The sequence below is a fragment of the Grammomys surdaster genome, unplaced genomic scaffold (genome assembly GCF_004785775.1).
Source record: "Grammomys surdaster isolate TR1022 unplaced genomic scaffold, NIH_TR_1.0 262, whole genome shotgun sequence".
Lineage (NCBI taxonomy): Eukaryota > Metazoa > Chordata > Mammalia > Rodentia > Muridae > Grammomys > Grammomys surdaster.
Window position 1 is genome coordinate 3,051,720 of NW_021604703.1, and position 60,945 is coordinate 3,112,664.

A 60,945-nucleotide genomic window follows, 5' to 3' on the forward strand; every position below is an offset into this window, starting at 1 on the left:
AAAAAAAAAAAAAAAAAAAGAAGAAGAAAAGAAGAAGAAGGAGAAGAGGAAGAAGAAGAAGAAGAAGAAGAAGAAGAAGAAGAAGAAGAAGAAGAAGGTGATAAGGCTCAGCAGATAAAGACTCTTGCTGCCTAAAGACCTGAGTTCAGTTTCCAGATCCTATGTGGTAAAAGAAGAGAACTAACTTCTAGAGTTCACATTCTCTTCCTTTGAGGTTGATAGGATTTTTTTTTTTTTTGAGACAGGGTTTCTCTTTATAGCCCGGGCTGTCCTAGAACTCACTCTGTAGACCAGGCTGGCCTTGAACTCAGAAATCTGCTTGCCTCTGCCTCCCAAGTCCTGGGATCGAAGGCATGCGCCGCCACTGCCCGGCTGATAGGATGGTTTTTAAATGGCTTTTTTTGATCCTTTTATTCTTTTATACAACTGGTTAACAGTAACTTTAAGAAACCTCACCAATGTAACTGGTAAAACTGGCTCTTAAGACCAAATCAAACATCTGCTGTGACATCACTTGTGCCTTTCTATAGCAGCAGAAAAGAGGCTGATCAGCCTGGTTGAACAGTGGAGACTAGAGCAGCCTGGACATTTGTTTTTGTAAAGAGCAGTGGCCACAGGCTAGGGAGAATTTTTTTGTTTGTTTGTTTTTTCGAGACAGGGTTTCTCTGTATAGCCCTGGCTGTCCTGGAACTCACTCTGTAGATCAGGCTGGCCTCGAACTCAGAGATCCACCTGCCTCTGCCTCCCAAGTGCTGGGATTAAAGGCGTGTGCCACCACTGCCCGGCTGCTAGGAGAATTCTTAAAGGTTAAAAACACTTGCTGCCAACAAGCCTGACCTGAGTTTGACCCCTGAACCATATGGTGGAAGGAGAGATTTGACTCCTACAAATTGGCCTCCGACCTCCACTAGCACACCATGATACTTGTACTTACATGTTAACAAAATATAAAAGCATTAAATAAAAAGTAAAATAATATACATAAAATTTGTTTGCGCAAATAAATACAAATTTAATTAATTAATTGTACTGGTTGGTTTTGTGTCAACTTGACACAAGCTATAGTCATCATAGAGAAGGAAACCTCAGCTGAGAAAATGTCCCCATGAGATCCAGCTGTAAGGCATTTTCTTGAGGCTGGGTCTCAACTAATTCCAGCTGGCTTCAAGCTCTACTTGAGAGAGGGTCTAGCCCATTGCAGATGTTGCCATCCCTGAGCTGGTTGTCCTAGGTTCTATAAGAAAGCAGGCTGATGAACCCAATAAGCAGCATCCCTCATGGCCTCTGTATCAGCTCCTATCTCCAGGTTTTTGTCCTGTGTGAGTCCCCATCCTAGCTTTCTTTGGTGATGAACAGCAATGTGGAAGTATAAGCTGAAGCTCTTTTCTCCCCAACTTGCTTTTGGTCATGGTGTTTCCTTATAGCAATAGAAACCCTAACTAGGAGTTCAATTAATTAATTTTAAAGCAGTGGCAGGCAAAAGGAATATGGATAGCTATCCTGGGCCTTAGGGTATGGATGAGGCTCTCTGGGCTTAAGAGGTCAGAGTGGGACCAGAATCTCCTAGAGTGCAGTGACATCTTGTTTTAACCACTTCCCTTCCTTCCTTATTTTATTTGAGACAGTGTCTCACTCTGTATCTCCCCCTGGCCTGGAACGCACAGAACTCTGTGTGTCTCTGCTTCCTGGGTGCTGGATTAAAGGCATGCAGCACCATGCTGGGCTATCTAAGAGAGCCTTGGAAGCAAAACACACAAAAGGTCATAACCAAGTCTCTCATCTTCAGATGCAGCTACTCATGCTCCTCAGAGTCTTTACACTGCAGCCCTCTGCTGTGAGGCACACTGCACAGAACGAGTGAGCATAAGGCTTCCTCTTCCTGAGCGTGAGTTCAGGATGGGCTTGTCTGCAGAGCCAGGGTGGTGGCACAGGTCTGAAAAGCTTAGGACTCCATGGTAAGCTTTGAATGCATAATGAGCTTGAGGCCAGCTGGAACTAATTGAGCCTCAGTCTCCAAAAACAAAACCCACAAAGATAGATAATAAATAGCTTTGCAAGGGCGCTTGTCTGCAGTAACAGAGAAAGAACTGGACATGCCAAAGAGACAGAAATAGATCTTCCTAAACTTGGCTGTCCTGTCCTTTGATTGTTAATTATCACAACTTCCTTACAATAAATTAATTCTCTCTTCTTTCTTTTGTTTCTTGAGACAGGGATATGCATAGTCCAGACTGGTTCCCAATTCTCTACACAGAGTAACCTTGAAATTCTTAATCTCTTTCCTCCATGTCTGGGCTAAAATTATGTTTATCAACTATGATAAACCCGACTTCAACTATGATTTTAAATTCATTTGGTGCTGGGGATTGAACCGAGGGCTTCTCGCATGTTAGTCTTGCATTTGACCAAATGAGCTATGTGTCCAGCCCAGTTCTTTTGTTGTTGTTTTGTTTTGCTTTTTTAAAGAAAAAAAATTAGCCGGGCAGTGGTGGCGCACGCCTGTAATCCCAGCACTTGGGAGGCAGAGGCAGGTGGATTTCTGAGTTCGAGGCCAGCTTGGTCTACAGAGTGAGTTCCAGGACAGCCAGGACTATACAGAGAAACCCTGTCTGGAAAAAAAAAATTAAAAAGAAAGAAAGGAAGGAAGGAAGGAAGGAAGGAAGAAAGAAAGAAAGAAAGAAAGAAAGAAAGAAAGAAAGAAAGAAAGAAAAAGAAAATTGAAAAGTAGCCCTAGCTAGTCTGGAACCCTTTGTGTGGACCAGAGTAGCCTTGAACTCACAGATATCTGCCTGTGTCTGCCTCCTGAGTACTGAGATTAAAGGTATGCACCATTTTTTCTTTTGGAAAGAGAGTTTAGGTTGGTAGACCAGGCTTGCTTTTAACTGTCAATCACCCTGTAGAGAGGCATGAGGTTCCATAAGTAACAGGTCACTGAAATGTGGAAAAGTATAGAAACGTGCCAAGAGAAAAATGCTGTCCAACACATTCAAGGAGACACACTCCATGCTGGAAAAGGACCTTCCTGCAAAATCTGTGTGTGTGAAATGACAAGGGCAGAGAGCTGACGCCATGCAGCAAAGGCTTCTCAGTCAAACCATTTGATCTGGCTTGCAGAGAAGGAAACCAGCTGAACAGAGGGGAAGCTCTACTGACTCTTCCTGACAAGGACAACCAGCTCTGTCCTCCTCATCCAGGCGTTTGGTTTGCCAAATCAGGGATGTGATACTCACTGAAGTGTATGTGAACGTTCCACATCTGGTTCCCAGTTCTGTAGCACACTAGTCACTTACTCGGAGGCAGTGAGCCTGGGATCTCATGACTTTATTCTAATTGGCGTCTCTGTGACAGTTTGTTCGGTTGGTTTTTGAGACAGGATCACTCTAAATAGCATGGCTGTCCGGGAACTCACTGTGTAGACCAAGTTAACTTCAAACTCACAGAGATCTGCCTGCCTCTGCTTCCTAAGTGCTGAGACTAAACGTGTGCACAGTCGTGTCCAGCTGTGACAGGTTTTAAAAAACAAAACAAAACAAAACCTCAGGCTGTAGAGATGGCTTAGCAGTTAAGAGTATTTTCCACCCTAGCAGAAGACCTGGGTTTGGTTTCCAACATCCATGTGGTGGTCAACAGCCTCCTGTATTCTAAATTTCTCCTGTACTGAATTTCTGCAAGCATGTGATACATACAGGCAAAACAGTCATACAAATAAAATAAATCTCTCTTCTTTCTTTTTTTTTGTTTTTTTGAGACAGGGTTTCTCTGTGCAGCCTTGGCTGTTCTGGAACTCACTCTGTAGACCAGGCTGGCCTTGAACTCAGCAATCTGCCTGCCTCTGCCTCCCAAGTGCTGGGATTAAAGGCATGCATGCACCACCACTCCCCGGCTAATAAATCTCTTTTTTTATTGTAACTTTGTTTTTGGAGAAATTAGTTTGGAGGAAGATCATATTATTTTCCACTCTAGATAGATTTCTGAAGCTCTGCTAACTCTAGATGAGTAAGGACCTCCTAATATGACTCAGTGGTAGAGCCCTTGCCTAGCATGTGCTAGGCCTAGGGTTCATAGAGGAGCTTATTACTGTAGCCTCAAAACTGGCTCTGGAATACTTAACACATTCTTCTTCTTTAGTAGCTATTAGCAACTTAGCTGTTTTGTACTCAGGGGCAGTCTCAGTCGGTCAGCCAGATAGGAAATATTTATCTTCAAGTCTAGCCGGTTCCAGAGGACAAATAGTTCAGCTAATGGTTTACACAGTTTATGAAACAAGGAAAGGAAATTTGGAGTGTCTGTGTCTAATCTGACACAGGTCAATGGCGCGCCAGGGCAGGCTGACCTAATCATGAGGAAGAGCTTGTGTTTGCAATAAGCTGGAGGCCTTTCCTGTCAAATGCTTTGAGTGTGTCTGTGTTTTCAGATAAGGGTCTCACTATGCAACCCTGGTTGGCCTGGGACTCACTTCTAGACTAGGTTGTCCTTGAACTCATGGACCTCTTTACCTCCCACTCTCAAATGCTAGGGTTACAGGTATGGATCATCATCATACTTGGTTTTGCACTTGTTTTTTTTGAGACAGCCTCTCTCTACGTATCCTTGAGTGTCCTGGAACTCATTAATATAAACCAGGCTAGCCTCTCAATCACGGAAGTCTAACTGCCTCCGTCTCTAGAGTGCTGGGATTAGAGACGAACTCTGCCATGCCCAGCTAGCATATTTGTTTTTTATTTTTTTATCAATTATTTTATTGTTTCCTTTTTTTGGTTTTATTTTTCATTTAAATTATTTTTATTTATATGGATGTTTTGCCTTAATGTATGTTTGTGCACATATGTGCACAATGCTTTTAGAGACCAGAAAATCTTGTTGGATCCTCTGGGACTGAGGTTATAGACAGTTGCCAGCCATTATTCAGGTGCTTGGAATGGAGCCCTGGTCCTTCGGAAGAGTAACAGTGCTCTTAAGTGTTGACCCGTCTCTCCAGTCCCTCCTCTGTTTACTTTGAAGATTTATAATTAATTAGCTAATTAATTTTGAGCAGAGAGAACATAGATTTATTAAGGAAAAGTGAGAAGAAATTCCCAAGAGTAGAAGGGGCTCTAAGGGAGGAATGACTTATTTTGAAATGGGCACAGAATCTAGCTCTGGTTGGCCTTGAGCTTGGCAATATTTCTGCCTGATGTGCTGGGACTACAGGAATGAACCTGAAGCCTGGCTTTTTGTTTGTTTGTTTGTTTGTTTGCTTGCTTTTGTTTTGTTTGTTTGTTTTTGTTTGTTTGTTCGTTTGTTTTTCTTTTGGGGGGGGTTTCGAGACAGAGTTTCTCTGTGTAGTTCTGGCTGTCCTGGAACTCACTCTGTAGACCAGGCTGGCCTCGAACTCAGAAATCCGCCTGCCTCTGCCTCCCAAGTGCTGGGATTAAAGGAGCGTGCCACCACTGCCTGGCTGTTTTTTTTTGTTTTTCAAGACAGGGTTTCTCTATATAGTCCTGGCTGTCCTGGAACTCACTCTGTAGATCAGGCTGGCCTTTAACTCAGAAATCTGCCTGCCTCTGCCTCCCAAGTGCTGGGATTAAAGGAGTGCGCCACCACTGCCTGGCTGTTTTGTTATTTTTAAGACAGGACATTATGTATCCCAGGCTGGCCTTAAATTCAGCACATAGCTGAAGATTTGCTACCATGCCTAACTTTTAAAAGTTTTTTTCTTTTCATTTATTATTTTAAAACACTAAGTTTATATACAAAACAAGCCTTCCTCCTCCTCCTCCTCTTCTTTTTCCGAGCTTGGTAGCATGGAACTGTGACCCAGAATTTAGAGGGTAGAGGCAGATCATCAGTTCAAGGCCATCTTTGGAAACATGTGAATGAGAGAAAGAGAGGGGGAGAGAGAGAAAGGGGAGGGGAAGGAAGGAAGAAAGGGAGGAAGAGAGAAGTATGAAAAAGGAACCAGGAACCTGTTGCAACAGAAAAACCTAATTTAAGCTTAGGGCCTCTGCCCCATCCTCACCCCAGCATTTTCATTGTCAGTTTCCTCAGGCGTCTACTTCTGTCCTATGTCTCATCCAGATAGGAAGCTAGATCCTTCTTTGCTGTTCTCACAAATCCAAGCAACTCATGGATTTTATTTGTGGGCTTCAGAGAAAGGCAGATGCCATCCCCTACTCCCTGCTTCTGAGTCTCAATGTCCTTCTTTACTTCCTCTCCAACCAAGTCTTCTCTACCCCTTCCAAGGCCTCCGCCCATACTCATCACCTGACACTCCCTAAGACCTTAGGAAAGTTGGAGTCTGTCTCCATCCCATCCCATGCTTTTTCAAAGCCTGCCCAGGCCTGTCTAGATTCCTTAGCTAGCAGGAAACCTGTGCACACCCTTTCTCTTCTTAAAGTAACTGTCATGCGTTTTGGGGGTGTTTTCTTCTACCTCTTGTAGCTCACCCTGTAGCCCCAGTTACACTTAATCAAACCAGCTTAACTCATCTAAGCTGATGAATCATATTCTCTCACTGGAACTCACTTGTTTTCTGGGGGTGGGGGGAGACAAAGATTTGCATTTTTTGCACTTGTCATACTAAGTTCCAGGCCAGTTAGAGCAGCAACAGAGTGAGAACCCCTTCTAGTAAAACAAAAACCGCAGGTCTCTGATTTCCATGCTTATTTAAAGCTGGTCCTGCACACACTTTGAGAGCCAAGGAGAAGCCAATGCATAGGATGAGGGGAAAGGGGGCCACGGCAGGGGGTGAGGTAGGGGTGAGGGTGGGCAAAGAGAGAACACAAGTGTGTGTGGTGGGGAGGGTGGTGCAAGTTTATTTATTTATTTATTTATTTATTTATTTTTTAGATTTTATTTATTTATTATATATGAATACACTGTAGCTGTCTTCAGACACACCAGAAGAGGGCATCAGATCTCATTACAGATGGTTGTGAGCCACCATGTGGTTGCTGGGATTTGAACTCAGGACCTCTGGAATTGCAGTCAGTGCTCTTAACCACTGAGCCATCTCTCCAGCCCCGCAAGTTTATTTATAAAGAGATAACTAGCCAGCATGGTGTTTCAATCCCAGCACTCTGGAGGCAGAGGCAGGTGGATCTCTGTAAATTCAAGGCTAGCCTGATCTACAGAGTGAGTCCCATGACAGCCAGGAAAGAAATACAAAGAAACCCAGTCTCAAAACAAAACAAGTAGCTGATTCCAAAGTTTCTGGTTGGTTGTGGTGATCTATAGCTGCAATCCCAATATTCTTTAGGCTTCTGCAGGAGAATGATGAGTTTGTGGTCAGCCTGAGCTACATATACATAGAAAGTATTACACAAAGAGAGCTAGTGAGATGGCTCTTGCTGCCCAGCTTAATGACTTTTGTTTGATCTCCAGAATCCACAGGATAGAAGGTGACAACCTTCTCTCAAGGGATTTCTTCTAACCTCCTTATGATCACTATTCATTAAAGAAAGGCAATTAGAGCAGAAGGCTGGGTGTGGCACTGCACACATGTAATCCCATTACTACAGGTTCGAAGCCTGAGGTACATAGAAAACAGCAAACCAGTGAGGGCTTAGTCTTTTGTCTCCATAAGATTGGGCTGTAGGCAAGTCTGCTGAGCATTTTATTTAGTGATTAATGTGGGTAGGGCCTCCTTTGGGCTGGTTGTTCTGGGTTCTGTAAGAAAACAGGCTAAGCTGGGTGTGAAGGCATAGTCCTTTAATCCTAGCATTTAGAGACAGAGGCAGACATATCTCTGAAAGTTCAAGGCCAGCCTGATCTACATATCAAAACTCAGGACAGCCAAAACTACATAGACCTCGTAGTTTTGCTTTTTGTCATAGCAGTAGTAACCCTGACAAAAACAACCTTATTATAAAAACTAACAGGTGCTGGGTTTGTGGTACATGCCTTTAATCTCAGGACTCTAGAAGCAAAGACTGGTGTACCTCTATGATCTGTAATTCAACCAATGGGTCTATTACAGCCTGGAATTCCTTTACTTTATTCAGAGTTGGTGATCCCCTCTAAGTGAACACAGGGCATATGGAATCTTGATGCTGGAGCAAATGTTTAGGGTCTGTCTACCTACTGCCTTGGAAGAACTGGATGACTCCAATAATTACTCCTAAAAAATTATTTTTACATTTTTAAACATGTGTATGTTCTTGCGTGTGTGTGTGTGTGTGTGTGTGTGTGTGTGTGTGTGTGTGTAGGGAAGTTAAATGACAACTTGTTGGAGTTAGTTTTCTCTTTACATCATATAAGTCTCAGGATTCAGTTCAAATTGTCAAGCTAGGTGGCAAGTACCTTTACCCCACAGAGCCATCACTGTCCTTAGTGAATGCCTGTTGTTGACATGGACATGGCCATGTTAAATGTCCCAGTGCCTCGGAGCCATTGTTAGTTAGCAGAGTTCTCCCTGGGTCAGGCTCTAGAGTTGTTAAAGTCTTCCTCTGGATGTGATGTGGTTAAGTGTTGACAGCATGTACAGAAAGCAGCTTCCTTCCGTATTCCCAGCGATGGAATCACCCACATTAGGCTGGGCCATCCTACCTCAATTAGCTCTTAAGAAAAAGTCACAGCCTAAACTGATCTGAGCAACTATTCTCTTGAAGTTTTTTTTTTTTTTTTGGTTTTTCGAGACAGGGTTTCTCTGTGTAGTTGTGGCTGTCCTGGAACTCACTCTGTAGACCAGGCTGGCCTCGAACTCAGAAATCTGCCTGCTCTGCCTCCCAAGTGCTGGGATTAAAGGCGTGTACCACCACTGCCCGGCTTTGAGGTTCTTTTATTTCAAGCGACTCTAGGTTTTTGTCAAGTTGACAACTGAGCTATGACAATTTCAAGATAAAAAATAAGTACTTAAAATTTTTTATTTGTGTTCATGTCTATGTGTGTGTATGCCCCATATGTGCAGGAGCCCATTGAGACCAAAAGAGAGTTGCTGAACCCCTTAGAAGTATAGCTACATGTGCTTGTAAGCTATTAAAGGTGGGTGTGTAGGAACTGAACTCAGGATCTCTAGAAGAACAGCAAATGCTCTTAACCACTGAGCCATCTCTCTAGCCCTCCTCTTTTCCACTGAGCCATCTCTCCAGCCCTCCTCTTTTCCCAAATAAACAAACCTTTGACATTGACTAAAATGGCATAAATAAATATCCATTTTTAGTGGACTACAAAGTATTCCTAAAAGACAATTATCTGTGTGTTTGTGTGTGTCTGTGTGTCAGTTTTATTGACTGGCTTTGAACTTGCTATAAAGCTGGGGATAATCTTGAACTTCTGATCCTCCAGCCTCCACAGTCCCAAACTCTGGAAACTCAGGTCTGTGCCTCCACACCCAGCCTCAGTTACCTATTTCTGAAGAAAAATGACTCACATTTTCTCTCTTTGCTGGATAGCTTCTTGAGTTTTATTTATTTTTCAAAGTAATTCAAGAGCACAGATGCTCTTGTACTTTTTACTTTGCAGTATCTCTGTAGTAGAAGCTGCTTTTGGATTCTGTTTGTTTTCTGTTTGAGACTTTGCATTTGACTTGCAGGAAGACTCCCACGGAGCTCAGCTTGTCATCTCCTTGCGGGGTGTTTCTGCTCCTGCCTTTAGGCTACAACTGGATTTCTGTGCCATTCCCTAGAGACCAAGTTAGGGCGAGCACTGCTGCTGTCCAAGTGTCAAACTGTAAGCATCTGGGATATATTTAGATTTTGAACTCACACTGCATTTGCACATTAGCAGATGACAACAAGAAAATAAACGGTCCCCCTTTGGTTGTGAAGCAATGTCTGGGCTGAGAGCCATGTGAACTTTCTGCTAGTCCACATAGCTCTGATCCTGTATCAGATTACAGGCTCTCTGACCCACCCTCCCCCTCCCCCCCAAATGCTAGGGATTAGACTTGTGTTCTTCCTACAAGCTGTGTAAATGTTCTATCACTGAACAATACCTAGGTCCCTTGTTCACCCTTTGAGAGAAATTCTGGAAGTGAATCTATTACAAGGCTCACAAGGCCTTAAAATCATAGTTACTAATCAAGAACCAAAGAGTGCTGCCTTCTGAGATAAGAGGACTGTGGTTTGGCCAGATGGAAACCAGCCCAGGATATGCTGAGTACTGATTAATTTGAGCATCAAAATTAAAAATGGCCCAGAAACTTTAAATTGTAGAAATTAGATAGTGGCTGCTGCTGGGCCTGGGGGTAGCTGGAGTGAGCAGGTTCTGCTGTCAGCTGACAAGGCCAACAGACAGGACTCAGGCGTAGAGTTGGAATGTCAGCTGCTGGAGATGGAAGAAGGCCCAGCCTGGGGCTGGTTAAGACAAGGATGGATAAAGAGACTGTGACTCATCCAAGGAAAATCATTGGTGATCAAAGGACTTAGAGTTAAATTGGATCCTATCAGCTTATAAGGCCTGTAGAAGTCTGTGCAAAGTTCACCTGGCATTTTAGGATCATAAAGAGGCAAAGAACTGAGACTGCTAATGACACTACAGAGCAGATATATAGGAGGAGCAGCCTGAATAAGAGCAAGAGTGAGTGGCTTTGGGGAAGAACTAAATGATACACAGTGTTGCTAAGGCAGTAGACAGTTTGAGTTGAAAAATGACATAAGGATGTCACTGGTATGGGATAGCATTGAACCATAGGATTTGGCTGAGCGTTGGTGGCGCACACCTTTAATCCCAGCACTTGGGAGGCAGAGGCAGGTGGATTTCTGAGTTCGAGGCCAGCCTGGTCTACAGAGTGAGTTCCAGGACAGCCAGGGCTACACAGAGAAACCCTGTCTCGAAAAAACAAAAACAAAAAAAAACCCCAAAAAACCCCCCAAAAAAACAAAAAACAACAAAAAAATACCCCATAGGGTTTGTTGCTGTTATTGTTGTTGTTGTTGTTGTTGTTGGTGGTGGTGGTGGTGGTGGTGGTGTGTGTTTTATGTAACACAGGCTGGCCTTAAACTAGGTAGTGGATGACAACCCTGTGGTAGACTTATGAATGCAACATCAGGTCAGTATATGTAGTACTTAGGCATAGGACTCAGAGCTTTGTGCATGTCCCATAAGCACTGTAGCAACTGAACAGTATCCCCGGCCCAGTGTTTATATCAGAAAAGAATAACAGGAAATTGCTGCAGTGAAAACAACTGGGAACTAAACTCTGCTCAATCACCTTTTCTCAGCCTGGCCTGTCTTTGTTGTTTTGGTGTTTATTTAGACAGAATCTTCTTGTAGGTCCCAGGCTGGACTGGAATTTACCATGTAGCCTAAGCTGCCCTCAAACTCATTCTCTCTCTCAGCCTTTGAAAGTGCTGGGTTACAGGTGTGGGCTACCACATCCAGCTTGGAGTTCTGGAATTTAAGAACAGTGAGTTGCTTTGACTGAAGCCCATTGTTCACTCACTGTGAGATGGGGGAGGCCAGAAGGATATGTTACTCAAGCATGGAGCTACATCAGGACACTAGTGATTGGCAGAAGGCCAAGGATTCCAGTGACCACTCCGTAGGTGGGGATTATGAGTTCTCAACTGACTGAGAACTTTTAGTCTCTTGATGGGTATCTTATGAATGCTGTATGCTTAAAAATAAACAAGCACTGTTTTTGATTGCTTAGAACTAAGTTTAACCAGAACTAAGCTGAACCAGAGAAAAACACCAGATAACTTCCTGTTTCTAAAATGTTCAGGATGCTTGCTGGATGAAAACCTGTATGCTGACATGAGTTTTCACACAGCCTCCAGCACCACACGTCCCGGAAGCTCTACGGCTGTGCAGTTGAGACTCTGGGAACCCTGCCATTCAGATTCTTCACAATTCTCAAATGACTTTTGTGACTTTGTGTATTTAAATATCCCAGAATAGCCTCTTGAGCTATAAGTTTGATGATCCAGGAAACTATTTTTGGCAGGATGAGTACTCTGTGACTGATCTATTTTATTTGAGAAAGACAAATTGTTAAAAAGATAGGGCTATGGTTTTTTTTTTTTTTTTTTTTTTGCAGGGTTTCTCTGTGTAACAGCCCTGGCTGTCCTCAATTTGTAGACCAGAATGGCCTTGAACTCACAGAGTTCTTCCTGAGTGCTGGGATTAAAGATGTGCACTACTATGCCCAGCTTGGGCTATAACATTCTTTTTTTTGTTTTGTTTTTTTTTTGTTTTTCGAGACAGGGTTTCTCTGTGTAGCCCTGGCTGTCCTGGAACTCACTCTGTAGACCAGGCTGGCCTCAAACTCAGAAATCCGCCTGCCTCTGCCTCCCAAGTGCTGGGATTAAAGGCGTGCGCCCCTACCGCCCGGCAGTTTCAGTAATTCTTTATTGTTTGTTTTGGCACAGGGTCTCACTGTATAGATCTAGCTGGCCTTGAACTATCAGATATTTATCTGCCTCTGCCCCTGAGTGCTGGGATAAAAGATCTGTACTGTCACACCTGATTTAGTTTCATTCTTTTTTTAAGGCTGTAGATTTTAATATATCTATATCTATATCTATCTATCTATCTATCTATCTACCTACCTACCTATCTGTGTGTGTATTTTATATATGCAATATTTACATATACATGTATATATATTTACACACATATATACATATATATACATATGCACATATACACACATATATCAGTCAAAAAATTCATTTACTATGCAAAGCCCTGAGGTTCAAACCCCAATACATACTAGACAACAATAACAAAAAAACCCACTCAGGCATTATTAGACATTCAGATTATTTTTACACTTATTTATTTGTATAGTTTTCTGTCATCCAAGTTGGACTTGAATTTATTCTGTTATTCTAGGGCCTTGATATAGGTCTTTCTGCCTCTACCTCTTGAGTGTGGGATTACAGGTATGTACCTCTATGCTCCGATCCTTTTGGCTTTTGAATGTGTTGCTCTTTCTCTTCAAGGTCTCATGTAGTCCAGGCTGTCCTTTAACTATGTAGCTGAGGTTAGTCTTGCTCTCCTCCTGTTCCTATTGCCTCAGCCTTGTAACTGCTGGTATTACAGGAATGGGCCACTCTCCCTAGCTCACTCTTTTCATTTTCTAAAGGCCTTTCTGGTATCTGTTTATAAAACCCTATTGGCCCTTTTCAGTAGCCTCTAGTCATTGTCTTTTTTGTTTTGTTTTGTTTTTGTTTTTTTGAGACAGGGTTTCTCTGTGTAGCACTGGCTGTCCTGGAACTCACTCTGTAGACCAGGCTAGCCTCAAACTCTCGAACTCAGAGATCCGCCTGCCTCTGGTCATTGTCTTTAGTTCAGATGTGAGAACCTTCTGGTAATTGGCAAATTGAAAGGTGATATCATTTTGGCTACTAGAGAATGAAATACTTCCAGAGGCAGGAATAAATTCAGAGAGACTCCTCCTTCAAAGAAATGGTAAAGTGCTTTGTTTGCTTGGACATTAGCTTTTTGGGTGATTGCTCTTACTGGATCTGTTCTCTAGCAACATAAAACTTACTGTAGCCGGGCGGTGGTGGCGCACGCCTTTAATCCCAGCACTTGGGAGGCAGAGGCAGGCGGATTTCTGAGTTCGAGAGTTCGAGGCTAGCCTGGTCTACAGAGTGAGTTCCAGGACAGCCAGGGCTACAAAGAGAAACCCTGTCTCGAAAAACCAAAAAAAAAAAAAAAAAAAAAAAAAAAAAAAAACTTACTGTAGGCCAGGCATTGTAAGGGCTGGCCAAAAGACTCTGCAGGTGCCCCGGAGCTTCCTGCCCGAGTTCAACCCCTGGAACCCACAGCTGTCCTCTGATCTCTGCATACATACCACGGCACATAGACAGACTGATAAATGCAGTTAACAAAAAAGCCTCACTGTTCAAACCGTGCTAAACAATGCATTGCTAGTTTTCCCTCTACTACAGCCTTTTTCTTTTGTAGAAAGTCTTCCAAGTTGCCACCATTTTATGCCTATATCTCTCATTGTTAGATCAGGATCGACTGAGATGATGTGGAAATAAAAGGGAAGACCTCTCACAACCTCTCACAAGATCAGAATCATATGAACAAATGAAGGACAGATCTTCCTCCTTGGGAGTGGAGACTGTGTCGGGGCTCTGGGGGTTTGGGATTTTATAGGGCAGCAAAGGGAACTTTTGGGTGGGAAGATTTTTCTCCAGATCTTTACTTTACTGCTTTCCCATACACATACATTTTGGTGGAGTCCTTACTATGTTGGCATCTATACCAGGAGTCTGCCATGTTGATCCCTGGTCTGGAGCCTTCCTAGTCCTGACTACCCAGTTGGAGTTTCTCAGGTGCTGAGGCCTTAGGCTATTCACCCTCACTCATTACCTTTGACTAGATCCCTTTGCTCCCTGCTGATAGTGATAATCCAGGGTGTGCGAGTGTGCATCCCAGTGTGGAAATGTTGCACAGAGGCTTGAGGAGAGAACAGGTATCTTCTGGTGCTCTCTGATGTAAGTTTTGGAGGCAGGGTCTCTCAATGAAACTTGAGCTTAAGTTTTTTGGACTAGGCTGGTAGTTAGGGAGCCCCTCCAGTTAACCTCTTGTCTTTGTCCTGTTAGGTTCTAGATGACAGGTGCGGTGGGATTTAAACTCCAGTCTTTATGGTTTCACAGCAAATATTAACTGCAGAACCGTCTCCCCGGCATAGTTTATTGTGTTGAAGCTTACACTGTTAGGCACCTTTAAAAAAAAGGTTACAAATAAGTGAAATTTAAAAAAATTCTTACAATTTTGTGGTGTTGGGGGATCCAATCCGAGGCCTTGAGCCTGCCAGTGTTCTAGCACTGTACCAGATCCCCAGCCACAAAACAGCCGGAAACTGGGAGACTCAGGATTTTCTTTCTGCAGATAGGTAGGTAGATTATCAGAAATGCTCTGAAGCTGGCCTCTTATCTAGCTCTCAGCAACTGACTAAAGTAGGGGTCACTATCGTTTCAGATTCTTTAAAGCGGGTACGGTGGGGCATGGCTGTAATCCCAGCACTAAGGACAGAGACAAGTGCTTCAGAATTTCAAGGTCATCCTTGGAGACTGGCCTGGATGAGATTTTGTCCCCTCCCCACCTACTCTATATAATAATGTATGTATTAGCATTCACATAAACTTGACACTGGTCTTATACCTTCCACTCTACGGAGCATGTTATCTGGACCCTTGTGTCCACCTCAGGGACAACATCTATGACTGAAAGGTCCCTCATCTGACCTACGGACGTGAGTGGTTAAAAGTAGGTTGAAGAGTGGATTCCTCTTTTCTTCGTTAGCGCTTGTTTTTAACAGTGAGTTTTACGTAGAGCCAAGTTGAAACTGCAGGATTAACTCGAGTTCAACGTGGGGCCTTAAAAAAAAACTGCCGAGGGCCTGCGAAGTCACTGCCGGAAGTTCCTCCGCGCTGACGAGTACGGCGGAAGTGGGCTCAATGCAGCTCTCCGAAGTATTGTTTCACTCCCGCTCGCCTAACTTCTGGATGGGAGGCGCACTGTAGTTCCATGCGGCTGTGGGGGCTTCTCTGCGCAGGCTCAGTTGACAATTTCGCGTCGGACAGCTTTCGTCCTCCCACTTCCTCTCCCGTTTCCTGTGCCAGGACGTGACGCAATACTTCGTCATACGGGAGGAGCCTCAGGAGGAAAAGCGTCTGAGCCGGGGTCTCGCGAGAACATTTCGTTCCAGCGCAGTTCTCGCGCAGCAGCCTTGCTTCTGTCGCAACGAGAGCCTTCGAGATCTTCTCCGCCCCCGCTACCGGCGCCTCCTCTGCGGCCGTGGAGCCGGAGCCGGCCTGAGCGGTAGAGGCCCGTCTTTTTCAAGGACCCAAGCATCCTCGTGGAGGGTTGTCCGTCCTCGCCCGCCTAGCCGCGGTGCTCCATCAGCCCACGCGGCTTGCCCTCTCCACGCGCCAACCCCGCCGGGTTCCGTGTGCAGTGTCGGCGGCCGGCCCTGGGCCCGAGCCCGAGCAGTAGCCGGCGCCATGTCGGTGGTGGGCATAGACCTGGGCTTTCAGAGCTGCTATGTCGCTGTGGCCCGCGCCGGCGGTATCGAGACGATCGCTAATGAGTATAGCGACCGCTGCACGCCGTAAGTGTGGGCTTGGCTGGCGGGGTCGCCTCGCTTTCCAGTCGAGGGTCCGCAGGAGACCTCCGCCGAGTGCCGGGTCGCCCGCGGCTGCCACCTGCTTCGGAGCCTGGGCCTGCGCCAGGCACGAGGCCTTTCGCGCGGGCCAAACGAAGGCTTTGAGCCGGTACTCTGATCGGCGGAGGGCATGAGTAGGAACTGAAAGGGAAGGCGGGCCTGAGATAGTAGGATGGACCGCTCTCACCTCTTTTTTGGGGGTCGAGGAGTTAGGTCTGAAACTAGGCCCAGGGCTTGCTGAGCTTGTTGAACCCAATAGAGGTCCGAACTCTGCACACGGCGAACATTTAATAAAAGTTAACTTGGAGATTGTGGCCTCGGGACTGGGACGCGGTCTGAGTCCCACGTGAGTGGGGGCGGGGTAGCGCCCGGAAGATATGGTGTCTTGAGTACCCATGGCTCAGGCCCCCCCCCCCCCCCCCCGGCAGCTCTCAGTTGGGGTGGCCAGGATACATAACGAGATTTAATAAAGTCGATGCTTTTCTTGATAGCGTTTTAACTCCCTTCAGTCATTTTTGGATACTGAGTTATGTTGGGTCATTCTTTACCCAGTTTGCTTACCTTTAATAGCGCTAGCTCTTCATGCTAATGAATTCCAGCCGGAAGGTTGCCACAATTGTTAATGCATGACTCAAGGGCTCGCTTTGACTTTCTAGAACTTACCTGAAGTTATGGGACCAGTGTAGACAAATCTGCAAAAAGGGTGACTCACCCAGACCTCTTGCTGGAGTAAAAGGGAGTCTGCCTTTTAAATATATGTAGGTTTCTTTTTCACATGTATCCCGGGATGACCTAAAATTGTTACTCTGCTTCTGTCTCCCAGTATCTGGGATTACAGGTGTGTTAATTTTTTTTTTTATTCGGCTCCGGTGGCACGGGCCTTTAATCCCAGCTCTCAAGAAGCAGAGGCAGACTGATTGCTGCGAGTTCGAGGCCAGCCTGGTTCGCAGAGCAATTCCAAGACAGGCAGGGATACACAGAAAAGAAAGCTCTGTTTTAAAAAAGATTTTAATCTACCGAATTCCTTTAGACAAACTTTGGAAGAAGCTCTGTTGTTTCTGGGTTCCCAGTCCCAGATTCGTTGTTTTCATCTGTTTTTTTAACCAATCTTCTGAGGCAGGTTTCCTGTATCCAGACTGTTTTGAAATAGCTTTGTGCTGGGCGGCGGTGGCACACGCCTTTAATCCCAGTACTTGGGAGGCAGAGACAGGTTGATTTCTGAGTTTGAGGCCAGCCTGGTCTACAGAGTGAGTTCCAGGACAGCCAGGACTACACAGAGAAACCCTGTCTCGAAAAACCAAAAAACAAATAAACTAGGTATTATTATTTCTACAGAGGTATATTGTACTGTTTTTTTTAAAGTTAAAAATTTTACTTCTTGGCCGGGCGGTGGTGGCTCACGCCTTTAATCCCAGCACTTGGGAGGCAGAGGCAGGTGGATTTCTGAGTTCGAGAGTTTGAGGCTAGCCTGGTCTACAGAGTGAGTTCCAGGACAGCCAGGGCTACACAGAAACCCTGCCTCGAAAAACAAAACAAAACAAAAAAACAAAAATTTTACTTCTTGGCATTGTAGCACTAATTTCATATTTGATAATGGTTCTGCTGGTTCCTCACTTATTTGTGAAGGTCATCTTTCCAAGTAATCTCAACAGGCTGAGCTGAACGACCTGACCTCTTGGTCCTCATCTGCTTAGAATTGAACATACTTAGCCTGGTCATGGGGCAGAGATTTGACCTGAAGAAGCCTAAGGCTTGGGAAACACTGCTCCCATCCTTCCTTTAGACTGCCATAACCTGTTCCTCTCAGATGGCAGGTCTGGTGGGTTTGCCATGAGTTTCATTATTTGCAACTTTAGGAATTGTTTTCTGATGGGAGTTAAATTTGCATAAAGACTGAATAGGTCCTTAAATAGTGTCTGACTGCACACTGTGTGCACACTTCTTTTGCTTTATTTTTTCTATGTATTTTCCTTCATCACCTGACTCGGCTTTTTGTTTTTTAAATATAGACAACATCTAGCTACATAGCCCTGGCTGTTCTAGAACTCAGTGCAGATGCAGCTGGGAGTAAAGATGTGCACCACCACAACCCTGTGTAGTTTCTTTTTTTAAGACAAAGCCTCACTCTTAGTCTAGCTTTGAAGGAACTACAGAACAGCCTTCTGAGCGCTGCCACCACAGGTGTGCACCACCATGTCTGGCTTCATTTAAATACTCTGCACTATGCATTCGATCAACAGATATCTATGCTGGAGGCTTGGCCTTAAAAACCGGAGCAGAAAGCTCAGTGTCTTTTCAGGTTTTGGAAGAATGGCTTTAGATCTTCTAAGCATGCAGAGCCTGTGTTGTACCTTCTAAGGTGAAAGTGAAGGTGGAGATCCCAGTGGTGTGGCTGTGACAGATGCACCTCAGTTTTAGTCCAACACTATTCCAGTTTGACCTAGTTTTGTAAAGGCAAATGAAGCTTTATGTACTTTATTTCACATTGGGATTTACTTGAACCAGAGGAGTAGCCAAATCTTTGCATTTCCATCTCCTTTGTTTTAGCAGATTATGTAGTGTGACTGTGGCTGTGTCAAGCACGAGATACTATGATGAACAGCAAAATACTTGCCATCTTGGGGATGGTAATGGAAAAAGCCACAGGCTAAACAAGAACATGCAATTACTATTTGGTGAAGAACAAGGTGGAAAAGTACAGAATATGATCAGAGTGTAACAGACATAGCTAGGTGTGGCTGGAGTTGGAGGGTGCTTCTGAAATGTCATTTGTGACCTGGAAAGTGCCCACAAGGTTACATGGAGGCAGGTCATGGTGTGTTAGAGGAGGGGTTATTTGAGCAAATGGGAAGAGTTAAGGCAAGCAGTGATTGGACAGATGGAGAGGATGGTGGCTCATCTTGAGGCATGGCTTGGGGATGGTTAAGATTTCTCATGCTGGTGCAGTGGAAAGTGATCCAGCTTTTAAAAATGTGGTTGACAGTCTACCACTCTTAAGGCAGAGGCAGGCGGCTATCTGACTTTGAGGCTAGGCTAGCCTAGCCTGGTTTACAGCGCAAGTTCTACACAGACCCCATCTCAGAAAGCAGATATTTGCTTCTGAGAAAGACTGGATATGAGAAAACCAAAGAGAGGTTGATACTGAGGAGATTGCTTGTAGTATTTGGTTTCTCCTTGTGTGGTAGCAATGGGAGAGAAATGAGCAGCTTTTGAGTAAACCTGAAGTTTTAAACTTAATGTTAATTTCTTGCTCTAATAATGTGCGTGTTTTATTGAGCACACTTGCCACGCTGTGTGTGTGGAGGTCAGAGACAACTTGGAGGAGTTCTACCACAGTTTGACCCAGGTATCTGTGAAACCAAGAACGACCTTGAGTTCCTTCAGCTTTCACTGGCCAAGTGCAGGGTTTTTATGTGTACACCAGTACGCTTGGCCTGCTTTCTTCTTGACTCAATGCATAGAATAATAGTATAGTACCAGAATATTTGCCAGTAGTCTGTTTTTTTAATTAATTAATTAATTAATTAATTAATTAATTTTTTTCTCTCTCTCCTTGAAGACAGTCTTGTTGTATTGTCTAGGCAAGATCAAATTTATAATCCTCCTGCCTCGTCCTCAAACCTGGACCTTTTGTATTTTTGAACAATACTCTATGCCTCAGCTTCAAATCTGGACCTTTTGTATTTTTGATTAATACTCTTATTAGCTATATTACAGTGACACTAAGATGAAACCATGGAAATTTGTACACTGTTCTTAATTAAAAACATTTTACCTGTTTTTAATGTGTATGGGTGTTTTGACTGCATGTATCCATACACCATACATATGTGTAGTGCCCTTGGAGGCCAGAGTGCATTTATGATTCCCTGGAACTGGAGTTATAAACAGTTCTAAGTTGCTATGGAGTGCTGGGAACCAAACCTGTGTTCTCTTGAATAGCAGCAAGTGCTTTCAGTTTACAACCATCTGTCTAGCCTCCCACCCTTAATTTTTTACTCATGTAATTTTATGTGTGTCTGTGTATGTGTTCTTTAGGGGTTGGAGGATAGTCTGTGGGAGTTGGCTCTCAGTCTTCTGGTTGTTAAGCTCAGTCCTCAGGTTTGATAGTAATTGTCTACCTGCCGAGCTATCTTCCTGGCCCTGTTCCGTTTCTTTAAATGTGCAATGCTTACTAAGAGTTTAATGTAGGAGCTGCAGATTTTTTGAGACATGCTTTTTCTACATAGCTAGAACTCAGTATGTTTCAAGCTGTTCCTGAATTTACAGAGATCCACCTGCTTCTGCCTACTGAGTGTTTGGGTTAAAGGGGTGTATCATCACATCCAATTTAGGAACTGCAGATCATAAAATCTGAGTTACTTGGCTTATTTGGTATTAACTTTTTTTTTTTTATTTTTTAGTTCTAGTTTAAGGCCAGTAACCAGACAGTATTCTTCAAGGGAATATGCATTACCAGGCCAGCCAGTCGAAGATACAAGTCTGTTGAAGAAAGTGAGTTAGAGTAATGTTTTCTCTCTGCACTCAGTTACATGAACCCATGTTTAAGGATCTCTGCATTCATCTTTTTTTTTTTTGTTTGTTTTTGTTTTTCGAGACAGGGCTCTGCATTCATCTTAACCTGTTGAAATACATAAATATTTGGCTAGTGGTATCTCATCTAAAAAAGTTAGAGCAAGTGTTCTCTGCCTGAAAAGGGAAAGTTTGTAGGATTTACAGTTTAGAACAGAGGATCTTGAGCTTAAATGTGAATTAGTTTCCTGTAGTGGCAGTTTGTAATTTGGGATGGAGAAGAAATACTGTCACGCTGTTACTATGTGATTGTTCCTAGGAGTTTGTACAGCGTTGATTGGTTGAGGTAGAGTGTACAGACATAGGCAAGCCACCCTTGCACATAAATAAAAGCACAGATGCTCACTGTCTGGAGTCTTTAATGGTACTGATTGTGAATTCTGGGGTTGTAATTTACTAGCTCTTTATAAAGCACATGTCTGGAATGAGATTTTGTTTGTTTGTTTGTTTTTGTTTTTTGTTTTTCCCTTTCTGAGACCGAGTTTCTCTATATAGCCCTGGCTGTCCTGGAACTCACATTGTAGACCAGGCTGGCCTCAAACTCAGAAATCTGCCTGTCTCTGCCTCCCAAGTGCTAGGATTAAAGGCGTGTGCCACCACTGCCTGGCTGGAATGAGTTTTTAAGATGAGCAAGTATGAATAATTTTACAGGAAGATAGGTGGTTAGATTTTAGAGGACAGCTTGGAAAGTCAATTATCAGAGCAAACAGTTGGGCATATTTTTGTATGAAACCTAGTTTATATGACTAATATGATGTAATAGCTGGCATTTTTTTAAATTTATTGTGTTTCCAGTCTGTAATATGAACCCTTTAGAAGTGGATAATCAAAATTAATCTTTAGCAATGTGTTGAGATTAATGCTGTAATTTTCCCCATATCATCTAAGTAAATTACATTTCAGACTAGGAGTCGCCCAGCTAGAAAGAAGCCCATAGTATGTTTGTAGAGAGAGCCTCAGCAACTTGTCCATGCTTGTCTCCATCACCCATAGTGATCACAGAGTGAAAATGCTGCAGGTCTCAGTCTGAGTTCATAGTGTACTGTGTGACGATTCTTTGAGAATTTTATGTATATATACAATGTAATTTGGACATTTCTATCCCTTCTTCCTCCTTACTCTTGCTGGACACTTGCTCCCCATATTCTTACCCCAACTTCATCTCCCACTCTTAGAACCCACTGAGACTATACCTGCAATATATGCTTTCAGCATTGCCAGTGCACCTTCAATTCATGTTACTGGTCCTTTTCCCTCCCAGCAACTTGAACCCAGAATGTCATGTGATCTCAGGTATCTGGTCTAGCCTCTACCACTGAGCTGCACCCTCAGCTAATTTATTCTTCAACAGTTTCATCCAGGTATATAATATATTCTGGTCACACTTGCCCTCCCCCACCCCTGTGACTTAACACTTTTGAGTTTAGGGTTTGAACAAAGGGTTACAGGAAACATGGAAGATGAACAACATTGTTGGGATCGTAGTCTTGTTTAGTTCAGAAGTCAGATCTGGTGATTTGTAGAAAGATGGAAGGTTGCCAAGGGTTAGGCTAGGCAACCTTTTTGGAGTGGGATTAGTGGGGTAAGGTTGCTTGGGCTTTGTTTTAAAAGGTAATGTGGCTTGTGATAGCACATGTAAGTGATTTCTTAGATTTCCTTCCTTCCTTCCTTCCTTCCTTCCTTCCTTCCTTCCTTCCTTCTTCTTTTTCTTCTTCTTTTTTTTTAAAAAGCTTGGTATCTGCTGTTTCAAAAAAGGGACAACTACTATCTAGGCCCAAACAAAAAGCTCAGAATTCAGAGAAAAACTCATGAGCTCTCTGGCTATGTTCTATCTGCCGTGGGACAGCATAGCACACAGAGGTCAGTACTGCCTGGTAGATGAGCTTGCTTATAGGGTTCTTAGCCTCTGAAGCCCAGAGAGGCCTTGCATTCTCTTCAGTTCCCACCATTACTGTGACGTAGACATTTTACTGTATCTTTATTTTGTGTGTTTGCTTATGAGTATGTGCAAATACCATACTGTGCCTGTGGGACTCAGAAGACAGCAGCTTATAGCAAATCACTTCGCTTCCACCTTATGGGGCCTGGAGATTAAATGTAGGCTTTAATGCTTGGTGGCCCCTCCAGGACTCTTCTTATTCTACTGAATTGGAAAATGAAGGTTCGCCAGGTGGTGGTGGCGCACGCCTTTAATCTCAGCACTTGGGAGGCAGAGGCAGGCAGATTTCTGAGTTTGAGGCCAGCCTGGTCTACAGAGTGAGTTCCAGGACAGCAAGGGCTATACAGAGAAACCCTGTCACAAAAAAACAACAGAAAAAAGGAAAATGAAGGTTCATATTCAGGAGTGTTAGAGAAGGTCAAAGCTAGAGTATTGACGTACATAGACATGGTCTGAGTCCATCACTTTCAGACCCTAGCAGAAACAACTTACTGTACTGATGACATTCCCTTTTCTCTGATAAAAGAGGTAAGAAGGGATGCTTCTGAGGGTAAATAGGATAATACATGAAGTAAGCAACCCATAAAGTCACTGTTAACAAAGTAGAAGAGAAGAAAAAAATCAGTTACTTCCTGGAAAGGAGGTGACACATGAGCATAAAGAGAACATGACCTGGTTCTAGGGGTGTTAGCTTGCAAACCAAGTGTACACAGCAAAAGCATCAACTCCCTAGCAGCCTACTTTTTAAACACAGAGTGTTTTGTTTAAAACATACAAGCAAGTTTCTGTTTTTTCTTTTTAAAAGAAATAGCAAAGGAGGTTAGAATAATGTCTCGTAGTTAAGAGTACATACTGTTCTTTCAGAGGACTTGAGTTCAGTTCCCAGCACCCACTTCTGGCAGCTCACAACTGCCTGTAATCCCAGCTCTAGGAGATCTGACATTCCTCTCTCTGTCTTCCTCAATCATATGCAGACGTGTGTATACATAATAATAATAAAGATATTTTTAAAAAGCAAGTAGCACAATCCAGCATTTGTATGATTGGTTTGGAAAAGTGTTAGGAGGTGGCAGTATATTATTGCGTCTGAAAGATAGTTCTAAGTAAATTACTCTTTTTTTTTTCCACACAAGTACGACAAGAGTGTTTTGCTTATTTTTATTTTATGTGTATGAGTGTAATGTATGTATGTCTGTGTATCACTTGGATACTTAGTGCCTACAAAGGTCAGAAGAGGACAACAAATTCCCTGAAGTGGAGTTAAAGATGGTTGTGAACTACAGTGTGGGTGCTGGGGTTGGAACTCCTGTCCTCTGGAAGTAAAGGCAATGATCTTTCTTAATCACTGAACCCAAGAGTTAGTTGTCTTAAGTTTTTGTAGACTATATTCATTTTGAAATTGAGTTATGTTAAAAAACAAGACTGATACGGGAACATGTTGCTTTGTACTAAAATTTAAACACGAGCTGTGGCGGGTTAGGGTGGGAGGCCTTGTCCTGTCCACCTCTCTAGTGTTTTAAACAAGTGGTTATCAAGACCCGTGCTCCAGCTTTGAAATGACAGGAGTCATCCTAAGGCAGCCTATTTCATGGATAGTTGTACTTACAAAATAGAAATGTTGAAATCGTAGGTCATGTGCTGTTAACATATATGACTTACACCATAAACACATACAGACAACACTACCTGGACTCAGCAGATTATATTGTGTGTTGTACGTGTGTTTAACAATAATAATTAGGGCTGGAGAGGTGGCTCAGTGGTTAAGAGCACTGACTGCTTTCCCAGAGGTCCTGAGTTCAGTTCCCAGCAACCACATGGTGGCTCACAACCATCTGTAATGGGATCCCATGCCATTTCTGGTGTCTGAAGAGAGCAACAGTGTACACACATACATAAAATAAATAAATAAATCTTTAAAAAACAAAACAAAAAAATAATAATTAGAGGCCGCAAATTTAAGGAGAGTGGGAAAGGTGGGGGGAAAGGGAAGGAGATGATCTAATTATATCTTAATTCAAACGTTTTCAAAAAAACGGGCTGGGCCGTGGTGGCGCACACCTTTAATCCCAGCACTTGGGAGGCAGGCGGATTTCTGAGTTCGAGGCCAGTCTGGTCTATAGAGTGAGCTCCAGGACAGCCAGGACTACACAGAGAAACGCTGTCTTGAAAAAAAGAAAAACCCACATGGATTTTAGGTGATACTTAGATCTTACCTGCTAGGGTTTCAGATGTATTATAATAAAGTCTGATTCCTAAATGTTTTTATCTTCTAGGGCTTGTGTTTCTTTTGGTCCTAAGAATCGTTCAATTGGAGCAGCAGCTAAGAGCCAGGTATAGTGTCTGTCTTCTTCCTAAAATGACGTATTTCTCTGATTTGTCTTTTCACTCAGCACCAGAGCCCTCTCTTTATGTACTTGTGGGAAATGACAGTAGCATCTAATAAACTTGATGCAAATCCTATGGTATGGTTTCGGGTTTTTTTTTTTTTTTTTTAGGTAGGGTCTTGTTATATGTCCTAAGTAGTCTTAGAACTCTTTTTGTAGCTCAGGCTGGCCTTGAACTCAGTCTTCTTGCCTCAGCTTCTCATGTGCTGTGTGCCAGCATTCTCAGTCTGCACAGATCTTTTAAAAGCAGTGTTGTTAACTTTTGGTATTTTAAACACTCTTTGAAACTATTCTGCTAGGCCTTTCATCTTCAAATCTATGGTTACTGTTAACCGAGCACCACAAGAAAGGCCATTAGAGGGGCTGGAGAGATGGCTCAGTGGTTAAGAGCACTGACTGCTCTTCCAGAGGTCCTGAGTTCAAATCCCAGCAACCACATGGTGGCTTACAACCATCTGTAATGAGATTTGATGCCCTCTTCTGGTGTGTCTGAAGACAGCTACAGTGTACTCATAAATAAAATAAATAAATCTTTAAAAAAAAAAAAAAAAAAAAGAAAGGCCATTAGACCTGAAGAGGCTTAGTAACAATTTTCATTGTTCTTTGTCAACAAGGATCTTGATATATTTCCTCGTTTTTGAGTAGCCAGAGCAACAGAAGCTCCAAGAATCTGTTACTCTGAATGTCTGAGGTATCTGTAGAGTTAAGGAGTTGCATGTTTGACCTAGATACAGGTCAGTCTAGAGCAGCAAATGTATGAGTAGCTTTGTGACCAGGCAGGACCTAAAATGAGCCTAAGATGCTGTTGCTGGGGTGGGGAGATGGCTCAGTGGGTAAAGTGCTTCTTGTAGAAAATAAAATGGGAAGTAGTAGAGGAAAAAACTTGACATTGACTTTATGTGCACATAAAAATCAGAGAAGTTTCTTGCCTGAGGATGGACATCAGTTGGTTGCATGGGTGAGTCCTGGGCTCAGTCCCTACCTAGCATTACATAAAAACACATTCAGTTTATTTTAAAATCACAGCACTTGAGTGATAGAGTGTCTTAGTTAGGGTTTCTATTGTTGCAACAAAATGCCATGACCAAAAAGCAGGTTGGAGAAGAAAGGATTTATTCGGTTTATGCATCCACATCTCTTCATTACCAAAGGAGGTCAGGATAGGAACCCAAGCAGGGCAGGAGCCTGGAAGCAGAAGCTGATGCAGAGGCTTACTGCCTTTCTCTTCACAGCTTGCTCAGCCTGCCTTCTTATAGAACCCAGGACCATCAGCTCAGGGATGGCACCACTGACAATGGACAAGGTCCTTCCCTATTGGTCACTAATTGAGAAAATGCCTTACAGTTGAATCTTATGAAGGCATTTTCTTAATTGAAGGTCATTCTTCCCCATTACTGTAGCTTGTGTCAAGGTGACATAAAACCAGTGCATGGAGGCATGAGGATTAACACTTCAGACTTATCATTGGCTACATACCAAGTTTAAGGCCAGCCTGGGATAAATGACTATAGACCTTGTCTTAAAGAAAAATGATGCTTGGTTAGTTGGTTTTTACTTGAGTGTTTCATAGTCTTATTTGTAGAGTGTTCTGAAAAATTTTAGGGGCAGTTGATAACAAATTTAATGGTTGTTTTATAATCGTCACTGAATTTGTTTGAAACTGCTTTCCCTACTGAACAGTTACAACTTTCACACTGACTGCCTGGTTCTGTAAGTGATTATGATACACTAAATTTCTGGTTCAGGCCAGATCTGACTTTGGAGGCTTCACTGGTATGGCCTACATGGAAGAATTGTATAGAGAGCTTTTTCTACCTGTGCAGGCTCCTGTGCTATGAGTAGGAGCATAGATACATCCTGGAACTTAGAATGCCCACCACTGTTTCCGTTAGTCTATTCTAGAGGAATTAAAAAATCTAGAAAAGTATTGGGAATGTGGAGGTCAACCATTATGGAGAGAAATGAAATTTTTGTCTTTATAAGTGTCTCGAAGTGTTTCTTTTCCCTAAGTAAGATACTACCCAGTGTTTTTCCTATTAAAAGGGGAAAAAATTATTTTTCCACTTAAAAAGTATTACCCTTACAGCATTTTAATATTTGGAGATATAATTTTCACTTTCCTGTTATAAGAATAGTTAGAAATACTCTTCTAGGCCGGGCAGTGGTGGTGCACGCCTTTAATACCAGCACTTGGGAGGCAGAGACAGGTGGATTTCTGAGTTTGAGGCCAGCCTGGTCTACAGAGTGAGTTCCAGAACAGCCAGAACTACAGAGAAACCCTGTCTTGAGAAAAACAAAAAACTACAAAAAAAAAAAAAAAAAGAAAGAAAGAAAAAAAAATACTCTTCCAAATAGCCTTTGTTCTGTAAATGTACTCTGGTAATTTTTCCTTCATAGGGCTGTGTGTATGTGTGCTAGAGATTGACTCCAGAGTGGTGTACATGCTTGGTATGTACCGCTTAAACACCTTCAGCCCTAAGCTACGTCTATTTAATGAGATTATTTATTTATTATTATTTATTTATTTATTTATTTATTTATTTATTATTTATTGATGAATTTGTTCCTGGAAAGTTTGGAATCATAAACTGAGTAGTCGTAGACGTTAATAGTCATTTTCTGTAAATAATAAAGTTTAGGAACACACTAGTTTGGTAAGTGCGGTGGCCTGACTTGATGGAGAGGAAGACATGCTCTCTAGTCTTCAGCCCTGCCCGTGGGACCAGAGAAGTCCCTTGTTCTAACTTTACTTGATTTAGAAAGGTTAAATGTCTAAAGAAAATTGAAAGTTGGAAGGATACCTTTTCCTTTTATGTCTTACTACTCCTTGCCCCTTCTTTGTCTCTTTGAGCATTTGTAAGATTGTTACATTAGATGGATTAGTGAAGTAGCCATGTTCTTGTGTCCCAGAGTAGAGTTTTACCAGAGACACATGGTTAGAAATAAATAGGACAGTTTATTAAGAAAGGGGAAGTACGCATGAGAAATAGGAGTAGGCCAGGCACCTGAGGGAAAAAGAGTATCTTAGATGCCTGTTGGTTTCGCGTGTTCATTCACAGTGTTCTAACATCTCCCTACGTAGCCCTGGTTGGTCTAGAACTTGGTAAGTTTTTTGAAAAGGATCCTAACTGATCTGAGGCTGTTGAAAATTGGAAATGGAATAGTTTTTCTATGCATTTCTCTTTTCTAGGTAATTTCTAATGCCAAGAACACAGTTCAAGGGTTTAAAAGATTTCATGGGCGTGCATTCTCAGATCCATTTGTGGAAGCAGAGAAGTCTAATCTTGCATATGATATTGTGCAGTTGCCTACTGGATTAACAGGCATCAAGGTAAGGATCTGCAGATACTGGATTCTGAGGCCCCTTTTCGTCAGTTCAGTGTGTGTCAGTTTAGTTCTCATGAAGCTGTAATGAAATGCTGTCTTTACACCTTTATTTTTATTCTACACATATGAGTTTGTTTTTTTTTTCCACGTATGAGTATTTTGCCTGCATGTGTATTAGTGTGCTTTGTATGCCTGTGCTCTTGGAATTCAGAAGAGGATATTGTATCTTCTGGGACTGGAGTTACAGTTTTGAACCCTCATGTATAGGGTACTGGGAATTGAACTTCCATCCTCTGTAAGAGCAGGCATTGCTTTTAAATCACTCAACCATTTTTCCAGACCCTAAAATGAAAATTTTAATGTTTAAAACATTAAAATTAGATGAAAATTTAAATGTTTTAATGTTTAAGAACATTTCTTGCTGATTAAGGCTGGTAGTCTTTGAATGATAGTGATAGTTTACAAGCTATTGATGGTGCTGTTCCTCTGCCTTGGAAACCTGGGGAGGGACATTAACTCTGCACTGCTATTGGTGGTGTTCACAGAGAGAGCCGCTGTTCCAAGGTCATATTAGTGAAGTCTTGTAGAAGAGCAGGCCAAATAATAACTTGTTCTCATTAGCCAGTCTCATTGCTGTAGTCATGTCAGTAGGACTGAAGCTGCAAACATGTTCTAGGGAAAAGTGAATTTGATCTTTGTCTTTTAAACATTTACAGAAGAGTCTGTTATAGTGACCCCATCACATTAAGAGGTTGGGATATGGGCTGGGGTAATAACCTGTATCTCCTACAGTGGAGTAACAGGAGTGTAGGCTAGTGAGCATAAGAGTGATATTTCATGTGTTATAGTTTGTTTTTTTTGAGTCAGGGTCTTATTCTGTTGCCTAGGCTAGCCTTGAATTCACCTGCCTTGGCCTCCTGAGCGCTAAGATTACAGGTGTTTGCCACCATCCTCAGCCAGGTGTGGGATTTGAGATCACAGCAGTTGTAGAAATAAGAGTCCTGGGAATCTTAATTGAGATTCAAATGAGATTGGGAGTAGAGCTCAATAGTAAGCAATTTATGAGGTCCAGATGGAAACCTAGTACCACAAAAACCACCGGACAGACACCAAGAAGCAGGACAACGTTGTAGTTTTGGCCCTATAGCTGAGAATTGAGATGAGGAGCAGAAGTTTCTTCTTAAGATTGATTACCTTCTGGTTCAGTGAGTAAAGGTCCTTGTCACCATGACTCAATGTTTGTGAACTACATCCTGAAAGTTGTTCTCTGGGTGAGCCCTCTATACATATTGTGGCATACACCCACCCCTCTCGAATAAATGTAATTTAAAAGTGACGACTAGGTTTATGTAAGGTAACTGTGGCAGTAATCTCAGAAGAGTTTGAATGGCTCACTGAGGGAAAATGCTGTATGTAATGCAGCAAAGGGAAATCGGAAAAGATACTGTGAGGAAATGGGGACTTGTTACAGTCAGGAAACAGGACAGGTGTGTAGAAAAAGGAGGAAAGAAGATCTGGGGGAACTGGTCTGTCTGTGTAGACAGAAGTTATAGGGACTGTCCAAAAGCCAAGCAGGTTACAAAGGGACTCAGTGAGGGGAGTCTGTCCCTGTCTCTGTCATATAAAGTGACAAAGTGTCAGCTTGTGCAACCAATTAGGATTGGAGGGACATGGTTGCTCAGTCAAGCTCTTCCAAGTTGAGGATCTGTTCTGGATGTTAACTGCTGGGTGTGGCTAAGGGTGGAAGGATGGGTTATCCAGGGTAGAGCTTTATCAGGAAACATTTCCTGAGACTGGGTCATCATTTATTCTTTAACCCAATAAGCATTTATCATGACCGTGTAGGTTCTGGGGCAAAAGCGCCGTGTCCTGGTTGGGAAGATGAATGATGTAAACACGGTGTATAGTCTACACAGTACCCGGTGGCAGGGCAGTTTCTACTAGCAATCCTTTTTATGGCAGGGCAGGGTGATGTGCTTTTGGATCAGGTAATTGCCTCAAGGTTTGCTTTAGGTTGTGGTTGTCTTTCGCTAAGTGTCATGTACATTTAGCAAAAATAGTAATTTTGAAGGTAGTATTTTTTTGTAACGATAACATTCTCCAGTTCCCTCTTGAGGCACTCACTGTTCCATCCACTAGGACGTGACGTGGACTAAACTTGGATCCTTTTGTCTTCCTGCAGGTCACATATATGGAAGAAGAGAGGAGTTTTACCACTGAACAAGTGACTGCCATGCTTTTGTCAAAACTAAAGGAGACAGCAGAAAGTGTTCTTAAGAAGCCTGTTGTAGACTGTGTTGTTTCGGTGAGTTTGGCTCCGTGGTTTTAGGGAGCTGTCTTAAGAATCAGAGAGAGGAAAATTGTTTTTACTGCAAGTAAAAATTGTTACTGTGTTGTGTTGTAGTGGTCATTTTGAGAAGTTACTGTTTTGAGACAGAATCTTGCTGTGTAGTCCAGGCTGCCCCAGTAACTAAATGTACCTGCTTCTGTTTCCTATGTGTTTGGGATTGTAGTATGATGCCATGCTCAGAAATCTTTTTTGTTTGTTTGTTTGTTTTTTTTTTTGGGGGGTTTTTTTCGAGACAGGGTTTCTCTGTGTAGCCCTGGCTATCCTGGAGCTCACTCTGTAGACCAGAACTCAGAAATCCACCTTCCTCTGCCTCCCAAGTGCTGGGATTAAAGGCGTGTGCCACCACCGCCCGCATGCTCAGAAATCTAGTCTTCATTTATTTTGGTTTTCTTCTTTTTTCTTTTTCTAGTTTTCGAGAAAGGATCTCGCTGTGTGGTGTGGGCTGGCCTGAGAGCTTGCTGTGTACACAAAGGTGGTCTTGCACGTGGTTGCCATTCTTTTCCTGTGCCTCTTGCCTGTGCTGGAATTCCAGGCATGGCTCAGCTTGCCTGGCTGAAAGGAAAAAGATCACCACCATGCTGCCCACTCACCCAATCTGAGCCAACTCCCCAACCTCATATTTATTCATTTTTCAAGTCTCCTTTTTTCTCAAGACTCCACTCTTGTACCTATTTAAGTCTTGTCTGAAGCCTCATTCTTGAAGGCTTGAAATTCCACTTTTTTTCAGTATCTAGTATATCTTAGGGACAACTACTTGATTGAATAAGTTAATGTTAGATATCTGCCTTGCCTCCATCTTTTTTCCTTCCTGCCTGTATCTAGTACATACATCTTTCAGTTTCCTGTGCACTCCTGTTTTGATGGGAGCCTGGCTGTTTACAGTAGGGTGCTGTATGGCAGGTCTAGAGGCTGTATGAGTTTCTGTATTGTCTTTGCCATGTAGTGACCTCATCCTGCCATTGTTATCTAGTTAGGATTACTGTTGGCTGTGGTCATGATTCTGGGAATTGGAAGAATAGAAAGGCTGTTAGGAACCCAGGTGAAGTGATTGATTACTTAGTGTAGTGGTTCTCCACATGGGGGTTGCATGTCAGATGATAATCTGCATACCAAATACTTATTTACATTATGATTTGTAACAGGAGCAAAGTTAAAAGGTAGCAACAAAAATAATTTTATGGTTGGCAGTCACAACATGAAGAACTGTATTAAAGGGTTGTAACCTTAGGAAGGTTGAGACCTACTGGCTTAGAGACTGAGGTATGGGTAGATATTGTGTTAGGTTCTTTCTACCATTCCTCAGCTCTTCATTGATCTCCCAGACTTGACCTCTTTCCTTTGTCTAGTGCCTTTTACTTTGAGTAATGCTAACATAACATTTTTATGAAATAGTGGGGATATGTAAATTTTTTCCCCCATTTTGAGGGAGTTGAGTTTTAAAAGATAGTTTTCTAGGACCTCACTGAGTGTGAGTGATGTGCTGGGAGAATTGTCTTACAGTGAAAGGACACTGCAGTCTACAGGGAAAAGGTAATGAGGCAGCTTGTGGAGGAAGTGCAGCACCGTGCTGCTGGCACGGGGATGCTTCATTCCTTCAGCGTAAGGTGTAGGAACATATATGACACATTTTCCACCCGCAAAAAAATGTGGTCAGAGTCTAGAAGTCTTTTAGATTTTGGTATCCTACCCAGTATGAGCATGTACAGCATTCTGGACTTTAGAACAGCAGGTAATCAGCACAGCTATAGTGCTGAGTAGTACAATCAGCTGTTTTTAATTGGTTAAGAAAAAACTTCCACCAATTTATTAAAAAAAATTTTTTTTTGAGCCTGGGTCTGTTTATCTTAGGCTACCTTTAAAACATGTTGGGATTACAGGTATATACCTTCAAAATTAGCCTTGAGGAAATTTTTTTGTTTTGTTTTATTTTTGGAGACAGGTTTTCTCTGTGTAGTCCTGGCTGTCCTGGAACTCACTCTGTAGACCATGCTGGCCTCGAACTCAGAAATCCGCCTGCCTCTGCCTCCCAAGTGCTAGGATTAAAGGCGCGCACCACCACTGCCTGGCTGGAAATAATTTTTTTAAATCTGATTTCTAGGTATCAACTTTTTGCAGGCCTTTGTAAAGAGAATGTTTCTTTTATAGGTTCCTAGTTTCTACACTGATGCAGAACGACGGTCAGTGATGGATGCCACACAGATTGCTGGTCTCAATTGCTTGCGGTTAATGAATGAAACAACTGCAGGTAAGAGGAATTAACGAGGCTAGGCAGCAAATTCCTTTATTCCCAGCACCTGAGCAGAGACAGATGGATCTCTTTTGAGTTCCAGGCCATCCTGGTCTATAGAATAAGTTCCAGGACAGCCAGGGATCCATTAAACAGGGAAATCCTGTTTCAAGAAACAAACAAAAAGGGGGTAGTGAATGAGACAGCTGCAGATGAGAGGACTGTTGTTAACTCCTACTCTTAGACTTGTTAAATATTGAAGCTGGTTAACATTGAACACTGATGGTAATGTTCCACATGAATAAAAATTATGCAGTGTTTATAAAGAATCTGATTCTGTCTCCAACACAGTACCCAGTGTAGCTTGTTCCTGAGATATGAAATATGTCCTTTTTCCTTTTGTTTTGCTTTGTTCTTTTTTAAATTGATTAAATGAATTTTAGTATTTAGGAGATACTCTGTTGAACTTATTTTTTCCCCCTTCTTGTGTAGTTGCTCTTGCTTATGGGATCTATAAACAAGACCTTCCTGCCTTAGAAGAAAAACCAAGAAATGTAGTTTTTGTAGATATGGGACATTCTGCCTATCAAGTTTCTGTATGTGCATTTAATAGAGGAAAACTGAAAGTAAGTATTTTCCCAGAAAACTGGACATTAAAATTTGATTGTTACAGATTTTTGAATGACAAATTATTCTTTTTTTTCACTAGTTGAAAGCATGTTGTGAGTCGTCTGAGCTGGAATGCAGATATGGTGGGAGGAGTGGAGGTTGTGGGCCCAAAATAAGCTTTCCGTAGAGTTGTATGGTGTGAAGTAAAGAGCAGGAACTCTGAGGTGAGGTTCCTGAGCTCTCACTTGGATGGTGGAGGAAGCAGTGAATCCTGCAGGCTTCTTTGGAGCATTTTTCTTGTCTCTTGGTAAAGTGAGCAACAGAGAAGATTTTTAAGGTGCTCTTGCAACTTGAAGAGTTCTAGAAAGAGGCTGTTGATTGAGATTTTGGATGCTAGAGGACTCTAGAAGTGATAGTCTAGGCTTCTAGAACATATACAGCTCTAGAGTAACACCTATTGTATATAGAATTGTAGAACTGTTTAAAGAGAGGGATTGCCACAGTGTGTGTGTCTGGCTCCTTTGAGGAGCTACACAGTAAATAGAGGCTAGTGGTCCCTTTGGCTAGGTAACTTTATCTAATGCCTGCTTTAGTTGACTGTCTCAAGATCCTTGGTGCTGAGTTGTAAATCTGCCCCTAAGTTTGTGGTGCAGTGTAGGGAGGACTAATGTGAAACCATGCGAGGGTGTTTCTGGATTCCAGTTTGTTCTGTTTCTTTTTCTTTTTTTTAAATAGTAGACTTGGTGGTTCTGTTATACTTTCTTACCTATATTTCTATATTCTAGGTTTTTTTTTTTATCAAACATTGGTTGGGAAATGAATATTTACAAGATTTATAGCTGTAAATTGTGGGTCAGACATAATTCTCAATGTTCAGGTAGTAATTTGAGCTGAGCAGGTGGCTCATGACTGTAATCTTAGCCCTTTGGAAGCAAAGGCAAGTATATTATACTGAAGACCAGTCTGATCTGTAAAGTACTTCTTAGGCCAGTCAGGACTCCTTAATGGAAAAAATAAAGAGTTGGTGAGATGGTTGAATGGATGAGAAGTGCTTGCTTCCAAGCCCAGTAACCCGAGTTCAATTCCCAGCACTCACAGGGTAGGACAGAACTGAGTTTTCAAAGTTGTACTCTCTCCATCCATATATGCATTCTCAATAAATATGTAAATAAATGTGTTAAAATACAAAAAAATTAACCACTGTCTTAGGGTCTCATTGTTGTGAAGAGACACCATGTAAAGGACACCATGTAAAAGCCATAAAGGGCATTAATTGGGACTGGCTTAAGTTCAGAGGTTTAGTCCATTATCATCATGGCAGGAAGCATGGCAGTATCCACGTAGATACGATGCTGGAGAGGGAGCCGAGAATTCCGCTTGTTGATCTGAAGGCAGCAGCAGAAGATGGGACATACTGGGTGTAGCATTAGAGACCTCAACCCCCCTTCCCCCTTCCAACCCCTTCAGTGACACACTTTCTCCAACAAGACCACAACTCCTAATAGTGCCACTCCTCATGGGTCCATGGGTCAAGCATTCAAACACATGCATCTGTGGAGCCATACCTATTTGAACCACCACAAACTACTGATAGAGTTATTTCTAAAAATCTGTCACTTTCACATTTAAAAAATATATTGGATTTTGAGGCAAGGTCTCAAATTAGCTTAGGTTGGTGTTCTGTCTCAGTGTGGAATTCTGGGATTGCAGATGTGTACCTGTACACCTAGCTTTATTGTATTATCTTTTTGGGGTGCTAAGGGTTGAAGCTAGGTTTTAAGGCTTGTTTAGCAAGTGCTTTACTGCTGTGCTACATCCTCATCCTCAGTTGTAGAAAATAAGATTGGAATCCCTGTACTCAAATCTATATCCAGTTTTTCAGTTTGTTTATTAAAATTTCTTGAGCTAGGCAATGGTGGCGTGTCCCTTTAATCCCAGCACTGATGTGGGGGGTGGGCGGGGAGGAGGTAGAGGCAGTTGGATCTTTGAGTTTGAGGCTAGCCTGGTCTTTAGAGCAAGTTCCAAGGCAGCCAGGACTATACAAAGGAAACCCTGTCTCCAAAACAAAATAAACGAGATTCCTAATGGATTTAGTATTCATTAAAGAGGTTATGTTCTGCAGGTTTTGTTGCTTAGCTTGTCATCATCACTTACTGAGTCTGCTTTAGATCTGAACTGAACAATTCTACAGATTTGGAAAACTGTCAGTGCAAGTTTGATAGACCTAAAGCACAATTATACTTAACATTTCTGCAGTTGTTTTTTGTTTTTGTTTTTGTTTTTCGAGACAGGGTTTCTCTGTATAGCTCTGGCTGTCCTGGAACTCACTCTGTAGACCAGGCTGGCCTCAAACTCAGAAATCCGCCTGTCTCTGCCTCCCAAGTGCTGGGATTAAAGGTGTGCGCCACCACTGCCTGGCTTCTGCAGCTTTCTAGCAGTGAAATGATTAGAGTTCTACTGTTTCCTGACTAGAAGTTAGTACAAGTGTTTGGCCTTGAGTATGAAACTTCTCTTGAAGTTGTTTCTCTACTACAGTAGGTGTTAGCAACCTGAAGATGGTCCTTTTTGCTTCCACATAATGTGTAGAGATTATAAAGTATGTTATTTATTGCTCACATTGCAGTTGATGCTGGTCTGGAACTCACCGGCTTGTGGAAGTTGTCTTGCCTCATCCTCTGGAAGGTTTCTGTTAGTGGAGTGAGCCATGGCTTTCCAAAGTGTTTTCATAGTGTTTCCCCTCATCCCCCCAAAGAAAGAAAAAAGTTTCTTCAGTATATTACTTGGGCAGTGATTAAAAGGACTGCCTGTTTCATAGTATAGTATCAGCAAGGATTATGTGCTGGATCCTTATTTTCAGCCTTTTCTGGCCTTTAGAAAATAGATCATGGCCAGGTGGTGGCGGCACATGCCTTTAATCCCAGCACTCTGTGAGTTCTAGGCCAACTTGGTGTACACGGTGAATGCCAGGACAGCTAGGGCTACACAGACAAGCCTTATCTGGAAAACCAATAAAATAAAAGCAATAAAAAATAGAGTATGTATCATGGTAAATTTTACAATTGGTTAACTTTTGGATTATCCTTTTTTCCTTGAAGGTTTTGGCCACAGCTTTTGATACAACATTGGGAGGCAGAAAATTTGATGAGGTGTTGGTAAATCACTTCTGTGAAGAATTTGGAAAGAAATACAAGCTAGACATAAAATCTAAAGTTCGTGCTTTATTGCGACTGTCTCAAGAGTGTGAGAAACTCAAGAAATTGATGAGTGCTAATGCTTCAGACCTCCCTTTGAGCATTGAATGCTTTATGAATGATATCGATGTATCTGGGACTATGAATAGGTAACCATGCTAATTCTTAATGTCAAATGAACCGTGACCTTCCATTTTGTTTAACTGATCGATGAAATCGTGGTGGTTAACACGTTGAAAATTACAGGCCATTTAGAACCCAGTTTTCATGTAAAGGTTGTATCTGGTAGTTCTAGTAATGGAGACTTATTCTGGTAACTTAAATGTTTCTAAAAGTCACTAGTTAACTTAAATATGTATTAGACACAGATGATTGGTTTTCATAAAACTAGTCAACTGTTTTAATGCAGAAATAGGATGAATTTAACTTAGGCACCAATTTAAAAAATGTTCTTTTTGAGTAGTTCAGGATCATTTGAGGGCAGTATCCCTTTTGTACAGCACTGCAAGAATTCTGGGTAACTGACATTTAAGGTTATTTCAGAAACACTCAGTGTTACTGTTGCCTGATTGTGTTTCTTGGATGAGGGAGTAAGATGTTATTTTGGCTGTGAAGTTCTGGTAGAACTCAGGCAAGACTAATGGCTTGTTTGGAGAAGTGTGCCTGAGTGACTCTTAAAAAATTTGAGATGGTATTTATCGTTGACTAGTGTCCAAGTGTATCCTAGCTCACCCTTTTCTCCTGCTTGGAAATTTCTCCTCTTTGTTTTGAGTGTGGGACCTTCCCCTCCTCCCGTGTGCATATGAGAGAGGGGGCAGAGAGGGGAGGGAGAGAGAGCGGGGAGGCCAATATGTTTCAGAAATTCGTTAGTCAAATGCTGTTTATAAGAGTTAAGTAGATTGGTGTGTGTGTGTTCAGAATCTGTTTTGCCTGTGTGCTGTTTTTCAAATTTTTATGTGTGTGGGTGCTTTGCCTGCATATATGTCTGGACATCATGCATGCTTTGTCTTTGGAGACCAGAAGGAGATCTTTGGGACTAGACAGTGGGGGCTGTGTTGTACATGTTAGGAACTGAACTTGGATCTTTTGGAAGGGTGGCCAGTGCTTTTTTAACTACTGAGCCATCTAGTCGCTCCAGTCTTGAATACTATATGTTATTAAAAAACATGTTGTATCTACAAGTGAGAACACAACTATTTTATAGGTTTCATGTTTTTGTTCTTGGGACTTGACTCTGCTTATTTTTTAAATGAATGAGGTTATATTACTTTCACCATTACAATATTCTAAATTAGCTTTGTCTTTATAGTTTTAAAACAATTTAGGTATGACTAGATGTGATGGCATATTCCTTTAATTCTAGTACTCAAGAGGCAGAGGCAGGCAGATCTCTAGTTCGAGGCCAGACTATATAGCTAGTCCAAGGACTGCCAGGACTCTGTTACACAGAGAAACCCTATCTTGAAAAACCCGAGGGGGGAGGGAAGGAGGGAGGGAGGGAGGGAGAGAGAATGAATGAATGAATGAATGAATGAATATGAATAGGAGGATTGAGGTAATGGTTAGATGTAGCTCATTAGGTAGAGTGTTTGGTTAGGATTCCTGGGTTCAGTTTCTAGCTCCACATACATAATAGGTTGATAAGCTAAAGGGCTAGGAGTTCAAGAGCAGGCTAGAAAGATGACTTGACAAGTAAAGAGGATTACTGTCCAAGCCTTATGACCTGAATTGAATCCCCAGGATCTACATGGTAGAAGAAGAGAACTTCCATATGTATGCTATCACACATGCAAATACACAACACTCACTAAAAGGAAATAAACATTTTAGCTCCATGTTTTGAGGTTGTCTTGGTCTTCATCATTTCCTTGAGGCAGTAATCAAAGACAAGGGTTTGCTATTCTGGGTAGGGACAGGGGCAGTGTCAATCTCCTGTCTGTATAAATGTGATTATCTCAAGGTGTTAAAAAGTTAGGCAGCTGCTTGAATATGTACCCTCTAATGAGGTTGAGGCCAGCCTGGGGCATGTAAGGTCCAATCTTAAAAAAAAAAAAATGAGTTCACACACATACAATGAAACATTTCAAAGTGACCAGTTAGTGGTATTCATTTAGTACATGCAGTGCCATGAAGCATCGCTTATATATATTGGAAACAGTCAGTGCATAGCGAAAGCCCCAGAGCTTGTCTATAAGCAGTTCTCTTTTGGTTCCGGTTCAGATTTTATTTGCATTCTCTGCACATATCTTAGCAGTGGAACCATGAATGTGTGTCGCCATGTGTGATGCATGGTGGTTTTGAGGTTCATTCATGAAGTGTTTACCAGTGCATTGTTACCTGGCAGATGTTGTTGGATAACGTGTGGCATTCATAGTCAACGTTTACTGATGGTTTAAGAATTGAGGCGGGCATATTTGAACAGATACTTCAAGTCTGTTTTCAGTTCTTTGAGGTATGCACCTAGAAGTGTTATTGTTCTCATGAGGTAGTTCTTAAAAACTTTCATTGTATGTGCAAGCCACTTTTTGGAGAGCCATCTCCCGAGTCCCCATCCAGCTGTGATAGAGTTGTCCTTAAAGGAAGCCTTTCTGAGCAGGAGTTGAGTGTTATGGTTTTCAGCTTTGCTTTTCTGGAGGAACCTTGCCTTTCTGGGATGTGACAGTCTCTGCTGAGTCCTCTGGGGTGTTACTGCTGGCTTGTTTTGCTCTTAAACACTTGGGCTAGTTTCCATATCTAATTTTTGTTCATATATGATTTGTTTTCACTTCCTTTTTTTTTTTTTTTTTTGATGTTTTGTGGCTGTTGAGGTGTCATTTTTTTATTATTATTTTTATTTTTTTATTTTTATTTTATTTTTTTTGGTTTTTCGAGACAGGGTTTCTCTGTGTAGCCCTGGCTGTCCTGGAACTCACTCTGTAGACCAGGCTGGCCTCGAACTCAGAAATCCACCTGTCTCTGCCTCCCAAGTGCTGGGATTAAAGGCGTGCGCCACCACCGCCCGGCAGAACGTGCCATTTTAAATGTACATTTCAATGTTTTGCATGTATTCATGGCCACTGTCTAATTATGGAATGTTTTTGTCATCCCCTAAAAGAGAAGGAAGCTCAGTCAGTATTCATGAGTTTCTTCTAGTCTCAGGGTAGATACTTGTGGATTTACATGTTTTTTTGTGTGTGTGTGCATTTTTAGTTGAAATAAGTATTTCCAGGTTCTTTTTTCAGTTTTTCTGCTTCAGACCCTTTTGCTTTTGTGACATAGTTGTCATTCTGTGTCCCTGGTTGGTTTGGAACTCACGGTGATGCAGCTGGTCTTCACCTCCTCATGGCTGCTTCCTTGGACTTTTTTTTTTCCTTTCAAATAAGAGTTTGTAAGTCTGTATTTCTGGCTGTTCTGTAGACCAGGCTGGCCTTCAATTCAGAGTTCCACCTGCCTCTGCCTATGGAGTGTTGAGATTAAAGGTGTGTGCCACCATTGTCTGAAGAACTTTTTGTTTGCTGTTTTTTGGACACAGGTCATTTTGTATGTTGACTTTGGATTCTTGGTTTTCCTTTGTATGCTACTCCAGAGTGCTAGGATTGCAGTCATGAACCATCATATCCTGTTTTAAGTCCCAGGGCTTCGTGCATGCTAAACAAACATTGTCCAACTAAGCACTATCCCCAGCCCTTGGGAAACAGTGTTTAGAGAGGTTTTTCCTCCTTTTGACTTTTCTGCTATTTTCTTGCCCAATTTGAGTTTGTTTATCAATGTTTTTTCTCTTTTTACAGTCTTGTTTCCCTTTTAAGAGAACATTTTTTTAAAGATTTATTTATTTTTTTATTTCTATGAATACACTGTAGCTGTCTTCAGACACACCAGACGAGGGCATCAGATCCTATTACAGATGGCTGTGAACCACCATGTATGTGGTTGCTGGGAATTGAACTCAGGACCTTAAGAGAACTTTAAAAATGTTATTTAAAAGATTTATTTTTCTTTGAGTGTTTGCTTGTGTGTATGTAGGTGTGCCATGTGCGTACCTGGATCCTTCAGAGGTGAGAAGAAGGTTTGGGTTTTCTGGAACTGGAGTTAACGGTTATATGCCACTAGAAAAAACAACTGTTAATCCCTGAGCCGCATTTCTAACCCCTTTTAAGGGAACTTCTAAGTTTGCCCTGTTGCTTATCAGGGGCTGTTGAGATTCCCCCCCCCCCCCCACAAACAAAATGTGTCTTGGCTCATTACATGGATTATTTTTTGAAATGTGTAGATATGGAACTGGGGATACATATATAGTTCAGTGGTTAAGAGGCCCTGGTTTTGTTCCAGCACCATCCTGGTAGCTTACAACTATCTATAACCCCAGTTCTACGGGATCTAATGCCTTCTTCTGATATGAGGGCACCAGGCCATGCACATGTGTACATAGATGCATGCAGGCAAAGTGCCCATACATATAAAATAAATATAAAAAATAATAAAACATAGTTACATAATAAATAATGGATGGACTGTGAGACATGCTAGTTATTAGACTCATTTTGAAATAACTAAGTATTCTCATAGTTCTGTTTATATAATTATGTTCAGAGCAGATAAACCAAAACCCAAAATAGTTTTTAAAAAAAAATCCAAGAGGGCTGGAGAGATGGCTCAGAGGTTAAGAGCACCGACTACTCTTCCAGAGGTCCTGAGTTCAATTGCCAGTAATCACATGGTGGCTCACAACCATCTGTAATGGGACCTGATGCCCTCTGATGTCTGAAGACAGCTACAAGTGTACTCATATACAATAAATAAATAAATAAATAAATAAATAAATAAATCTTTAAAAAAAAATCCAAGAAAACAAAAAGCAACCAAGCAAACACGATAGATGCATGTCAAGGATTCTGGAGGGAAAGTAGGGATGAATGGGAGCAACCTGCCCCCTTGTTAAAGCCTGCAGACGGCTGGCGGAGACTGTCCATCAGAGCTCACTAATTGGAAAAGATCACCACACTAGTTAGCGGGCAGGGTGTAGACAGGAACTGTGTTCTTTCTCTAATTCTAAACTGATCTTACAGAGAAGAATTTTACATATGTTAATGTTCTCCTTTTTTTCCCTACCCAAGCTGGCACTGAACTAATTTTTTTTTTCTGTTGATTTATCTATCCTGGGGATTTTATATAGGTGGAGTAAAAGATGTCCTTTGTTTGTTTTCTGTTTAGCACAGCACTTTCAGGTCTAGCATGATACACCATGAATCAGTTCTTTTTTTCTCCCTGAGTACCATGGGCAGACATTTTAATTGTTTTTGATTTTATGAATTATGTTGGAAGGGGTCCTATCATGTACATGTTTTTTTTTCCCCCCTGTGAACTTAATTCTTTTGGTGTGTGTGCCTAGTATAGAATCACAGTCATCATCTGGCATTGCTGTGTTTTTCATTCCAAGCAAAAGCCAAACTCTTAGTGTTCATTTTACATTGCCCAGAAACATGTAAGGCCTGCGGTTTCCAAATTGTTATCAGTGCTTGTGATTACCTGATTTTTGGTGATAGCTTTTTGTTTTACATATAAGTGGAATGTGGTTTAATCTATTATTTCTTTACTAGAGGCAAATTTTTGGAGATGTGTGATGATCTCTTAGCAAGAGTGGAGCCACCACTTCGTAGCATCTTGGAGCAATCCAGTGAGTACTTTTGTCATTGAATTAATTGTTTGTATATCTCAGACTCTGGGAATGTAGTGCATGCTATCATTTTCTCCTCCCAGTCAAATATTTGCTGCATGAACACTGTCAGTTTCATGCTTCAATAAGTTTTATCTGTTCTCTGGAATGTTTCTTCTTCCTAAAGCCTTCTATGAAGAATACAGGAAAATAAAAGTGTTTTCTCTGGAAAAAAAAAATCTCATTTCAGTCTCAAGCACAGATGGATGTTTAAATCTCTGTTTATTGAAGTTGTTTTGCATTGTGTATGTGGTGGTCTTATTGTCAGTGAGCCCTTTTGTCTACTTTGTATGGCTCTGAGAGATGGCTCAGTGGGTAAAGGCTTGCTGCTTAAACATGAAGGCCTTTGGCTCCTTAGCATCTATGTAAGACCCAGGTGCAGTTGCACAGACCTGTAATCTCCTGTGGTGCGAAGGCAGACAGATCATCCCAGAATAAAGCTCCATGTTCAGTGGAAGATTCTTCTAAAAAAAAAAAAAAAAACCTCTAGAGAGATGGCTAGAGCACTAGCTGCTCTCTACCAGAGGACCTAGGTTCAAAGTCCCAACATCTTCATGGTGCCTCATAACCAACTATAACTCCAGTTCCAAGAGGCCCAACTCCCTCTTTTGGCCTCTGTCACTATCAGGCATACATGTGGTGCATGGATGGATGTCATACAGACACATGTAGACAAAACCATATACATTTTTAAAAATTGCTTTTTTGAAGGACAGATGCAGAATGGTGGTACATGCCTGTATTTTTAGCAGACAGGTCAGAAGTTTAAGGTCATCATCAAATTTTAAGACAAGCCCAGGTTAGAGAACCTGTCTCAAAATAATCTTAGTACTCAGAAGGAAGAAGCAATGGATCTCCATGAATTCCAGGACAGCCAGTACTCCATACTCAAAATCCAGTCTCAAAACAAAACAAAAAACCAAAAATAATTAAATAAACAGATTAATAAATATACAAAAATAAAGTGGAGAGTCACATTGATAGAGGAGCACAGGAAGACATGCAAACCATGTGTGTGATTTATGAGATGCTTTAATTTTGCTTCAGACTTTAAAGGGTGACAATTCCCTTAGGAATACATTATTAACTAAAACAATTTTGGGTACAATGTTTACCTTTTTGTAAGTCACTAATTAATTCAGGATGTTGATATAATGTTAGCTTAGCACTGACTTGGGTCTTAAATCAGTGTTGATGGCAGCTAAGTGTGTTTTTACTTTGGATTTTGGGAGTGTCACCCTCCCTGCTTCCCAATTTTCTGCTTCTGAGGGGTTGCAGTTATATTGTATAGGCTGGTCTAGAATTCTTGGACTCAAGCAGTACTCCTTCCTCTGCCTCCAGCTGGACCTACAGGCACACACCTACTGTGCCTGGCTGTAGCTTGTTTCCTTTTTAAAAAGTGAGTTAGTGGAGGTTGGAGAATAACTGAGCAGTTGATGCTCCCTTTCCATATTTCTTTTGCATTCTGGAGGTTGAACTCTGGGGCCACCAGGCTTTTTCAGCATGTGTGCTTAACCTGCTGAGCCATCTCACTGGCTCTCATGCTTGTTTCTTTAAATAGGTCCTCTCAGGAAACAGTGGTTGTTAGATAAAGTGTGACCGGGAAAGCACTTGGCATTAGAAAACGAAAGTATAGTGTTCTTGGGCAGTGCCTTCCAGACCCACTATTGTACTATTCTTCTCTATTATTTTGAGAGTTAAGATGACTACTTTTTAACAGAGGCTATGCTCTGGTGTGAGAGAGAATGAGAGGGTGGGGGTTGGGGGTGGAATAGGAATTGTGGGATGTGGATGTGAGGGAGTTGAGTTTTTAACATGTTTGTGTATTAGTTCACCATGAGCTCTACTACTTTTTTCTTCATTGTAAAATACTGATTTAAAGATTCTTTTTATAAATGTCTCATTTTTTTTTGTCGTAGAGTTAAAAAAAGAAGACATTTACGCAGTCGAGATAGTTGGTGGTGCCACACGAATCCCTGCAGTGAAAGAGAAGATCAGCAAGTTTTTTGGGAAAGAACTCAGCACAACATTAAATGCAGATGAAGCTGTCACTCGAGGCTGTGCTCTGCAGGTGAGTTCAGTCTTGTTCATAGGTCAGCACAGATCTACCCATTAACATCAGGGCAGTCTTACGGTGTAGGATTCTGAAGCCTTTGCTTAAGATGGGTAGCTGACATACATAAAAGGTATTGATGGTGTAGTGTGTAGTAAGATCAGTTCAGAAGATACAGAAGCTGCGGGCTGTGCTGATGCAGGACTTCTGTTTGATTCTAGCTAGCATTTGGGAGGTAGAGGCACATGGATCTCACTGAGTTTGAAGTCTGGCCCACAAAGTGAGTCCAGGACATCCAGAGTTACACAGAGAGAACATTGTCCTGAAAAACAAAACAAAATGGGTTTGGGGGTCTAGGTTGATAATTCTAAGCTAGAGCTGATAGAATTTATTGAATTGTCTGTGTTGATTCCTTACCAGTTAAAGGAGGACTTCAAAAAGTAATCAGTTACACAGTAAATTTGACAGTGACAGCAGTTTGTAGAACTGTTCTGATACCATTATATTACTATTGAAAATATTAAACAAATTAGTGATGGCCTCCTATTGTTTGTAGTTCTATAATACCAATTTATAATGTCTATATGTGTCAATGGACTTTTTAACATTTTCATTTTAGTGTGCAATCTTATCACCTGCTTTCAAAGTCAGAGAATTTTCTATCACTGATGTGGTAGCATATCCAATATCTTTGAGATGGAATTCTCCAGCTGAAGAGGGGTCAAGGTAATATCAGTCTTGTTTATATGTACTCAAATGGGTGTTGAGTCTAGGCAGTGTATTGTCCTTCTTTTCAGTTTACACGTGTATCTGTCCAGTGCATGAAACAACGTGATTGTTGTTGATGTAAATTCAAGGCCAGGCATGATGGTGAATCCCTGTAATCTAGCATGTTATTGGTAGAGAGAGGTAGGAGGATCAAGAGGTAAGGTCACTCTTGGCTACATAGTGAGGATGAGGCTACATGAGATCCACTTTTTTCTTTTTTTTTTTTTTTTAAAGGCATGAATAAATTAGTGCCCTGTCCTTTTTAAATTATATATACTTGTTCAAGTATATTATTTTTTAAATGCTCTAGAGATTGTTTACAAAATTGTTGTCTTATTTGTGTATTTTAGCTGCATGCATGCCTGTGTGCCTAGTGTATGAGGAGACCAGAAAGAGGGCCTTAGTTGTAAGATAGCATATGGATGTTGGGAATCAAACCCATGTCATTTAGAAGAGCATCCAGTGCTCTTAACTTCGAGCCATCTCTCTTATGAACCTGGAAATAATAATAGGAGGAGACACTAGGACTGTTCATAATTACAAACCTAGGATAGATGTGTCAAAGGTGTTCAGAATGTTATGAATTTTGTCTGAGGAAAATGCTTACCATACAAGCCAGATGACCTGGGTTCAGATCCCCAGAGACAATATAAAGCTAGGGTGAGAAGGGAGGTGGATGTTCAGGAATCCTAGAAGCTTCCAAGCTGAGAGCCTGGAATAGGTAGCAGCAAACAGAGATTCCTGTCTCAATTAAAGTAGAAAGAAGTTCCTCTTATCTCAACATGTACACACCTCTCAACACCCCCTCCCCAATAAAATAAAAAGATTGGAATATTTTAAAAAGAAAAAGAACATTATGAATTTTTGTGGTTTTATCTTTTTTTCTTCTTCCTAGTGACTGTGAAGTCTTCCCCAAAAACCATGCTGCTCCTTTCTCCAAAGTCCTCACTTTTTATAGAAAGGAACCTTTCACTCTCGAGGCCTACTATAGCTCTCCTCAGGATTTGCCCTATCCAGATCCTGCTATAGGTGAGTAAAATTGAAACTAAAATAGGAACAAAAACTTGTCTCTACTTACAGTACTAGAAGGAAAAAAAAATAGACTATTCAGAGATGTAGGTGCTTTATATATAGGCCACAACAGCAAACATCTTCTGCCCTTAGTACTTGGTGTAGAAGCAGTCAGATGGTTGTTTAATGGAGGCTGGCTTTTTGTGGCAGTGTCCTGGGTTGAGTGCACATTGTGGGTGCTTAAGGTGATCCTGATGAGGAGCTTGTCATAGAATTCAGTTGGGTTCTAATACAGGGTTACAAGATTTTCTCAGAAACCACAAGATTGTTACAGCATCAGTTTATTATAGAGTTTGGAACCAACTTGACAAGAGTCTTTACAAATTGGAAACATTTACAATTTGGAAATAATTACCACTTGACAGAGAGAAACCAAGAGTTCTGTAAGTGGATGAAGAGCCAAGAGCAGTCTCAGTTCATTTGGGAGTTGTGGGACGAAAGTTGGCCTCCTTGCTTTTCATTTGTAGGACAGGAAGGACCACGATAGTCATACTTAGAAAGGCTAACTTCTCCTGTATTCTTTTCTATGTCTTTCCAATACTGGCCTAGCCCTGGGTATGCTCACTAACACATTGGACTTCCACAGCCTTCCTCTGAAACCCACCATGTGCTGACCTACCCCACTGGCTTTTTCTCTTAGGCAACTGTCAAGATGTACAGCTTGCCAGTCTCAAATTTTCCATGTTTTTTGTTTCTTTTGTTTTTTTTTTTTTTAAATTGTCTTTGAACTTTAAAAGATAAGAAAATAAGCTTCCATAACAAACTCTGGGTATGGTAGTGAGATTTAGAAATGACCATTTCTTAGAAAATGACAAACTGAAAGTTTTTAAAAGTAAATTGTGGAAGTTGGATACTTGACTTTCTGGCACAGCACATGCAGATGACATAGCGGACTGGAGGAAAGGAGAAACCAACAGGCGACATTTGAGCCCTTAGTGTGGGGGTGCCGAGAGTGAGCTGTGTTGAGAGGAAGGAGACGGTACTTCTGAGAAAGGATCCTGACCTGGGAGCCTGGTTATTTTATTACTGTGGATATGGATATTTAAGTTCAGTCTTACAGCGCATTCTTTCTTTAAATTCTTTAAATCCCAGCCCAGTTTTCAGTTCAGAAAGTCACTCCACAGTCTGATGGCTCGAGTTCAAAAGTGAAAGTCAAGGTCCGGGTAAACGTGCATGGTATTTTCAGTGTGTCCAGTGCGGCCTTAGTAGAGGTGCACAAGTCCGAGGAGAGTGAGGAGCCGATGGAGACTGATCAGAATGCAAAGGAAGAAGAGGTAACCTGCTCATTTGATACCATTTATATCGGTCACAGCTGACTGGCTGACAGGAGCACTGAGGCCACTTACACCGCTTTTACATTTCATTCCAATGGAAAGGAACCTGAAATTAGCTCTGCCCTTCTAACCATTTCTCAGCTTAACATTATTCTACCAATTATAGAAAAATCCTAAGTCTGTTACTTGTTTTTAGAAGTACAGGAGATTATATATACTCTTGATAAATGCAGGTCTCAGTCTCTCTATTACATCAGATTCAAAGCTCGGTAAAACTCCAAAAGCTTGGCTCTTCCCCAGATGTGTGTGCCGGGGCTCAGGGACCAGCACCGTGCGTGCAGAGCACCCACATTGAGATCTTGGTTTCAGATGCTTCTCAGACTGAAAGAATTCCCTCTGGGTCTCTTGACAAAGTCCATGCTCTGGGAGGAAGCATGTAGAAGGGAAACTCAAGTTTGCGTTGGGATTTTCATTTCCACACTCCATTGAGTCTTTTATGATTCACAAGGGAATTCCATAGTTCCTACAAGGGTGAGCATGTGGCAGGGCAGGTACCACACTGTTGTGTTGAACTCCAGAGAGGAAAACTTCATGTTCTTTGAAATTGTGCATAGTTGGAATTTTGAACCCTGTTACACTGATTGTTGGTAAGTCAATGGGCATTCTATACCATGTGACTTTGAGTATGTTGTGAAGCTGTGTAGGTTTTTTTCTGTTAGAATCTTCTGGTTTCAGTGTTTAATTTAACTGGTTTTTCAGAAAATGCAAGTGGACCAGGAAGAACCACATACTGAAGAACAACAGCCTCAGACACCAGCAGAAAACAAGGCAGAGTCTGAGGAGATGGAGGTACAGCCTTAGAATTCTCAGTCTCTTAGGAACTTCTAGGGTCTGTGCTAGCTAGTATTTACTTGTATACATTTTTAGCTACATTATATAGTATGTTTTGGAAAGTTAAAAGAACATTACTGATAAAACAGTGAGACAAAATTTCTGCATTTCTCAAATTTTGCCAACTGTTTTACTGGTTTTCTTTCTTCTTCATTTTTCCCTTTTGCTAAGTTTTAGTGACGAAAAATTTTGATGGTTTACTTTTCATGAGTCTATTCTGACACATTTGTAAATTTAAGAATATTGTTATCTTTATAGTGATAAACAGCAGCGCAGGCCAACGTAATATAGTATTCTATTTGAGGCTTATGTTTTTGTGGTCACCTTCTGTGCCTCAGGGGTGGAATGGCTACCAACCGAGAGCAGTCACTGACGGTGGTTAGGGAGCAAGAAAGGCCACCTCTGCTATTGTAAGGTGTGGCCGTGTGGCTTTCCTCCTGAATTTATCATTCCCCATATAACAGATTCTGTCTTTATTTTCTAGATATGATAACTATGAGTTAAATCATCAGAAAGTTAGCTGAGGCCAAATCAGCTTTTGACTTTTTACTTAAGAGGAAATTTGATTGGATCCATTTTAAAATATCAAGTTAGTCTGTATGGTTTTGTTCTTCATAGTTTTTGTTTCTTTAGACCTCTCAAGCTGGATCAAAAGATAAAAAGACGGACCAACCACCTCAAGCAAAGAAGGCAAAAGTGAAGACCAGCACTGTGGACCTGCCCATTGAGAGCCAGCTGCTGTGGCAGCTGGACCGGGAGATGCTCGGACTGTACACAGAAAATGAGGTAATTTAATCTTTGTTTAGGGCAGTGCTTTTAACCCAGTTCCTCCTGTTATGGTGACCTCCAATAAGAAAATTATTTCTTTGCTACTTCATTAACTGCAATTTTCCTTCCGTTAGGAAATGGAATATAAATATCTGATATGCAGGGTATTTGATACTGACTCCTGTGAAAAAGTTGTTTGATACTGCTGTAGGGTTTCTCCAGTTTGGACTATTATTCGTAAAAATAGATTTAAGTTGTAAGCTAGGCTTGTTATATTCTTTTGTGTGTGACGTCTACATCTGGTAGCTCTGTCAAGTGCCTTTTTGTTTTGTTAGAGACGGGGTCTTTCCTTGGCTATGCAGTTCTGCTGGCCAGGCCAGAGATTCATCTGCCTCTGCCTTCCAAGTGCTAAGATTAAAGGCGCATGCCACCATGCCTGGCAAAAAAGGTTCCCATAAACAGCGTCAGGGGCTTTCCTTCCCAGCCCCTCCTTAAAACATGGTTTTTCTGTGTACCCCTGCTGTCCTGGAGCTCACTTGATAGACCAAGCTGACCTCGAACTCTCGGGTCCACCTTTTGAGTGCTGGGATCAGAGGTGTGCACCACCACTTCTTGTCTTACGTATTTTGTTTTGGTTTTGAGGGTCTTTATTTTTATTATCTCCCTCAACCTCTCCACTCCCTCCCCACCCCCAAAAAAAGAAAAAAGAAAAAAAACACAACACCATAAAATCTGCACTTTTCGATTTTTTATTCCTGGATCTGTTTTGTTGGAGTGATTCAAGAATTGGAAGAATTTGAGGAGGGAAAGCTGTTTGCTTTTAATGTTAGTTGATGCTTAAGAGGAAATTGTCATTGTCCTTGTGTTAATTCATTGCTGCTGTTCTAGGGTAAGATGATTATGCAGGATAAGCTGGAGAAGGAACGGAATGACGCCAAGAATGCGGTGGAAGAGTATGTGTACGAGATGAGAGACAAGCTTAGTGGTGACTATGAGAAGTTTGTGAGTGAAGATGTAAGTGCGCTGCTCTCTCACTGTTGCCGTCTAGGGGCTCCTCAGACACTCCTCAGAAGGCAGCTTTGCTATTGTGTGAGATCACCTTACTAAGAAATGCTGCAGAGAAGTGCGTGGGGGGAGCACTTGCTCTTTAAAGGCTTGAGTTCTGCTCTTAACACTCAGTGGCTCACACTCTCTGTAGCTATAGATGTAGAGAACCGACAGCCTTTTCTGACCTCCATGGATGCTGCGTGTATCCCTTAGATAGATACATGCAGGCAAAACATTAATATGCATAAAATCTAAAAAACTGCTAAAGTTTCTGTTTGGGAGTTACATAGCTGTAACTTTTTGAATGTTTAGTTTTACATGTGTTAAGAGTTCACATGCACAGGAGTCCCATGTAAAGCCTCAAAATTGATGTCTGCTGTCTCCTGAATTCTCCTCCTCTTTCACTTTTGAGACAGTCTTTCTTGAACCTGCAACTGGCTGATTTTTATAACTAGTGTAGCTAGGCAGCCCGTCTCAGAGTTCCCCATCTCTTGCCTCCTGAGTGCTGGATTAGAGGAGCTGACACATGTGTTTGGCTTCTACATGGGTTCTGGGTTTCAGAACTCGAGCCCTTATACTTGCATGGCAAGTACATGATGACTTACTCATCCATCCCCCTAGTCCTGGTTTGCATTTCTGTATTATTTCCCATTACAGTGTGTCTGGGTTCAAGAGACAGACATGTGATTGGTTTTTTGTTTTGTTATTGTTTATTTACAGGATCGTAATAATTTTACCTTAAAACTAGAGGATACTGAAAATTGGCTGTATGAAGATGGGGAAGACCAACCAAAGCAAGTCTATGTAGACAAATTGGCTGAATTAAAAGTAAGTGACTCTTACGCAGAGGTATCTGAGCCTCTGTAGTTTACAGAGTGGAGTTTCCAAGTAAAAAGTACAGGCTAAAAATGCATCCAAGAACTGTATCACTCTGATGACCTAACCTGTTATTCTCTTAACCAGTTGTAGAATGAGTTAACTTCTGTTCCAGTGAATTAGCATTGAGGCCCTTCTTGGTGTCAGGATATAGAAAGAGCAGCAAGTTCTAGCTCTTCCTCAGGTCCCTACTCTGCAGTTTGGGTTAGGGCTCTATGTACTTTTCCCCCACAGTATAGATGAGGCTATCCTTAAGCTCCTCAGCTTCCCCAGTGCTGCATTTAAGGCTTCCCATCATGCCCAGCAAAACATCTCAATGAGAGAAACTTGATGTTGAACTGGATGGTTAACATAGAAAGTATTACCTAGTTTGAGGCCTTTGTTTGAAAAAAGTTGTAAATTCACTGAGAGGAAATTAGAACTTTCCCTTTTGTTCTGGCTATTGTGGACTTTGTGGAAGACCTGAGCCTTTGTAGCTGTCCACACTATATGGCTCAGGAAAGGGATGCAGGTGGTCCTGCTAAACTAAGCTTTCATTTGTTTGGCTTTTGTTTTTAAAAAGACAGGGTTTCTCTTTTGTTGTCCAAGCTATTCTGGAACTCAGTGTGTAGACTAGGTGACTAGGCTGGCCTTGAACTCAGAGCTCCACCAGCCTTTTGCCTCCTAAGTGATGGAATTAAAGACATGTGCTACTACTGCCTGGCTTCAGTGTACAAAATATTTTTCTTTTTCTTCTGGAAAATGCCAGGCATAAGAAAGTTCAGACTAATCATTTCAGCCATCTTGGCTAGTGTGTCTTTCCTGTACCTTCCTCCATTTGAGTCAAGCTTTTTGCGATTTGGGTTATGTTTAATTCAAAACCCGCAGCCTCTTGCTACACCATCATTGCATCAGAAATCTCAGTGTCACTGTGCTGAGTTTTTCAGTTCTTATTTCCTAAACAGTGATCATTTAGTTGCTAAGAATTGGGACCCAGCAGCTGGACAGTGGTGGTGCATGGCTTTAATCCCAGCACTTTGGAGGCAGAGGCAGGCGGATTTCTGAGTTTGAGGCCAGCCTGGTGTACAGAGTGAGTTCCAGTACAGCCAGGGCTACACAGAGAAACCCTGTCTCGGAAAAAAAAAAAAAAGAGTTGGGACCCAGATAATGTGCACATAGTTCACCTGTGTCTATAGCGACTTCATCTCCTGCTTTTCCCCTTCTATGTGTGGGAGAGATGGAGTCATTTATTGTGGATTTTGCCACTTTTTTTCTTGGCAGTGGCATTGTGGTTTCATTAGATTCTAATGTGGTTTTTTAAAGTTTTTGGAGATCTTATTTATGTATCTATGTGTGTTTTTGCACCATGTGTGTGCAGTGCCCTTGGAGGCCAGGAGTCTAAGCCCTTGGGACTGTTTGTGTGTGTTTCTGAGCCAACGTATCGGTGTGGGGACTTGAACCCAGGTTGTTCTCAACTGTGGAGCCATCTCTCCAGCCTCCCCAGTGTGTTTTTTAATAAAAATTGTTGGACAGGTAACTTTTGGTTGTCTTCCCATTGTGAGAATTTGGGGGTTGGTCATGAGAAACAACTCCACTTGGAACAGTCTCGACTTGTGCTCATGAGCAGCTGGAGAAGGTGCCTGATATTAAAGGTTTGGACAAACATTTAGCTTAAAATAACCTGTATCATTTTAAGCATGTGTTGTATTTGTATGTGCGTGTGTATTCATATTCGTGTATGTGCACACACATGAATGACAAGTTAACCCCATTACTCTTAATCCTAGTAGCTATATAACTTGGATAGTTTAAGCTACCCTATACAAATCTGTGTATTCTCCTGTTAGACTTTAGGTCAACCTATTAAGACACGGTTCCAGGAATCTGAAGAAAGACCAAAATTATTTGAAGAACTAGGGAAGCAAATCCAACAGTATATGAAAGTGATCAGCTCTTTCAAAAACAAGGTATCTTAGTTTTATTTTCCTATGATTTTTGGTCATGGCACTGTGTGTTTGTTTGATTTTGTGTTTTTGAGGCAAGGTCTCACTGTACAAGACTGGGGTGGCCTGGGACTAGCTATGCAGGCCAGGTGTCTTTGAGCTTGCAGAAGTCCGTATGCCCCTGTGTCCTGAGTGCTGGAATTAAAGGCATGCACCACCACATCCAGCCTTAGTTTTTTAAAGATTTTGGTTTTTTATCTTACTAATTTTATTCTTTGTACAAAGAAGGCCTTGGATTCTCCTTGGGGCTAGAGTTACAGTTGGTTTTAAGCTGCCCAATGAGGATGCAAGGGAACTGAACTCGGGTTTTGTACAAGAACAAGTGCCTTTAGCTGTTGAACTGTCTCCAGCCCCAGGATGAGAAATGTTTGAGAGGCGGTATTGGGTAGGAAGTTGCTCATCCTCTACTTAACTGTCACCTCCACTTGTAGGAGGACCAGTATGAACACTTGGATGCTGCTGACATGACAAAGGTAGAGAAAAGCACCAATGAGGCGATGGAGTGGATGAATAGCAAGCTGAACCTGCAGAACAAACAGAGCCTGACAGTGGATCCAGTTGTCAAGACAAAGGAGATTGAAGCTAAAATTAAGGTAGTTCTTACCCTTGTGTACTTTGGTCATTTCTTGTCAGCTCTTTGTTTGTTATTAACAGTTGGGATTTCATTGTGGCTTAGGTACTGGGGTTTAGCATGTCATATAAAATTTGTTTTGGTTTTTTGAGACAGGGTTTCTCTGTGTAGCCCTGGCTGTCCTGGAACTCACTCTGTAGACCAGGCTGGCTACAGATTTCGAACTCAGAAATCCACCTGTCTCTGCCTCCCAAGTGCTGGGATTAAAGGCGTGCGCCACCACCGCCCGGCTAAAATTTGTTTAATTTATAGGAAATTATAGTTTTCTTTCTTTACCATTCTAGGAGCTTACGAATACTTGCAGTCCTATAATTTCAAAGCCCAAACCCAAAGTGGAACCCCCAAAGGAGGAACCAAAACATGCTGAGCAGAATGGACCAGTGGATGGCCAAGGAGACAACCCAGGCTCCCAGGCTGCTGAGCGCGGTGCAGACACAGCCGTGCCTTCTGATGGAGACAGGAAGCTTCCTGAGATGGACATTGATTGATTCCAACACTTGTTTATATTAAAACAGACTATTATAAAGCTTTAAGTTGTCAACTTTGTTCTGAATATCAACTAGAGCAAGCAAATACTGGAGATTTCTTAGTCAGTTTTTAGGGGATCTCGGGGGGTGGGGTATATAGGTAATATACGGAGCATTTTGACTTCTAAATAGTTAGATCCAGAGATGAAGTGCACTGTTCTCTCTTCATTACGGTCCTGTTTAAGAGCCCAGTTAGTCTTTCTGAGCTCTTGCCTCCTTCCTTGTTTTAATCATGCTTCTACAAGGTGAAGTGTGTTTGGGGAAACTGAGCTCTAACAAAAGCTGTGACAGCCGCCAGGCAGGCTTTTCCTTATACACGACAGAAGTTCAAATTATGCTTTGGAAAGTCTGGGTGGAGATCACCACCAGCATTCTCTGCCTGTGGGGTTGTGGGGCTGGCTGGTGCTTCCTCCATTTCTGAGGGTCAGAGAATGGCCAAGCATGGATTAACACAGGAGAGCGCAGAGCGCAGCAGGGCCTGCTCTCACTGCCCTCTGTTCCCAGCCCTGGCGTCCTCCGTCTGCAAGCAGTATAAAGGCCATGTGCTCTATTCACTTAGAGCGAGCTTTGGTGTGTCAAGGGACTTGGACTCTGGGTTCCTGTACTTCCTGAAAGTACATTCACTAATACTCAAGTATCAAAGTCAAGTTTAACCTTAAGGTTAGGTTGTAAATAACAGTTGGGTGTGTAGACATGGTAAATCTGAGCAGTCCATCTTTAGTAGAAAGGTTTGTACCCTGACCTCCTCGAGTGGTAGATGATGTATGTAAATTAGAGGTTTGGATGGAACAGAATGAGAGTTCAAGGTTCATAGTTTGTTTGGTATCCTTTGTGTTAATGTGTCTTGAATCTGCCAATCTGTATGTTAAAACAGCTGACAGATTGTAAAGCGATTGCACTGCATTGCCCTGGACAAGTCTAAAGTGAGTGTAAAAGATAAGGTGCCCAAGGTCACAAGAACATTGAAGCCAGTGTCAGGGCACCACATATTCTTGGGGCAAGTCTACAGGAAAGAGATGTTCTGCAAACAAAGGGACGGATGCCTGCAGTAGAGGTCTGAGTTGGTTACCTACCTTAGTTACAAGTGTTGGTTATGTTCTGAGTCTTTGTAATCACTGATCTCTGTAACAGAGCCTCTCTGTTTATTTTTGCTTGTTGGAAATAAGCTTAATCCATGCATAGTTAGAATTACTATGCTTCAGTCTGTCTGCACAGGAAGTGCTGTCACTCTCAAGTGCTCTAGAGGCAGTTGGTTGGAGAGGAAGGAATGCATGCTTATGTAATATAAGCAACCGGACTCCCGATCAGTACAGGCCTGGAGCCCCAGGCCAAGTGTATGCTCTGCTGCTTTGAGTGCTGCAAGAGTGCCCACCGGTCTTGCTCTGAGGCCAATAGCTTTTTCAAATGCAGGCTGCAGGATTAAGCCAACTCTTATGCAACTGACTGTCCTTAATGAAGATCTCTCAAACATTTGTGTGTGGGGGTGGGAGGGTTTGGGTGTTGGGATGGGGATGAATTTGAATGATCTGCTTCTGCTCTGTCTATATAGACCAATTGGATTTATGTGGAGGCAGGCCAGACGACAACTGATGACTTGTGTGCAAGCAGGTGTTTAGGTTGCATTATCCAAATTGGTTTGTTACAAACTCTAGGTCACATTCTTACACTAAGAAACAGTAAACATGAGACAAAGTTTAGGAAAAACTAATAAAAGAAACCTGTCTTAACTTGAATGGTTTTCCTAATTTCCTTGAGTGGGCTGTTGTGTGTGAGAGAGACTGGGGAAGACTGAAAAGTATGCGTGTATGTGGGTGGGTGGGCAGGGACGGGCTGGAGGAGACTGTCAACAGAATAATCTGGGCCAAACGTAGTTACCTTTTTAAAAGTCCTGACCAGTCCAATCATTCTTTAGCTACTTGCCCATGTACTGTTTGCTAAGACTCCCTAAATAACTTACTTTGGAGCCTTCTGCCCAGGAGAATAACAATCTGGTGGTGTCCCCTCTTCTTGGTAGAGGAGTCATCTGCGAGGCCAGCCTTTATGTTTGATCATAGAAGGTAGATGACACAGAGCATTAACATAAATGTCAGGACTGACTGAGTAGGGCCAGAATCTGCCCTAGGAACTAACTGATGGCTGGCTAGTGGGCGTGCCCTGTGGTGAGGGAACTGGGTTGAAGCAATGAGACCTTTACTGCCACGTCATGGGTCCTTCGCAGGGAGAAGTAAGAAGCTGGTTGTCTGGAACGCACCTTTATAGACCATGCTGACCTCAAACTCAGGTCTGCTTGCTTCTGCCTCCTGAGCTTTGGGATTAAAGGCATGTAGCACCACACCCAGCCTGAAGTCCTGCCTTGTAACTGCCCTGAACTATGTTCTGGGAGAAGAGAGGTTGGGGGTAGGCCTGGCCATAGCTGTTCTACAGCATCAGCATTCCTGGAGGAGAGCAGTCCTGCTCACCCATGGTCAACAGTGCCTCTGCATGGGGCTGTGGGGGCTGTGAGGGTGGGAGTAAATCGAGGACTGTAAAATTGTCCACTGTGGTCACTGCCCTGTGTGTGGAAAAATCCCAGTTACAGGATATGGAGGCATGAAGAACCAGGTGATCTGTGCAAGGAAAATGCTAGAAAGGGCTTGGTGACTACTCAGATCTGTACCAAATAGCTGAGTTTTTGTGGAAGAGTTAGATTCTTACCATGTGCCCACGTGGAGTTAGATAATAGGCCTGGGGAAGCCAGACGTACAAGACTGAAAAATACATTGGAGCCAAGATGTACTGGAAGGAGGGGGAAGGATTTCAGTGTGGCTCCAGCTTAGCCTATGGTGAAAAACTGTCTGGTGATTGCTTTTAGGGGAGTAAGTGACAAGGCAAGAGGTGGCAGGTTTAGAGGTCTGGTTGACTTCGTTGTCTCGTTGCTGAAGATGAAGCCTAAGGCCTCACATATAATAGGCAGTGTTCTACCATAAGCCATGTTGCATCTTCAAACTCATCTCCCTTGGCCTGTCTCCTGAGTGCTGAGATTAAAGGCATGTGCCACAATACTTGGCCTAAAACTTTTAAAGTGACTGGCATGGAAGATAGAGGCAGATGGATCTCAAGACCAACCTGGTCTGCATAGTGAGTTCTAGGTCAGCCAAGGATACAGTGATAACCTTGCCTCATCAAAACAAAGAAAAACAAAAGTGAAGAGAAAGACACTGAGCTGAGGTTACAGCTTAGTTGGTAAAGTGCTTGCCACATGAAAGCCCTGAGTTTAATCATTCAGTCTCCGGCATTGCATAAACACAGCATGATGGTGCATGTCTGTAATCCCAGCGCTCTTGGAGTAGAGAGTGGAAGGTTGGAGGATCACAGTTCAAGATCTGCCTCCGTGTGTAGCAAGTTTGAGGCTGGTCTGCACTACAGTGGGATGTTCCAGAATAAGTAAGCAATGAATAAATGACTTTAAGGCCTTACGTCTAAAAATGCGGTGGAACTTTAGATCTGTGGGGGTCATGGTAGGACAGTTGCTGATTATAAAGGTTATAGAGGATAGGGAAAACTGCCATAGTTCCAGGTAGTTGTGGAAGGAAGCCTCAGGGTTGAGGGTGGCCTCCTGAATTGGGAATGGACTGTAGAAGTGTCCAGAAAGGAAGTAGAACCTTCTAGAGCAGAAGGTTGGGAAGAGGGAGGCTGACGGTGAGAAATGGGATGGCTAGGAGGCCTAAGATGCTTCAGGAATGTTCCAGAAGGTGGGAGCTGGTTGAGCATAAGGAGCTTGGAGTTCAGTGAAACCGGAAGTTCCCAGGCACTCTCGGCTTGCTGGAAACGGGATCAATTGGCAGGCTGGGCCGTGTCCTGTGCCCATGGTTTAGAATTAAATGAGGATGGTTCTCACCGCTCTTCAGGAGACTTGTGGTTTGCCAGTACATTGCTTGGATGGCTCTGGCTGGGGACAAGCCCAAGGATGTGACCCTCAGGCCTGGAATACAGCTGCCCTTGTGCACTGGATTCTGCCATTCGAAGCACAGGCTGCTATAAGAACTGTAAAAAGGAGGGATGTGATCTCAGTATCAGCCCAGGAAGCAAGACAGAAAGCAGGGGCCGGTGGTGGCGCACGCCTTTAATCCCAGCATTTGGGAGGCAGAGGCAAGCAGATTTCTGAGTTCGAGGCCAGCCTGGTCTACAGAGTGAGTTACAGGACAGCCAGGGCTACACAGAGAAACCCTGTCTTGAAAAACCAAAAAAAAAAAAAAAAAAAAAAAAAAAAAAAAAGACAGAAAGCAGGAAGGTGTGCTTTTCTGGGAGATCAGGGACCTAGGCAATGTTAATACAGACAATGCTTTCCTGATTTGTACAATACTCAAAGGCTGGCTCTAACCTTACCATCCAGTTTTGGAGCATGCAGTCAGGACAGGGAGAATCGGAGGGATATTTGCTTCCAATTACTAAGTGGGATTTGCATGATTCAAGTCCAGCACACAGCGTCAGACACTATAGAAAGCTGTGTTTGTCTTGGACCCTTTCATGAGCTGTGCAGAGACTTAAATCTGTCCAGGGCTGGGTGCCTATTAAAAATGTGGAGTCCTGGATCAATGGAGGAAGAGAGAGCACCATGACTACTTTTCTTATCTCCAGTTAGCAGGCTTTTTCCACCTCTACTGTAGGACTCACATTGTTCTGCTTTGTTTTCTACCTGAACTAAAAAACTTACTTTAAAACTGGGATTGGAAAGACAGCTCAGCAGTTAAGAGTGCTTGCTGATCTTGCGGAGGCCTGAGTTCAACTCTCAGCACTCATAATGGGATGTCTGTAATTCCAGCTCTAGAGAATTGAAAACCTCTGGTCTCTGCAGGTAACTACATTTGCTAGGGCACACACACACACACACACACAAACACATATGCATGTGCACACACATGCACGCAAACACGCATGCACACATGCCTGGGGCTTCCCCTCTGGTTTTCTATTTGCAGTTACTTGAATACAATAAAATAGCCTTTTCTGGAAAAAAAATAATAAATCTTGAAACATTTCCTTATACTTTAAAGCAATACCAGCCCTACTATTTAAGTTTGGCCAGTGCTTGCAAAGGAAAAGCTTGGCTCAGCTTCCAGGACAAACTCTAGCCAGATATTTTCAGGGTGAGCTGGATCAGAAGGCATATCCAGCCCAAGGGCATCTGTTAGCTATTCCAGTGGAAGGTGTATTACTTATTTTATTTGTTGCTGGGACAAAGTACCTAACAAAAGGAATACAATGAAGCAAGGACATCTATGGCTCACAGTTTGCGGGTACCAGTCCATCCTGGTGCCCGTGGGATAATGAGAGCATGCAGGAAACAGAGATGAATCCTGGTGCTCGGTTCTGCTACCTTTCTATTCAGTCCAGGACCCTGGCCCATGACATGGTTCTGCTTCCTCCAGGGCAGGTCTTCCCTCCTCAGTTAAACCTCAGGGAAATAGTTTCACAGATGCATATTGGTGTGCCTCCTAGGTGATTCTAAATTCCATTAGGTTGCTAATACGAGTAGCTTTCACAGGAGGTTTTTAGGACCTCAGTGTGCTGCATGGTTGTACTGAAACACTGAGAGGCCCATGTAGCAGTCTGGAAAGGCCCTTGCTTGAGTGCAGGGTCTTGTCTCTGTGCCTGGTCTCTCTCAATGAAGCAGCGACTGGCATCCAGGAGCCTTTCTGTGACTAAAGAGATACGGTGTTTTCAGTGGAGACGAAATAGCATCAGAGCTCTGGGACTCGCTCTACAACTCCACTTTTTTGGATGGGGAAAGGGTCAAGGCTGGTGCTCATCATAAATCCAGGAATCTCCACACCAGCTGCTTACAGTAGCACAGCTGGCTTTCCGGAGAACCATGCGTCTGTCATAGCAGACGATGACTTCCAAAAAGCCACCCTCAGTATGGCATTACCATAGTCCTTTCTAATCTGTGGGGAAACCCACCTAAGACCCTTCAAACCCATGGTGGGGTTAAATTCTATGCATATTAGATTTTCTCCTATACATACCTTTGATAAGATTCAATGCATAAATTGGGGGAGAGTAAACCAGGTGTGATTTCACATGCCTATAGTCTCAGCACTGAGGGGCCGGGAATCAGACGTTCAAGGTCTCAGTAGTTCCTTAGTGAGTTCTAGGCCAGCCTGGAATCCATAAGGCCTTATTTCAGGGGAGGAAAATAAGGGCGCTAAGAGATGAGCAGTACTGAGAGAACACTGAGATGTTCTGTCTTGTGTATAATGGATGCTACAGGCTGCACACTAGCATACTCGTAGGCTGTATATTAGTGGAGTATATAGCACACAAGGCTGGGCAAAAGGATGAGCAGTATCCTCGGAAAACTGAGCAACACAACATGAGGTTTCTGCACACTACTGAGGATAGTATGTAATTTAAAAATTCATGAGTTATTTCTGGAAATTTCCACTTAATGCCTTCAGACCATGGCTAACTGTAGGTAACTAAAACAAGAAGTCAAGACAGTAGATGAAGGGGCTTACTGTTTTTGAAGTAGCTCTCATTTCTTCTTTCAAAAAGTTTTATTCCATCTATTTATTTTGTGAGTGCATTGCACACTTGTGAGGGTCAGATGCACCTTTTAGGAGTCAGTTCTCTCCTTCCACCATGTGAGGTGTAGAAATTGAACCCAGGTCCTCAGATCTGGGGCAGGTCCGCTCAGTTATCTCACCAAACCTAGCTCTCCTTTGTTTCTTTCTTT

At 42.3% G+C, this 60,945-nt stretch overlaps 1 protein-coding gene across 1 annotated transcript; it reads left to right on the forward strand.

Annotated features, from left to right (window-relative positions):
• Positions 1-15,644: 15,644 nt before the first annotated feature.
• Hspa4 (heat shock protein family A (Hsp70) member 4) lies at positions 15,645-55,963 on the forward strand. Its single transcript, XM_028775908.1, has 19 exons — positions 15,645-15,994; positions 24,836-24,893; positions 28,137-28,277; positions 30,456-30,578; positions 32,769-32,868; positions 33,343-33,476; positions 36,555-36,799; positions 42,227-42,303; positions 44,262-44,413; positions 45,015-45,121; positions 46,059-46,192; positions 47,327-47,508; positions 48,268-48,357; positions 49,033-49,185; positions 50,056-50,181; positions 50,935-51,042; positions 52,917-53,036; positions 53,504-53,665; positions 53,988-55,963. The coding sequence occupies exons 1-19, from the start codon at positions 15,888-15,890 to the stop codon at positions 54,189-54,191; spliced, it is 2,523 nt and encodes an 840-aa protein (XP_028631741.1). The 5' UTR covers positions 15,645-15,887; the 3' UTR covers positions 54,192-55,963.
• Positions 55,964-60,945: the final 4,982 nt, after the last annotated feature.

Coding starts and splice junctions, on each gene's coding strand:
- Hspa4 (XM_028775908.1), top strand. CDS start 15,888: ATGTCGGTGGTGGGCATAGACCTGGGCTTTCAGAGCTGCTATGTCGCT. Junction 24,894..28,136: donor GAGCAGCAGCTAAGAGCCAG/GTATAGTGTCTG, acceptor TCTCTTTTCTAG/GTAATTTCTAATGCCAAGAA. Junction 36,800..42,226: donor GTATCTGGGACTATGAATAG/GTAACCATGCTA, acceptor TTTCTTTACTAG/AGGCAAATTTTTGGAGATGT.